The sequence below is a fragment of the Hyaena hyaena genome, unplaced genomic scaffold, assembly GCF_003009895.1.
Source record: "Hyaena hyaena isolate Hyena2069 unplaced genomic scaffold, ASM300989v1 scaffold_884, whole genome shotgun sequence".
Lineage (NCBI taxonomy): Eukaryota > Metazoa > Chordata > Mammalia > Carnivora > Hyaenidae > Hyaena > Hyaena hyaena.
The window spans coordinates 10,137-71,084 of NW_024081519.1; the positions used below are offsets into that span (position 1 = coordinate 10,137).

At 36.2% G+C, this 60,948-nt stretch overlaps 1 protein-coding gene across 1 annotated transcript; it reads right to left on the reverse strand.

Annotated features, from left to right (window-relative positions):
• Positions 1–37,909: 37,909 nt before the first annotated feature.
• On the reverse strand, positions 37,910–45,096 carry RAD51AP2 (RAD51 associated protein 2). Its single transcript, XM_039220345.1, has 3 exons — positions 41,859–45,096; positions 41,207–41,290; positions 37,910–38,166 (listed from the first exon to the last, which is right to left on the reverse strand). The coding sequence occupies exons 1-3, from the start codon at positions 45,094–45,096 to the stop codon at positions 38,048–38,050; spliced, it is 3,441 nt and encodes a 1,146-aa protein (XP_039076276.1). The 3' UTR covers positions 37,910–38,047.
• Between the last annotated feature and the right edge of the window lie 15,852 nt (positions 45,097–60,948).

Consider the following 60,948-nt stretch of genomic DNA (forward strand, 5'->3'; position numbering starts at 1 on the left):
GAGCAAAACAGATCAAATCACACTATGGGAAGCACAAAAGAAAAGTATTCTAAAACTTCCAGTAATGATTCTATGGAAGAAAATAGAAATCACATTTAGAATGTGTGTGGTCTCTGGCCATACTATGTCTCTTGTCCACATTTCTCTCAAACAATGCTGGAATGAGAGGCAATTCCCTATTGCTCATAGCATATTTCAAACAGCTTAACTGAAGTATATTTTACTAATCATAAAATTCATTTTCAGGTTACATTTCAACCATTCTTAATAACTTTACCAAGTGGTGAAACCAGGATCATAAGTCAGTTTTAGAACATTTTTATCCCCCTACTCAAAAATCCGTCATGATATTTAAACTTCTACCTCTAGGCCTAGGTTACCACTACTTTCTGTCTCTATAAATTTGTCTTTTCTGAATATGTCATAAAAACAGAATCATATAATATGTAGCCGCTTATGTCTGGATGCTTTCACTTTATATGTTTTCGAGGTTGATTCATGACATAGTATATGTCAGTAGTTTGTTCCTTGTTTGCTGAATAGTATTCCATTATATGGACCTACCACATTTTGTATACCCATTCACAAGATGATGGACATTAAGACTGTTTCCTGTTTTGGGCCATAGGAATAATGCTATACACATTCACTCACATGTCTTTGTATGGACATATATTTTCACTTCTCTAGCAAATACCTAGAATGGGATTGCTGGATCATGTGGTTGCTGTATGTTTAACTTTTTAAAAAATTGCCAAACTATTTCCCCAAGTGGCTGCACTATGTTTACATTCTCACCAGTAATGTATGAGGGTTCACATTTTCCATATCCTGCTTATCATTTGTTATTGTCTGTCTTATTTATTATAGCCATTGTAGTTGGTTTGAAATGACATCTCCTTGTGGTTTGGATTTACACTTCCCCTAATAACTAATGGTGTTGACTAGCTCATTGCATTTTGAAATTGCAATTTCCTTATTTTACAAAGTAAGAGCCTGACAGCTAGAGAAGTGACTTACCTAAGTTCACTCACGTTTAATGCCAAAGATAGAACACACATCTATTGGCTTTAGTGTTTATTTAGTTTTTATTTTTCTCTGTGAAGCAAAAATCATAACCATTTATAAAGAAAGTTTATAAACTCCCCTAAGCAGAAATTAGGATCTGATTCTGTTACCATACGCAGTACAGTTTTCATGCAATCTCTACATTTCTTTCTTCTTGCTGTGTATAGATCTAGATTATGTTTGATACCCCATAAATATCTGAGTAAGTGAGTGAATGAATGAATGAATGACAATAAATGTTAAATCACAATATACATCTGAGGAAAAGCCAACAACGTTAGAAAGAATTTACACAAAATACGTATGTGAAAGTATGTTATATCCCTTCAATCAACGAGTGAATAATTTCCTCTCACTCTCAAATTGAAAGTGTGCTCACCACCCCCACTTACACATTCTAATGAAACTTTTCACCATTAGCAGGGGAGAGAGGGAGAGAGCTAGAGGGACAGAAGGAGAGAGAGAGAGTCTTAAGCAGCCTCCACACTCAGGTTGGAGTGTGATGCGGGGCCTCAATCCCACAACCTGAGCCGCAATCAAGAGATGGATGTTTAACTGATGGAGCCACCCAAGCACCCCACTTTTCATTGTCTCTTAATTGTATTATAACAGTAACATCCAAATTGTCTTCCCTGCTACAAGTTTACTTGAAATCATTTCCCTGCTTTAAAACTGCCTTTGTAGGGGGGCCTGGGTGGTTCAGTCAGTTAAGTATCTGACTTCAGCTCAGGTCATGATCTCACGATTTGTGAGTTTGAGCACTGCGTAGGGCTCTGTGCTGACAGCTCAGACCTGGAGCCTGCTTCTGGTTCTGTGTCCTCTCTCTGCTCCTTCCCAACTCATTTTCTCTCTCTCTCTTTCTCTCTCTCTCTCTTCTCTCTCTCAAAAATAAACACTACAAAAAAATTAAAAATAAAACTGCCTTTGCCTAGATACTATTCTTTTTTTTTTTTAAATGTTTTTTTAATTTATTTCTGAGAGAGAGAGACAGCGTGAACAGGGGAGGGTCAGAGAGAGAGGGAGTCACATACTGAAACAGGCTCCAGGCTCTGAGCTGGCAGCACAGAGCCCGATGCGGGGCTCGAACCCACGAACCGCGAGATCATGACCTAAGCGAAAGTCGGACGCTTAACTGACTAGGCCACCCAGGCGCCCCACTAGATACTATTCTTAAAGTCCAAGTTATTCAGCATGACATACAAATCCTTGTTACATATTAAGTGGATCTGAAAGGCAAACTAAGTAGCCTGGAGATAATGGGTGAGCTATCATCATCAAGAAAATCTCTATTCTGAGATAAATTTTCAACCTAGTCAATAGCACCACTTAAACTTTCTTGGGATGTACTCCTAGATTTTCAAAGCCTTTCTAAGCCTGAAAGAAGAGAGAGAGAGAGAGAGAGAGAGAGAGAGAGAGAGAGAGAGAAAGAAAGAAAGAAAGAAAGAAAGAAAGAAAGAAAGAAAGAAAGAAAGAAAGAAAGAAAGGAGGAAAGAAGGAAAGAAAGAAAGAAGAGAAAGGAAGGGAGAAAATTAATTGTTCCTGTTTGGTGTGTTTGGGTGGAAAATGTGAACACTTTCTGACATAGCACAGTCTAGTTCCCATCCCCCATTTCTTATTGTCTTTTTCCAAAACCATCCCTATTTGTATTCTCTCCTTAGAACAGAACCACCACTTTGACCCAGCACCACTGGGATAAGTCCAGTGCTTTCCGACGTAGAGAAGCTGAAGCTTAATGTTTTTATGAGTTCACAGATGTAGAAACCCTGCTGATATTTTTGTTCTTGAGCAAGGTAATCCAGACTCTAGGATGACTCATTTACTATGTTCCATGCATTTTCACAAATATTAACATGGATTAATGCATCAACTCCCACTTGGCGTGAGTTTACAATTTGTTAAGAGCAACTGCAAATTAGATTGTGACAGAAGATCTGTCTATGCAGAAGAAAACCATGCTCTTTCCAACTTCTGGAAAATGTAGTGTTACAGACAGGCCAAGCTAGATTACCACCTAAAGTAATAATATATTTCTGCCTACTCTTAATTTGTCAGATTTATACAGATGCTCTAAAAACTACCTCTAAATTCTGTTTTTACAATACATACAATCAACCATTTTGAACACTATTAGGTGTGATTTCATTTTTGCCAGTTAGTGGCTTTTTCACATCTTAAAATGACCTCCAGATTCTGCAAAATACTGAGTAATATAGAAATTTGGGGAAATTTTGTAACAATGCTTCTTGTTATGCAAACCTTATAGAAATACAATTATATGTATAAATATATTTAGGTATCATGTAAACTTGAGATATAGTTTTATATTTTTGTAGGCATTCCAGATGGTAAAACACCTAAGCTTCTTTAAATAATTTTTTAAACCATGGCATAAACAGTTTTTGCTGGCATTCTAGAAACCCACGCATTTTATTAGCATATGCCTCCCTGTCATATTTTAACAGTCCCTAATAATAACCAAAACAGTTAGCATATAAATAGCTTTTATAAGCCAAACTATAATGTGGAGAGAAACTGTGGCAACAAGAGCACTGAGAAAGTGTCAGGACATACTGTTTCTAGTCTTGGCATTTGTGTGGACTGTGTGACTTTTGACAAATTTCTACTTCCTGGGCCTCCATTTCCCTATCTCCTACATGAGAAGTGTCACCAGCAGGGTTTCATGAAAGTGAAGTTGAGGATAAAAGCCCACATGCAGCAATTTATTTGAGAAATGACCCCAGAGAGCAGAAGTGAAGGACAAGAGGAGTGAGACAGGGAAGGGGAAGAAGCCAGTAGAAGGATCTGATACTGAGTTGGTCACAGACGCTCAGAACCTTCTGGGAACTTCATGAAATGAGCAGGCCCAGATCATAGGGGACAAAAAAGGGAAGGAAGGTTTTATTCATCAACTGAAAGCCTCATCAGTCAAGCATGGCTCTAAGGGTGCTAACACCCACCACTTAGAGTTTGGCACTTGCTTGAATGCAGTGTATCTATTCAGAGATGTCAGAGAAGCCCTGCTCAGGAAATGAGATGTGTGAAGAAAAGCCTGAAACAAAGTGCTCTCAAGTTGCCCTGAAGAGAAGCAGATCAAAGCCTCCACAGAAGTGGTCACCTTCACAGTGACTGGAGTAAAAGCAAAGCCAAGTACATTTGAAACAATGCACAACAGGTGCATGATACAAGACAGTTGGTCAACACACTTTCAAAAATGTTCCAGGGAGGGAGAGAGGCAAACCATGAGAGACTCTTGAATGCTGAGAAAAAACTGAGGACTGATGGGTGTGCGGGGGGAGGAGGGAGATGGGCACGGAGGGGGGCACTTGTGGGGATGAGCACTGGGTGTTATATGGAAACCAACTTGACAATAAACTATTTGTAAAAAAATTTTTTAAAAAATGTTCCAGCTCTAATAATATTTAATACTAATACTGATAACTCCCATCTATTAGTTTCTACTAAATGGATAACTCTGTTTACAGTGTTACCTGATTTTTGCTGTACGATAGTTCTTTAAATATATAGTGATATCTCCATTTTGTAGATGAAGGAACTAAATCTAGAACAGTTAAGAAATTTTCCTAAGGCAAGTTTCTTCAACCTAAATACTTTTGACACTTTGGGCCAGATAATTATTTGTTAGAAAGTGGGAGGGTGTTGTGTTGTTCACTGTGGGTAGTTTAGCATCATCCTTGGCCTCCACCCACTAAAAGCCAATTGTATCCCTGCAATGGTGAGAATCAAAAATGTCTGCCAAATGCTTCATGGCAGGCAAAATCACCCCTAATTAAGAACTACTGGCCTAATGTCACAATTTCAATAAGCAACATATGTGCATTCTGAATACAGAAATTACTAACTACAAAATTCACTTGAAGCACAGGGTAAAAGAAATGTCCCTTTACCATCTGATTAATCCAGCCTAGACAATGAAAGCTCTAGGGAAATCAAATGGTTAAAAACAAATCAGTTCTCAAACATTGTTTGAGTAAATGCAAAGGTAGAGAAACAGAGTTAGTACTAAGAATCCTGAAGTAAGACATAGATGTCCTAGCACACTCCTAACAATATGGGAAATGAATGGAGTCCAACACATTGTATACTGTGTATATCGGATCAGAATTATTCCCCAGGAAACCACAGTAATTGATTCTTATCACCCTGGTAGTCAAAATGAAACAGGGGCTGAGATCAGAACTTTTATTAATCACTATACATGCACATATGTACAAAATGAATGATTAATAAGATAAATAGTTGTTATTAATATCTACTTTCTCTTTCATAGGACAGGAAACAGGAAGCCAATATGTTTCTAAGATCCTAAGCAATATTTATTTACCTCCTCTCCTCCAGCAAAAAGTAGAGTTTTGGGTTTCAGTAGTTCCTTTTAGGGAATGTGCTAGGTGGTCCCAGAGTAAAAGAAGATGGAGGTTACCAGTGGTATTGAAATGAGGAAGCCAGACTGAGGAGATAAAGGAGAAAAACAGGAGTATCTGATTTTCCTAAAGCAGGACAGCCTTGCCTGCTTAGAAGAGACATTACAGATGGGGCAAATCCAGTAAGATACACTGCCACCTTAAGAGTAAGAATGAAGGTTTCTGGAAGGGCTTGCAGTCAAAACTCAACAGATATCAGACTTCCTGCCAACAAAGGTGGTGTGGAGAGTAAGTTTGGAGTAGATCTAGCTTGATTTAAAAAAAAATTAATATGAAAGTTTTCATACCTTAGAATTAGAAGGTGACAAATATTCACACTTAACCGCATATATTTAAAGTGTAAGTACTGCTCATTCCAGGTTGACATAAACAGGTAATGTGACATATTTATAAAATCTAAGTTTAAAAGCTTCTTCAGGGGCGCCTGGGTGGCTTAGTCGGTTAAGCGTCCGACTTCCACTTAGGTCATGATCTCGCGGTTCGTGGGTTCAAGCCCCGCATCGGGCTCTGTGCTGACTGCCAGCTCAGAGCCTGGAGCCTGTTTCAGAGTCTGTATCTCNCTGACTGCCAGCTCAGAGCCTGGAGCCTGTTTCAGAGTCTGTATCTCCCTCTCTCTCTGACCCTCTCCTGCTCACGCTGTCTCTCTCTCTCTCTCCTAGAAATAAATAAAACATTAAAAAAAAAAAAAAGCTTCTTCAGCTATTGAGCTATTGTTAAATACCTGGTAGAGTGGTCTGTGTGGTCTATCTAACTATAACAGGCAAAGCTCCGGGACAAACAGGGGTGAAGTAAAGTGAGCAACTTCTTCTGAATGCAGCTATAGCCATGCTCATTTCTTTTATCATGATAGTTATGTATCTTACTTAATTTAATTATTTGAATTGAATTGAATTCTTTAACTCAGAAGTGCAATCATTCATTCAACACATAACAAAAAACAACCTGTTGTGTGCCAGGCATCAGAATGGAAGCTGAGATTTAATGTTGAGAAAAACAGACACATTCCCTGTACTCATGGCTCTTAGACTGCTAGGTGGGCTGGTGGACACCTGTGAAATAATCACACAGATAAATATAAAATTATAGTTTTATAAAGGAAGATTATAGAGTGACAGGAGAATTAAAATATGAAGGCTTTACTTTTTCAGAAGTCAAGGAACATTTGCTCCAAGATGTGATGAGAAATGAAGTCAGAAATAGAAATGAAATAGGCACAGAAGGGAGGGTGAGGGGCAGAGCTTCAAGCAAAAAGACAAGCTTGTGCAGTTTATTTTGAGAAGGAAGAAAATGGTGGGAGTGCAAAAGGCCAGAAAAGTAAATAAAGATGAGAATAAACATTTTTAAGACCATGTTAAAAACTTGAGTCTTTAAGACATACCAGATTCCCCTGAAGTGGTTTAAATTTGAGGATGAGAAGAGAGGATGGGCATAGAAAGTGACATGATCAAACTGACACTTAAGAAATGATAGCCTAAGTTATAAAAGTCTATGTTATGGTCCTAGGGCTCAAGAGGAGAGCTGATAAGACAAAAACTCACTTTCAAGGTCAAAAGAAATTGAGCAAGGGAAAATAAACTATTATAATGAGTCCATTGTGTGCCCTAGGAAATCTTATGCAGCACTGAAGGGTAGGAAATGTTCAGAACAGAGAAGCTACAATAGAAAAATGACCTAAGCAGTTGCACCACAATTGTAAAAGGTCTTCTCACAGTTTCTTCCTATGACTAGAATTGCCTGTGATATTTTTGGATGTAGACATGGGTTTCTCCCCCTTTTTTGTTAATTGTTTTAGAATTTCCATAGAAGTAATATATTTTCATTTGGAAAGTATAAGTGTTAAAAGGAAGATCATTTCACCAGATTCAATAAAGACATTAATGTACAAGTATCTACTGATGTAACAGAAGATACTGAGATTACTGTTTAAGTCAAGCCACGGTCACTAGAGAAAAGAGGCAAATATCCAAATCCTGAAAAAAGCACATATGAACACCAAGTCTAGCAATGTCAGAAATAAGAATTAAAGTTAGTCATACAATGTGGAAGACAGCAGAGACAGATTTACCTTGAAACCAGCTGCTGTTTGAAGCTTATTAATATAGACAGGCAGGTTTTGTGGTGCATAGAAAAATCTACCTGGTTCTAATATCTAAGCCAGGTTTTAAACTGTGTTTTTTTAAAACCAGTATCAGAACTGCCCAAGATGTTTGTCAAAAACATACTGAAATGCACATATATACATACATGTGCAAACTCCTGGTACTCTTTGCAGACCAAATGTATAAGAATCTCTGAAGTTAAGATTCAGAATGATGCATTTCCAGCCAGTTTAGAGGATTCTTCTGTGCACTCAAGTTCAAATATCACTGCTCTGGGCTACAAAGACCATGCTATAAGAATCTCATGCCTAGTGACTATTCAAGGAAACCTGACTATTCAAAGAGGCTGTTTTTCTCTATAATTAGAAAAAGGCAATTAAGGTCCATAAGCTCTGGTCCCTTCCTCCATTATAGCCTTCCCAAAGCCCAAAGTCTAGTAGTGTATTTTACCAATTCCACTGAAAACTTTGGACCATCAATCTTTTATAAATAAATTCAATTATTAGCTACCAAAAGCTTAGTAGAATAAGATTTAGCTTCAGTTTAAATGTCATCTTAAAATCTGAAAGATTCCACCAAAAATTGCTAGAATACACGAATTCAGCAAAATCACAGGATATAAAAGCAATGTGTAGAAATCTGCTGAATTTCTATACACTAATAATGAAGCAGCAGAGAAAGAAATCAAGGAATTGATCCCATTTGCAATTGCACAAAAACCAATAAAATACCTAGGAATAAACCTGACTAAAAAGGTAAAAGATCTGTACTCTGAAAACTATAAAACACTTATGGAAGAAATTTTTGAGGACACAAAGAAATGTATAAGCATTCCATGCTCATGGGTTGGAAGAACAAACATTGTTAAAATGTCTATACTACCCAAAGCAATCTGCACATTTAATACAATCCTTATCAAAACACCACCAGAATTTTTGCAGAGCTGTAACAAACAATCCTAAAATGTGTATGGAACCAAAAAAGACCCCAAACAGTAGCAAAAGCAACCCTGAAAAAGAAAAACAAAACTAGAGAAATCACTATTCTGGACTTAAAGCTATATTACAAAGCTGCAGTCATCAAGACAGTATGGTGCTGGCACAAAAACAGACACATAAATCAGTGGAATGGAATAGAAAACCCATAAATGGACTCAACTATGTGGTCAACCCATCTTCAACAAAGCAGGAAAGAATATCCAATGGGAAAAAAAGACAGTCTCTTCAACAAATAGTGATCAGAAAACTAGACAGCAACATGCAGAAGAAATGAACTTGACCACTTTTGTAAACCACACACAAATATCAATTCAAAATGGATGAAAGACCTAAATGTGAAGCAGGAAACCATCAAAATCCTAGAGGACAACACAGGCAGCAACCTCTTTGATCTCGGCTAGAGCAACTTCTTACTAGACACATCACTGAAGGCAAGGAAAAACCAAACCAAACATGAACTATTTAGACTAGATAAAGATAAGAAAAAGTCTCTACACAATGAAGGAAACAATCAACGAAACTAAAAGGCAGCCTACGGAATGGGAGAATATATTTGCAAATCATTTATCTGATAAAGGGTGAGTATTCAAAACCTATAATGAACTTAACAAACTCAACACCCAAAATACAAACCCAGTTAAGAAATGGGCAGAATATATGAACAGACACTTTTCCAAAGAAGACATCCATATGGCTAACAGACACATGAAAAGATGCTCAGCATCACTCCTCATCAGGGAAATACAGATCAAAACCATGATAAGATATCACCTCAATCTGTCAGAATGGCTAAAATTAACAACACAAAAAACAACAGATATTGGTGAGGCTGCAGAGAAAGGGAAACCCTCTTGTACCATTGGTGGGAATGCAAACTGGTGTAGCCACTCTGGAGCACAGTTTAGAGGTTCCTCAAGAAACTAAAAATAGAACTATCATATAATCCAGCAATTTTGCACTATTAGGTATTTACCCAAAGGAGACAAAAATACAGATTTGAAGGGGTGCATGCACCCCAATGTTTATAGCAACATTATCAACAATAGCCAAACTATGGAAAAAGAACAAATGTCCATGGACTGATGAATGCACAAAGAAGGTGTGGTATATATACATATATACAATGGAATATTATTCATCCATCAAAAAAATGAAATCTTGCCATTTGCAATGATGTGGATAGAGCTAAAATATATCATGCTAAGCGAGATAAGTCAATCAGAGAAAGACAAATACCATGTGATTTCTCTCATATGTGGAACTTAAGAAAAAAAACAGATGAACATATGGGAGGAAGAAGAAGGCAAAAAGAGAAGAGAAGGAAACAAACCACAAGAGATTCTTAATGACAGAGAACAATCTATAGGTTGATGGAGGGATGTGGGTGGGAAATGGGCTAGATAGGTGATGGGTACTAAGGATGGCACTTGTGAGGAGCACTGGGTGTTGTATGTAAGTGATGAATCACTGAATTCTACTCTTGAAACTAATATTTCTCTGTATGTTAACTAAAATTTAAATTAAAAAAAGAAAAACAAGAATAAATATACAAAAAATAAATAAAACCAAAAAATTAAAATTAAATATGACATACCTGTGATCTGGCCCTTGAAGAGTGGTTACAGATGGAATAGATTAAAAAGATGATTTGGTGTTCCCCAGCTGAGGTCAGTAAGAACAATTTTTGTAAGGCAGGAGTACAATCAATAAAATGGCAAGAGTAAGAAAACGCACTGAGCAAGAAAGAGGTATACATATAGAGGGCAAGAGGGACCACATGGAACCAGTTATCTTAAACAGGTTGTGAAATTTGAGTCACTGAGTTAGGGATCAGATCCAGAATTTTCTAGTCCTGTGACCCACATTATTTTCTCTATGTTCCTCTAAAGCTAACTAAATAGATCTCAATTTCTTTAAGTTTATGTATTTATTTGAGAGAGATAGAGACAGTGCAAGTGGGGGAGGGGCAGAGAGAGAGACAGAATCCCAAGCAGGCTCTGCACTGCCAGCACAGTTTTCTCACGAAACCTTGAGATCATGACCTGAGCTGAAACAGATGCTTAACTGACAGAACCACTAGGTGCCCCTCAAAAATTTTTTTTGATGTTCATTTATTTATTTTGAGAGAGAGAGGGAGAGAATTCCAAGTAGGCTTTGAGTTGTCAGTGCAGAGCTGGATGTGGGGCTCAGTCATAAGAACCTGTGAGATTATGACTTGAGCCAAAATCAAGAATCAGAGGCTCAACCAATAGAGTCACCCAGATGCCCCTCAAGTTTTAAAATAAACTTAAATTCCCCCAAATTTAAGAAATGCACTCTCCTTCCTCAAAAAATTAACAATAGAACTCCCCTATGACCCAGCAATAGCACTCTTAGGAATTTACTCAAGGGATACAGGAGTGCTGATGCACAGGGGCACATGGACCCCAATGTTCATAGCAGCACTCTCAACAATAGCCAAAACATGGAAAGAACCTAAGTGTCCATCAACTGATGAATGGATCAAGAAGATGTGGTTTATCTATATGATGGAATACTACATGGCAATGAGAAAGAATGAAATCTGGCCATGGGTAGCAACATGGATGGAACTTGAGGGTGTTATGCTGAGTGAAATAAGTCAGGCAGGGGACAGATACCATATGTTTTCATGTATAGGAGGATTAGGTGGAACTTAACAGAGGACCATGGGGGAGAAGAAGGAGAAAAAGAGTGGGGAGAGGGAGGGAGGCAAACCATGAGAGACTCTTGAATGCTGAGAACAAACTGAGGGCTGATGGGAGTGGTGGGGAGGGGAAGGAGGGTGATGGGCTTGGAGGAGGGCACTTGTGGGGATGAGCACTGTGTATTATATGGAAACCAACTTGACAATAAACTATTAAAAAAAAAGAAATGCACTCCCGTTTCACCCACTTAAAACAGGGAAACAAGTGAAAAACAAAAGCTCCTCTAAAATCCCAACACTCAAAGCGTTTAGTTTAATTTAACAGATTTATTCAAGAACAGTTTCACTCTGTTTTGTTGGGGCCACGGTTTTCACCCTCTAACTGTTTGATGCTAGCAATCACAGTCTATTTATGCTCTGTAGTTGTTTTTCCCTCGCTATTCAACGTAAGAGAGAAGAGTTTCACTGTCACACTATTAAACAACTTCTTTAACAAAAATCATTATCAGCATCATTATATCATCTTTAATACATCGTAATATTCCTTACAACAAAATAAAACCAAAGGAGAACTCACAATACTATCTTTTCTTAAATTTTCACCAGAGTAGTAGAAGGTAGATAAAAACCTTCTATATCAATGACTTACAGCTTTTCAGCCTTATAAAGTCCTTAGTTAATATTGGAAGAACAAAAAACCTATCACTTGTCCTGTCTGATGAGAACATGTTGCTTTTTGTTGGGGATTAACACACAGAAAAGGATAGGCTCTGTGTAAGTATAATAAAACAAGACCAAGAAATCACAAAAGACAAAAAGCTGAATAACAATCAACAAAATACCGTTTTTTTTAAAATCAAGCACAACTGAAATTCATATATAAGGTACAAGATTTAAGAATTATAAGATAACCTTCCCATTATACTCAGTTTGAGTCAGATATTGGATATCAAACAGTGGATCTAATTCTTTTTTTTTTTTTATTTTATTTTTTTATTTCTAGGAGAGAGAGAGAGAGACAGCATGAGCAGGGGAGGGTCAGAGAGAGAGGGAGTCACAGACTGAAACAGGCTCCAGGCTCTGAGCTGACAGTCAGCACAGAGCCCGACGCGGGCCTCGAACCCACGAACCGCGAGATCATGACCTAAGCGAAAGTCGGACGCTTAACCGACTAAGCCACCCAGGNGCACAGAGCCTGACGCGGGGCTCGAACCCACGAACCGCGAGATCATGACCTAAGCGAAAGTCGGACGCTTAACCGACTAAGCCACCCAGGTGCCCCCAGTGGATCTAATTCTAAAGTCCTAAAATTCAAAGAAATATGTGACAAACTTATAAAGCATCCAGAACTAAAATCTGCATATAGGCTTGAAAATATTTATTGTAAATCACCTTGGCTGTTGAAAAATAAATAAGTGAACCTATTTGATGTATAACCAAGGAAAGATGTCTTCTTAAAACAAAAATCTGTAAGGGGTGTGATTTATTTGATCTATCCTCTCTAGAATCTTTACTTTTAGAATCTTTATTATTTAGCTTAAAATTCAATAATAATTTATAGAAAGGCTCTTTAATCCAAATCTTTATTTAAAAACACACACACAAATAGAGGGTTGGGATTAAATTCACATAATGGAATAAGCATTACATATAATTTCCTTTTTCATTAACTTGGGCATATTGATATATATCAAGCTTTTTGAAATATTCAACTATAATTTGAACTGACTGTACAATGCATGCAGTCAACAATTTTGGGGCAGTTAGGTGCTAGGTATTATTTTAGATGGCAAGGATTAGCAATTAACAAAACCTTGCTCTCACAGACCTCACATTCTAATAATAATAAAAAGGAAATGCAATACTCTTTTAGATAGTCATAAGTCCTTGCAGAAGAATAAAACTAGAGAGCAATGGGAAAATGTCCACAGGGGGCTGAAGGAAAATGGTTTCTCAACATAAAATTCTTTGCCCAGGATTAACTATCATTCAAGTATGAGGGCAAAATGGATATTTTCCAATATGCAAGAACTAAGAAAATTTTCTACCTGCATTGGCTAGGATTCCTTCAGGTGCAAGTGAAATAAATCTAATTCAAACAAGTTTAAACAGAAGAGGGACTCTTGGCTTATATAATTAGTAAGAAAAGGGCTCATGTGAAGTATGACTGTACCCAGAGTCTCTACTATTATCATTGGGCTTCTCTCTCCTATATCTACTTTTTTTCTATCTTGGGGTACTATTCTCTATCCCACTGAATACATCCCTCTTCCATGTCATCGAAGCAGGAAGCATCATGGAAATTACTCTGCCTTTATATCATCCTACTTGTAAAAACAAAATTACATCAGTATATATAAAATCCTTGGAAAGATTCTAATTGGACTGAAATAATACACCCATCGCTTTCATAAAAATCTCTGTACTCCAGGTGATGTTGTACTATGACTGATCAGAAATAAACCAGGTACCCATATCCATGATCACTGGATCAGTGACTTACAGTAGTCCCATGAAGGTTACACGAAATGGTTAATGATAGAGGAGGAAATTTCTAAAGAAAAGTGTGTGTTATTCCCAGAAGACAGAAGAGATACAAAGCAACCAAAGTAACAGTAATGCGCTATGCCATCTATTTATCCTCTCTGAAAAAATTCTGGAGAACATAATTTTGCAAAACAAAAACAAACAAAAAGCACAATAAAATCCAAAGAGAAATAAAAGAGTAAGCAAAATGTGTAGTTCCACCCAAATAATTGTTTTAATTGCCGATAATATATTTATCAATTAAAATGCAGTTAAGTAAAATGCAATTAATATATGCATAAATTACTTATACATGTTTTATTATATATAAAATATATAAATTGTTAAGAAAGAAGTTCTAAAAGAGGAAGAGGCATTTTTTAAAAAACTGAAAAATTCCACATGATTTAGGATTGTTGTGTAGGGAGAAGAAAAGGATCAAGAACAAAGAAAAGGTATCCCCAAAATATAATCTTCTTTGTATGTATAAGAAGGGAAAAGCTTTATGAATATTCTTCAATTATCTATATTTTAGGATATGTTTAAATATACATATGTTGACATTTAAAAAGTAACACTAAAATATGGTTCTCAAAGATGGCTTATATCTTTATCATCTATAAAGTTTTCTAAAAATGCGAATGTCTGGGCACCAACCAGAAACATTCTGATGTGGCAGGTCTGGCCTTAGACCTTAAAAGCAGATTTTGTGTGTGCGTGTACATGTGTGTGTGTTTTAAGTTATACATGGGATTCAGATGGGTCACTAAAACCACACAATTATTTACAAATTTTGTAAGGCAGGAGTACAATCAATAAAATGGCAAGAGTAAGAAAACGCACTGCTCCAGAAAGAGGTATACATACAGAGGGCAAGAGGGACTACATGGAACCAGTTATCTTAAACAGGTTGTGAAATTTGAGTCACTGAGTTGGGGATCAGATCCAGAATATTCTAGTCCTGTGACCCACATTATTTTCTCTATGTTCCTCTAAAGCTAACTAAATAGATCTCTATTTCTTTAAGTTTATGTATTTGAGAGACATAGAGACAGTGCGAGTGGGGGAGGGGCAGAGAGAGACAGAATCCCAAGCAGGCTCTGCACTGCCAGCAGTTTTCTCACAAAACCTTGAGATCATGACCTGAGCTGAAACAGATGCTTAACTGACAGAACCACCCAGGTGCCCCTCAAAAATTTATTTTGATGTTCATTTATTTATTTTGAGAGAGAGAGGGAGAGAATTCCAAGTAGGCTTTGAGTTGTCAGTGCAGAGCTGGATGTGGGGCTCAATCATAAGAACACCTGGTTTGCCCAGTCAGTTGAGCATCTAACTCTTGATTTAGGCTCAGGTCATGATATTATGGTTCTTGGGATCAAGCCCTGAGTTGGGCTCTGCACTGACAGCACAGTATCTGCTTGGGATTCTCTTTCTCCTCTTTCTCTGGTTCTCCCCGCATTCATACTCTCTCTCTCAAAATAAATAAACTTTAAAAAATTAAATAAGATTTAGAGCTTCTAAATAGAAGGGGGAAATGTGGGAAAAACATCAATCCAGGACAAGTCAGAAGATGGCTTAAAGATAGACAAATCATAGGACTTCCAGGGGAGATGGTGGAGTAGGAGGCCCCTAGGCTCACTTCATCCCATGGATATACCTACATTACACCCACATCAGTACCCAGAAGATAATCCAAACACTGGCATAACAGCTAAATGTGGAGAAGAAGCCATATAAAAAAAAAGGGTAGAAAGGGCAGAGATGTAGTCAGGAGCTAAATGGACCCACAGGACTGTCCACAGAAGGGAGGGATGCCATAGGCAAGGAAAGGTTAGAGGAGCAGGCCCCACATCAGGCACCTCAGGCATGGCCAGCCCACACTGGGGATACAAATCCCCAAACATTTGGTTTTGAAAACCAGAGGGGCATGACTTCACAATTTCCTACGATTGGTAAGGCTTCACACCTGGAACTTTAAAAATCAGCAGACTAGGCTCTGGGAGAGCTGAGAGGGCTATAGAAAATTGAGTTTCTGCCCTTGAAGAGACAGCACAACAAACAGTCCCACTGAGATACAGCATAGAAGCAGCAGCTTGAAAAATACCTGAGTACATGGGAAGGAGATTCGTTTACTAATCTCAAACTGTGTGTGTTGGAAGGGCAGAAATCTTTGAGAGACTGTTCCAAGAACAAAAGACCTGGTGGATACCATTTCTCTCCCCCAGCCCCAGCCTAGACACAGGACATCTAAGGGAAGCAGCCCAGCATGAACACTCTCCACTCAGCTTGCTAACAGCACACCCTGTCCCCGTACTCTTCTACAGCCTGTCCTCTCCATCCCAGCCGTGGAAGTTTTCCCAGGTGGCTGCAAGTCCCCTCCCTTAGCAGAGTAGCTCAGACCTTCTTTGCATCATGCACCCTGCCTCTGCATTCTCTTGCATGCGACCACGCAACACACTCTTGGCAGGAGTCCATCCAATGTGGAACCACAAGGTGGCAGTATGCAAGCAACCCCAATAGGGGCTAGCATCACCCCAAGGTGACTCTAGCCCCAGGAAGAAGGGAAGAAAACCATATATACCAGTTCAACTGTGGCTTCACCAGTGGGCTCAGAGCAGACATCTGGTCCGATTACAGGCCCCATGCACCAAAGAAAACTTCTTGGAGACAGCACTGAGAAAGCACCTTGCAGTTCAGTACTACCACAGCTTGCCAAACGCCTGGTTTGATTCAACTCATGTCGAAGGTGGCCCCAGACTGGACCACAAACAACAGAGGAACCAAATCTAGCCTACATCAGGCACAGACAGGCATTGCAGACAACAAGACTGAAGGCAAACATAGTTCAACCATAACGATAGGATTCATGCAACACACATAAGAAACACCCCGGCAGCACCAAGTTCTGGTGAACAGGGGACATTGCAGTATAGGACACTATAGGACTATGATAATGCTACTATTTTCAAGAGCAGGAGATGTAACTGTCTTTCCTAACACATAGAAATGGATGCAGAGAGTTGACAAAATGAGTAGACAAAGGAATATGTTCCAAATGAAAACCACAGCAAGACAGCCAAATGAAAGAGACAAGTAATATACCTGATAGCAAATTTAAAGTGATGATCATAAAGATAATCACTGGACTTGAGAAGACTGTGGAGGATCTCAGTGAGACCCTCAATAAAGAGATAGAAAACATAAAAAAAGAACAAATCAGATATGAAGAACTCAGTAACTGAAATTAAAAATACATTAGAGGTAATAAATAGTAGACTAGAGGAAACAGAAGAATCGATCAGCAGGCTGGAGGGCAGAGTAATATAAAGCTATCACATCTAACAGGAGAGAGAAAAAAGAATAATAAAAAGTGAAGATAGATTAAGGGAACTCAGTGTCACCAACAAGCATAATAACATTGGCATTGTAGGGATCCCAAAAGGAGAAGAGAGAGAAACTTGTGAGGAAAATTTATCTGAAGAAATAATACATAAAAACTTCCCAAATCTGAGGAAGGAAACAGTAATCCATATCCAGGGGATCCAAAAAGCCTCCAGCAAAGTCAACCCAAGGAGGACCACACCAAGACACATAGTAACTAAATTGTCAAGAAGTAGTTATAAAGAGATCTTTTTTAAAGCAGCAAGAGAAAAGAAAATAATTACCTACTAGGAAAACCCCATAAGGCTATCAGCTGACTTTTTTGGCAGAAAGTGCAGGGGCAAAGGTAGTGGCATAATATATTCAGAGTGCTGAAAGAAAAACAATCCTGCAACCAAGAATACTCTATCCAGCAAGCCTATCATTCACAATAGAAGAGATAGTTTCCCAGACAAACAAAAGCTAAAGGAATTTCATCACCACTAAATCAGTACTACAAGAAATGTTGAGTGGAAAGGACAGAACATAAGCAGGATTCTAAAAAGTAGGAAGACAAAAGTAATAAAATTAAGTATATCTATAAAAATCAGTCAAGGCACTTACAAAATAAAAGGATGTAAAATATGACACCAAATATCTAAGATGTGGTAAGGGAAATAAAAATTTAGTGCTTTTAAAATGGGTTCAAATTTAAGCTACCATCAATTAAATATAGACTGCTATCTGCATAAGATGTTGTATATAGGGGCACCTGGGTGGCTTAGTCGGTTAAGCGTCTGACTTTCGCTTAGGTCATGATGTCGCGGTTCGTGGGTTCGAGCCCCACGTCGGGCTCTGTGCTGACTGCCAGCTCAGAGCCTGGAGCCTGTTTCAGTCTGTGACTCCCTCTCTCTCTGACCCTCCCCTGCTCACGCTGTCTCTCTCTCTCTCTCTCTCCTAGAAATAAATAAAACATTAAAAAGAATTATAAAAAAATGTATATAATCCTAATAATAACCACAAATCAAAAACCAGTAATAGATACACAAAAAGTAAAGAGAAAGGAATCCAAGTATATCACTAAAGAAACCCAGCAAACCATGAGAGAACAGAGCAAGAGAAGAAAGAAACAGAGAACTACAAAGACAACCACAAAACAACTAAAAAATAGCAATAAGTAAGCACCTATCAACAATTACTTTTAATGTAAATGGACTAAATGGTCCTTTCAAAACACATAAGTTGATAGAATGGATAGAAAAGCAAGACCTATCTATATGCTGCCTACAAGAAATTCATTTCAGACCTAAAGACACATAGATTGAAAGTGGTGGAATGGAGGGGCTCCTCGGTGGCTCAGTCAGTTGAGCATCCAACTTTGGCTCAGGTCATGATCTCACGAATCATGGTTTCAAGCCCATGCTAACAGCTAGCTCAAAGCCTGGAGGCTGCTTCAGATTCTGTACCTTCCTCTCTCTCTGACCCTCCCCTGCTCATGCTCGCTCTCTCTCTCTCTCTCTCAAAAATAAATAAAAACATTAAAAAAAAAGAGAAAATGGTGGAATGGAAAAGCATTTACCATACAAATAAAAGTGAAAACAAAGCCAGAGTATCAATACTTATATCAGACAAAGTAAACTTTTAAACAAAAAGTGTAAAAAGAGACAAAGGACACTACATAATCATAAAGGACACACTTCAACCAGAAGATATAACAATTGTAAACATTTCTGTACCCAATAGGAAAGCATCCAAATACATAAAGCAGCTAAAAACAAAAATAAAGGAAGTAATCAATAATAAAACAATAATGGCAAGAGTCTTGAACATCTCATTTACATCAATGGATAGATCATCCAAACAGAAAATCCACAAGGAGACAGTAGTTTTGAAGGATACATTGGATCAGATGTATCTAATTGGATCTAACAAACATATTTAGACCATTCCATTCCCAAACAGTATCACAATCCCAGATTTCAAGATATAATACAAAGTGATAGTAATCAAAACAGTATGATACTGGCAGAAAAACAGACAAATAGATCAATGGAACAGAATAGAGAGCACATAAATAAATCCATGATTATAGGATCAGTTAATCTTCAACAAAGGAAGAAAGAAAATACAATAGGAAAAAGAAAATGTCTTTAACAAATGGTGCTGGGAAAGCTGGACAGCTACATACAAGAGAATGAAATTGGACCACTTTCCTACACCATACACAAAAATAAACTCAAAGGTATTAGGACTTAAATGTGAGACCTAAAACCATAAAAATCCTAGAAAAGAGTACAAATAGTAATGTCTCTGACATAGGTCCTAGAAGCATTTTTCTAGATACGTTCCCTGAAGCAAAGGAAATAAAAACAAAAATAAAATATTGGGACTACGTCAAAATATAAAGCTTATGCACAACAAAGGAAACAATCAATAAAACTAAAAGACAACCTATTGAATGGGAGAAGATGTTTGCAAGTGACATACCTGGTAAAGACTTAGTATCCAAAATATATAACTTATACAACTCAACTCAATACACACACACACACACACACACACACAACTGATCCAATTAAAAATGGGCAGAAGATATAAACAGACATTTCTCGAAAGAGGACAGATGACCAACAGACCCATGAAAAGATGCTCAACATCACTAATCATCAGGGAAATGAAAATCAAAACTGCAATGAGATTACACCTCATACCTGTCAGAATGGCTAAAATAGAAATGCAAGAAACAAGTGTTGGTGAGGAGAAAAGGAGTGTAGAGAAAAAGGAATCCTTGTGCACTGTTGGAAATGCAAACTGGTGCAGTCACTGTAAAAAAAAAAAAAAAAAACCAATATAGAGCTTCTGCAAAAAGTTAAAAGAATAGAACTACCTTATAATCCAGTAATAGTACTACTGAGTATTTACCCCCAAGATAAAAAGCTCTAATTCAAAGGGATACATGCACCTCTATGTTTATTGTAGCATTATTTGCAATAGCCAAATTTAGAAGCAGCCCAAGTGTCCCTCAAATGTGTGTGTGTGTGTGTGTGTGTGTGTGTGTATGTGTGTGATGGAAAATTATTCAGCCATAAAAAAGGATTAAATCTTGCCATTTGTAACAACACAGATGGAGCAAGAGAGTTTAATGCTAAGGAAAGTAAGTCAGAGAAAGACAGTATCATGTGATTTCACTCATATGCAGTATTTAAGAAATAAGCAATGGGGAAAAAAAAGCAAGAAAGAGAGAGAGAGAGAAACCAAGAAACAGACTCTTAAATGTAGGGAACAAATTGATGATTACCAGAGGGAATGTAGGTGGGGCAATGGGTGAAATAGATGAAGGGAATTAAAGACTACATTTATCATGATGAGCACTGAGTAACTTATAGAATTGTTGAATCACTACATTTTATACCTGAAGCTAATATAACACTGTATGTTAACTATACTGGAATTAACATTAAAAGCTTAAAATATTTATGTTATTTTCAAATGACTACAACATATTTACAAAGATTAATCATGTACTAGGCCACAGAGAAATGTCAATACACTACCAAACGGAGAAATAGTATAGGCCACATGATCAATCCATAAAGCAGTAAATCTAGAAATTAATATAACAGAAATGTCATTAACCTCTTGCCAGACTTGAAGCCTCAGCAACAAACTGTAACACTGATGTGGGGATTCTCTCCTCCAACCTTCCTAGGAGTTCAAGGCCCTAACTTCCTATTCCTGATCACGATGGAGTGATCTGAAAGAAGAGAATGTGAATAAGGGTTAAATATAAGATAGAGCAAAGAATCCTGGAGCATGGGGATTCTTCTGCTGGGTGAGGTATGAATGCTTTTCACCCAAAACTAATGAGAAGAGTAGTTAGTGTACCCTGGGGCACAAATACTTCATTCAAAGAAAAGTGGACAGGATGCAGATAATGTTGACTTTTCTAAGCATGCCATTTTTAGTGAGAAAATGATATTTAATTTATTTATACATTCATTGTGTGGCTTAAAGTAGAAGGCAGAAAGGGGGCAGACATGAAGCAAAAGGTATAGTCTGGGACAGATTCGGTGAAGCTGTTGAGAGTGTTAAGCCTCGTTCAGCTGTCAGCTTCCCTTAGATCCACTCTTCCTCCTCTTTATACTCAGTTATCTCATGGTTGGCAATAACCTCCAGTCAATGACCTGTTGCCATCAGTATTTTTATTTCTGCCCCATGAATCTCTTCTCAAATGTGTCAGCCTCTTGGAGAACCTTCTCTACCTTCCTGGAATAAGGGCAATTGACTCTATCCCTAAGAGTTGCCTTCCCTGCAGCCTTCTCAAATGAGGCTGATTTTTTTTCCCCACAGAACCTCTACGAAGTCTAGAGTCGGGTAAATTTCCTTCATGCTTCTCATTGCAGCTTTCAAGCATTTATCCTACCTCTTGCCTAAAAACCCATAGCTTTGGATCCCAGGTTATCAAACTAACCCTCTACAGCATCATTTTTGCTGCCATCTAGAGGTCCCCGGGTCATCCCCTTCATTTCTCAATAATTTGAACCTGGCTCACTGTCTCTCTGTAATCCCACTCCTTTCTTAAGAGAGAGGGATTTTTGATGATGTCAGTGTACACATAAATAATTCTTCTATCACTCTAACCTGTTATTACTTGAATTTCTTTCCTATAATAATCTTCCCACATTACTTCAGTTGCTTTTTCTCATTGGCAAACCTTAGACACTGCCACTGCTCCATAATTTCAATTTCATGCATCTAACTCTCTGACCACAATCTCCTATCTTGCCAGTTCACTTCCTATTGTCTCTCAAATCTAGTAATCTTTTGATCTTACCAAGACTTGCCCGCCATTAATCCTACCATTCTTTCACTGTCCCTCACTCCTCCTGATATCCTTATTCTCCCCCTCACCCAGCTTAGATTACATAGTTAATTCTGATCATTGCTCCCTGTTTACAGCTTTGACTTTCTTGCCCTTCTCTCATGGTCTTGAATTTGCTTGGTGAAATTTATACCCTTAGCTGTACCTAATCCTCTGCCTACTCTAAATCTGAACACATGAAGCTGAACATGACCAGAGAAAAATGCAAGTCCACACATGACTCCTCTCACTTTAGAACTCGAGACCATGAGCCTCAAATGGGACCTTAATATTGCCAGACAAACCATAGATCTTGGGTTTACCAATTCTCCTACACTCTAAGACAGCTATTTCATATTTTTCTCTCATGGAAATCCTACCAACATCTTTTCTGTAGACATCAATCTCAGTAGAAAACCAGCGTCCTATGTTATGGAGGATTTGAAAAAATCAAAAGAGAATATTCAGAGATTTTTACCATCACATCTACACCCACCTGCTTCCTCACCTGTTAGCAGAATAAACTTTCAAGCACCCATCTAAAACTCAGTCTTCCACAAGTTCCCTAGATACCAAGTTCACTAGGTATCTTTTCCACCTACTCAAAGACAAGTAACTCTTTCCTTTCTCTCCTTTTTTTACCGTATCATATTTCAAATTTCATATCATCTTTCAAATATGCTATTATTTCTCCCATGTTTTAAAAAAATCTTCTCCTCTTCCCTCATAACCATCATCCTCATTTCTCTGCTCTCCTTTGAAGCAAAACCTCCTCAAAAGTTATTGATACTTACTGTCTTTAAGTTCTCTCCTACAGAGAGTTTCTTTCTTAAACTCATGACAATCAGGTTTTGTCCCATAACTGAACTGAAATGGTCCCACTCAATATCCTCAATGACCTCCACATTGCTAAAGCCAAAGGTCAATCTCCATGAAGAAGGGAGTAATACACTTTCTTTACATGGCTTTCGGGATATCACACTTCCTTGTTTTTTTTTTATTTGGTTTGGTTTGGCTTCGTTTTCACTGTATCATTCATATATCTACTCTCCTTTGGTTATTTATCCTCCATTCATCAATCTTTTAAAAATAAGGTGTCCCAAGGCTCAATCTTTAGTCCTCGCCTCTGTCTACACTTACTCCTATGGTGATCACATACATTCCCACAATTCTAAATACCTTCAATACATGGATGACTCTTGGATTTGTATCTCTAACACAGATGTTGCCTCAAAACTCCAGACTAGTCCATACTACTACACCATAAACAGCTCTCTTAGATACCTAATAAATATCTCAAATTCAGTATGTCTAAAACCACATTCCTGATACCAACAATCTCAGTCAGCTCAAGGTGCCATAACAAAATACAGCAGACTGGGCTTAAATAACATGAATTGCTCACAGTTCTGGAGACTGAAAGTCCAAGATAGGATGCCAGCAGAGCCAATATCTGGTGAGAGCTCTCTCCTTAGATTGCAAATGCTCATCTCTTACTGTGTCCTCACATGACCTTTCCTCAGTGTGTGCAAGTGAAGAGAAATAGAGACGCAAGCTATCTGGTGTCTTTTATTTTAAGGGCACTAATTCCATCATGAGGGCCCCAGTCTCATAACTTCATCTAAACCTAATTACTTCCTGAGGTTCCATCTTCAAATACATTCATATTGGGGGTTAAGGCTTCAACACATAAATTGGGAGGGGGAGGGGTCATAATCAATCCATAGCACCATCCCCTAAGCCTTCTCCACCCTCAGTCTACTACCTCTGATTTTATTACCATAGCATCCTTTAAGTTAATGGAGCCAAACATCTTGGATTTATCCTTGAGTTTTTTTCTCAGCCCATACATCCAATGCAGAAAAATCCTTTTTCTGCTACCTTCAAATATACGCATAATAAAATCAGTTCTCAACAATTCTCCTACCACTTTAGTTCAAGCTTCTGTTCTATATCACTTCCTAACAAATATTTATCTTATTCCTTCCTCTCCACACATGTCACAACAGAGTGATCCTTTTAAATCATGTCAGATCTTACTCTCATCTCCTTCAAGTCTTTGTTTTAATCTTAATGTTTTAATGAGTTTCATCCGGACCATCCTATTTAATATTAAAACTTTCTCCACCAGATCTATGACATCTCTCCTTTACCCTATTCTGCTTTTACTTAAATTCTTCTAACATACTGTATAACTTATTAAATGTTATGTTTCCTGTTGGTTGTCTATCTACCTTGATTAGAAGTCCACAAGAACAGTAAACAATTCTGTTTTGTTCAGTGATAGCTAGAACAGTGTTTTATACATAGTAAGTGCTCAATAAATATTTTTGGGTGGGGTGATTGGGTGGCTCAGTCAGTTAAGTGTCCGACTTCAGCTCAGGTCATGATCTCTCGGTTCGTTGGTTTGAGCCTCACATCAGGCTCTGTGCTGACTGCCAGCTCAGAGCCTGGAACCTGTTTCAGATTCTGTATCTCCCTCTCTCTCTCTGACCTTCCCCTGCTCACACTGTCTCTCTCTCTCTCTCTCAGAAATAAATAAATAAATAATAAATAAATAAATATATATATATATATATATATTTTTTTGGGTAAGTTGGTAAATTAATTCTATTAGTTCTTTTATTAGCAAATAATAATAAGCATTTGAGCAATTGTTCATGACAGTGCTTAATTAAATCTTAACTGCCATTGTTTATTAGATGCCTAACATGTACTGAACACCCTGTTGGACAGATTACAAACTTTATGTATAATTTGGACAAAAAATCCTAAAAATTAGGTCTTACTATTAACAATTTACAGATGAAGAAACAAAGAATCCAAGAAGTTATTATGGATTGGAGCCAGGTCTATCTCCAAAACCTCATGCTCTTTCTGCTACAGTAGGTTGCTTCTGCTTGCAGTTTATTTGTTTCACCCTTTTTGGAAATGCAGAGTATGATGTAACTAAAAGTCAGAGGAATGAATTTATTTTCATCTCTTGTCTGATTCCTTTTCTACCACAAAACCATAACCCAAGCTGCAGATTATGTCTCCACATGTCAGATAAAGAAGTATCTGTTGAATGCTGACAAAAACTGAGGACTGATGGATGTGGGGGTGAGGGGGATGGGCATGGAGAAGGGCACTCGTGGGGATGAGCACTGGGTGTTATGCGGAAACTAATTTGACAATAAACTATTTGTAAAAAAAAAAAAAAAAAGAAGTATCTGTAAATCCATATTTTTCCACAGTACTGAAGTCAAAGGAAAATGTTTTACAAAAACTAAATTTTAGGTCAGAAAGAAAAAATCCAACAGAGACTTTTAAACATCAGCGAAGCTGAAAGGTAGCCCATCCTTATCTGGACAAAAGTTTTTATTTCTCCATCTTGCCTCAGAATAGAAAAATGAGAGAGGCATATTTTGTCAAATTCTATAATTTTCAAAACCAAAAAGTCTTTCATGGTTGAAGGCCCAGAGATGTTAAAAATTTATAGATTTGAATACTGAATGCACATATCAAGCAATCTTTTAAAAATGTTTAACTCTTTTCATTACATACGTTTTACCTTCTATAGTCTACAATTAGGAATGGAATGAAGTAAAAAGTATTCATTATGAATGCATTTTTAGGGATTAACTAATGTTAAAATATTTTCTTACATATTTCTGACCATTGTCAAATCTGACCTTATTATTCTAAACTTGTCCAGTGACAACTTGACAGTTTCAGAAGAGTATATTTTAATTTTTTTAATGTTACGTTCTATGCAATAAAACTTTCCCAAATAGTAGGCTGGGCCTCAGCATATATAAAACTAAGATTAAAATATATGCATATATAAATATATTTAAAGTCAAAAGAAATATGAACATGAACATGGATTATTTTGTGCAACATTTTAACTATTACATAATCTTATATGCTTGAATAAAAACTCATATACTGATATATTTATTAATATCTTATTTCTTTGCAATCATAGTTTTAAAACATAGAACTGGCAAGGTGCCAACATTTAACTAGTGAGTAATACAGACCAAATTTTTAGAGTTCACTTATCAAGAACCCATAAACCTTAGCATCACTTAATGTCATGCCATGCCATTAATGTTTAATGTAAAAAATTTTTAAGAAATTAAATTTAATGTTTTCATTAAATGTTTTCATTAAGTCAATGCTCTAAATTATGAAAATCCAAAATACAGTCTCATGCATGTAATTATAAACACAAAAGAATGCTTTAAGATGAGAGCTTTTTGTACTTTTCCCTTTCTACTTCTTATCTGTAGATAAACCTTTCTTAAGGTTTAAGAAAAAAGAAAACTAACTTTTTATTTTTATTTAACTTTGGAATGTGTGATTCCGGTGTTTCCCCAACCAGGCAGTCCATCTAATGAAAGCAAAATGTTTTATATTCATTGTATATCCAGCAGTTAGCAACACTCAGTAAAAAAGGAATGGGAAGACAGGGAAGCAAAAAGAAAAACAATATAAAAATAATTACTAATATGTAATTAATTATTGGGGAGAGCATTAGCTTTCAATTCAGTTCAACAACAATTTACTATGTGCCAGGTACTGTGTTAGTATCTAAAGTCTTATAATCTGCTTACTTGAAAAGTTAATTTAATCCAAATATTAGCTCCATTATCTGAAAATGGGATAGACAATGGATTGGTAACACAATTTAATGAGGCAAACCTCAGAAAGCACTGTAAAGTTCCTAAAAACTATACAAACACACATAAAGATAATAATGATAAACTATATAAAAAAAAATAAAAAATTAAAAAAAAAATTATAGGATAAAAAAAATAATGATAAACTAGCTATAATTCTGCAAACATGACAATGAAAAGGAAATTAGTAGTTTAAGAGATAAAGTTAAATGTTCCAAGCTTTTATGAAAGGATAGCAAAATATAAAAAGATATCCTGAAGACAGAAGTCTGAAATAAACATTCATATTGCATTCCTCAAATAGTTATTGAGTACTTATGAGGAAGGTAATTCAGAGACAAAGGTTAAATCCTTACCATCAATGACCTCATGGTATAGTAAAGTAAGGAAGATGGTCCAGTAAAGTATATAGTAACAGTTGAAGGTGAAGGCATTAAATGTTATACCACTATGGAAATACTGATCATGAAGTCCTTCTTAAATGTTTTGATTCCACTGGCAAACAGTTTCCATCAGGAACACTATAAAAGTAGATGTGGAAACAGATGGTAGCCATGGGTATTTTAGAAAAGGAATATTAGTCGGGAGAGGGAGAATATGACATAAAAGTAAAGATAAAACCTTTAAGAAACTAAATCAGGATGAAAGGAGAGAATAGAAAAAAGGAAGGAAGGAAGAAAAGGAGAAAGGGAGGAAGGGAAGAAGGAAGGAAAAAAGGAAAAGAGGGAGAGAGGGAGGGAGGGAAGGAGGAAGAGAAAGAAGGAAACTTGAGTATCCTCAGCCAAGAAGGTTGAGAGAAAGACTTTCTTCAAAGGCATATGAATCACTAGAAAATGAGAGCATTCATTATTCTTTATTGGGGCTACAATGTGTAAAATACTAAAAATTAATTTGTCTTAAATTCTGGAATTTCAGTATGCTGCTTCCTATCTCAGAAGGCCTCTTTTTTAAATTATTTAACGTTTATTTAGTTTTGAGAGAGAGACAGGGTATAAGCAGTGTAGGGCAGAGAGAGAAAGGGAGACACCGAATCTGAGGCAGGCTCTGAGCTGTCAGTACAGACCCCAAAGTGTGGCTCTAACTCATGAACCGTGAGATCATGACCTGAGCCAAAGTCAGGCACTCAACTGACTGAGCCACGCAGGCACCCCTCAGAAAGCCTCTTTTAATCTTTTGATGTATTGAACACAAATCAAATTCTCAAAATTAAAAGGGATTTCAAAATATAAAATAAGGAATAATTTCTTATTATAAGAAGACAGTTATGTCCTTCAATATATTTTGTTTTTAATCTATAATCTTCCATGTGCTTATAAAAAATTAATAATAAAATGAGAAATATAATTTAAAAATTTATAAATCTTCAGCTAAACAAAATTGTTCACCTTCATACTCAACTTCACACTTCAACTGAATGTTTATTCAATTGAATAAGGTGTTTTATCTGTTTTAATCTAACAATATTTAATGCTTTCTTTCAAATTTACCAATATGCAGCATTTTTCTATGCCTAAAGATTACTAAGTATTTTGTAAAATTATTGTGTTTCCAGTATAGTCTCAGTTACTTTCATAATTCTATCCCAATTTAAAACTTTTCTTCTTGTTGCACTCTTTGTAAGAAAAGCTGTTAAGCAAAGGAACTTTACACCCAAGTTCTAACAAATTTCCCAAGCAGTTTTCAAAGACACATAGGAATGTGTTAGCCATAGCTAACATAAAAACCAGTTTGAGTCAAAAACTAGAAAGAATTCCAAAAGTGAGAGTTTTCTCCCGTCTGTTGTTATGAAGTTATGATGTCATTCATGATAAAAAAAAAAAGGAAAACTGAGCAAATATATTTTTTAAATAAAGTGAAATTCAAAAGTACTATATACAACAATGTGAATATACTTAATGCCACTGAACCGTATGTCTAAAAATCATTATAATGATAAAATTGTGTTAAGTATATTTTACTATTAAAAAATGACTCTATTCTCCTTTTTAATAATTGTTTATAGTAAAAGGACTTCCAAGGGACCTGGCACAATATACTACACACCATAAAATAAATTGACCCAAACATGTAGAGCGTTTAACTCATTCCTTAATAAAGTATCCTGAAAAGTAACTATTCAAAACATATGATAGACTTCAACATATAAAGATAAGTATTCCTCAGTCCATTCCTCATAGGTGGGATCCGTTAAGCCAAGAAACCCTATGGGTAATCTTTTTACTTATAGCTGTAAGGGACAAGAAAGCCCCTTTCTAAAATATTAATAATGTTAATAATAGCTACTAGTAATTACATGCTACTATGCACCAAGGACCTGTGGTAGACATGTCATATATATTATCTCTAACATTAGTCCCATGAAAAGCAATCAAATAACCGCTACCTCACTCCCCAAGTTTTCATAATCACAAACATTAGAGCATTGAAATTCTTTTTTAAATCTAGGTAGGTATGGAAAATATGTCACATTCATAGGATTGTCTTCATAACACTCTTCAGATTATCTAAACAACCATTTTTATGGTCCATCCTTTGTTATTGATAAAGAATAAGAATGAATTTAGGGGCACCTGGGTGGCTCAGTAGGTTAAGCATCCAACTTTTCATTTCTACTCCAGTCATGGTCTCAACGTTCAGTTAGTGAGGCAGAGCTCCTGGTAGGCTCTGTGCTGACTGCTTTCCCCTCTCCCTACCCTTCCCTCCTCTCAAAAAAAAATGAATTTAAGAGAGAGAGCTCCTTACTAATTAGACCCAACCCATTCCATGGGTAGATTCCCTTAAAGAAATGGCTGTTGCATAGAAAGATGATGATTACTATGCTCTGAGTTTTATAACTGAGAGAATTCATAGAAATGAGATTATTTGTTCAGTTCCCGACTCCTAATATGCCCTCAATAAGTATAAGTTGAGGACATAAATAAATGAATAAGCAAATGAGTTAGGGAATAGATAACATCCTTCATATTTGAGATATATGAAAGAGCATGATAATAGCTACTCTAACCTTTATTTTCTTTTTTGTCATCCTTTAAGAGCAAATAAAAGTTGCTAAATACCAAAAAATATTATACATTCTTTGTTTTTTACATTTAATGTGTCTTTCCCTTTGTATTTCTCCTTTTATTTTCAATTAGCAACCCACAGGGTATTTCATTTACAGAACAACAGAATATCAGAAGTTATTTTAGTGATTACAATATGCCAAACAAGGAAACATCTAAAAGCCAAATGAGGCTACATGACATATTCAAGATCATGCAGAGAGAGTCAGAATGAAACCTCAAATCTCCTAAGTATTCTTTTAGTTCCTTAGTGGGTTTTGCCTCTTAGATTTTGTTGGCTAAATTTATATACTCTCTAAATCAGGAATCATGATATATACATGCATATCCCACATAGTACTTGGCAAACTGGCAGACAATTACTGGGTCTAGACATGTACTTGATAATTATTAACATTCATGTAGTCATAGAACTGGAATTACTAATAGTATTCTGATGTCCACGCAGCACATCACAGAGCATTCATTATAGAAGACATCACAGAACAGACACATTATTTAAATATTCCCTTATATTAGTTAGTATTTTTGATTTCCACTTCTAGAAATTTCCTAAGCCTAGTAGAGACTGTTATAGCACCATCTTAATGTTGACCATTTAGTCTCTGATGCATTTTGGCGCTAAGTGCAGCTCTTGCTAACAAAATAAAAGATAAAACCTCCTTTGGAACCATTTTATCATGACTTAAAATGCTTTGAAATGTGTCTGTTCAAAGAGAAGTTTTTGTTAATGTTGACAGTGAAGTTCTTTTGAAGACTCCCCATAAAGAAAATCTATGAGAAAAACTTTCGGAAGTTGATAGGTGGACATAGCCATGAACTATGATAGAAGGGAAGGCCTAAAACACTTGGGACTTAATGTCTTCTGCTAGAAAAATACCTTTTGCTAGAAAAGTTAAGATTATAGCAATCTTAAATGCATATTGCTATGTGGAAGAAACCAGTCTGCACATAATATATGATTCCAACCACATGATATTCTGGAAAAGGCAAAATTATAAATACAGTAAAAATATGAGTGGTTGTCAGAATTGGGGGAAGGGGTGAAGAGGGATGTATAGGTAGAGGGAATTTTTAGGGCAGTGAAATGATTCTGTATGCTACTGTGAAGGTGGATACATGGCATCACACATCTGACAAAACTCAAAACTGTGCAACAAAAAGAGTGAACTCTAATGTAAACTATAAACTAAGATAATAATAATGTATCATATTGGTTCAACAGTTTTAACATATATGCCACACCAATTAAGATGTTAATAATAAGAGGAAATTGGGGAGATGGAAAAAGCAGTATATTAAATTCTGTACATTCTATTAATTTTTCTGTAAACTTAAAACTGCTTTAAGAAATAAGTTCTAAAAGTTGGTATTATAAAAATATTAGTGGTTTAGAAAACTATGCTCTCTCACTTCTTAACATGAGTTTTAATCTAGCGTGAGAGCATTATCTCTTCAGATAAACATATTTTCAGCTCTATACATCTTCATAATGTTATATATTTATTAATTGTTGGTGCTATTACATTTTATTTCTTTGTAACCACCTCCATACTGCCCTTTATTTGTATACAGCACCTGCAAAAATATTCCTAGATCCAGGGCACCTGGGTGCCTCAGTCAGTGAAGCATCTGATTCTTGCTTTCAGCATCTGACTCTTGCTTTCAGCTCAGGTCATGATCTCATGGTTGATGAGTTTGAGCCCTGCATCAGGCTCTGCACTGCCACTGCTTGGGATTCTCCCTCTCCTCTCTCTCTGCCTCTCTCTGCCTCTCTCTCTCCCTCTCAAAAAAAAAAAAAAAAAAAAAAAAAAAAAAAAAAAAAAAAAAAAAAAAAAAAAAAAAACATTAAAAAATGATAATAATAAAAGAAAGCACTATTGTTAGTCATAAGACATAGTAATCATAAAATGTTTATGTAGTTGACAAAAGCATTATAGAAGCTGTAGTTTAAGGATAGATAAGATTTTAAAAAGGTATAAAAGGAGAGTACCTTAGGAAAGGAATGACTGTGAGCAAAATAGGAAAATATTAGTTGGTAGAAAGTGAAGCATTAAGAGAATAGTTAAATTGTAGGGAAGTTGTGGGGTGGTCATCTGGAAAGATAACACTAGGTCTGGTCACATTATGGAGGTTCAAAAGAATAGAAAAGGAGAGTAGGTCAGAAACCTCCTAAGGAGAAGGAAGCAACAGGATTTGATAATGTGGAGTATATGTCAGGTAGGAGAGTGAATGAAGACTGGTAAGATTTTAGATATACAGTAGTGAGCTGAAGTTACTGACCCATAGCATTATGTAAATTAGTGCAGTTAAAACCTTTGGTCCTGAGGCAGACTGACTGGTTTGAATTCTGATTCGGCCAATAATATTTTGTGACCACAGATAAGTTATTTAAACTCACAGTGTAAAACAGAGATGAAATAGTATCTTACCATGAAGTTATTTAAGGATCAAATGATTTAAAATAAAGCACTTGGAATATCTCCTGACTTATAGTTTGCATTTAATGAATATTCATATTTTAAAGTATTGTTATACAATTGAAATTTGAATTTGAGAAAGACATAATTTGGTACCAAAACCAGATTTGGTATGGTAGATGATCACATGAAAATTGAAGACATTTCTAAAGAATATAAAACAGAAATAAAGAACAAAAGTTCATGGGCAAAACTTTGGAGTTTGCTTACATCTAAGAATCAGAAAATAAAAGAAATAGTATGGTCAGAGAAATAAGGGGTCATATATTGCCACAAAGTGAAGGTTTCAAGGATGGAGGGCAGCTGCAATTCAAAAAAAATTTTTAATGCAAACTGAAAAAATGGTCAAAATCCTCAGTGACTCTTTCTATTTTAAGTTTATTTATTTATTTTGAGAGAGAGGGAGAAAGTGTGAGTGGGAGAGGGGCAGAGAGAGAATCCCAAGCAGGTTCTGCACTCAGCCTGGAGCCCCGACTAGGGGCTCGAACCATGAATCATGAGGTCATGGCCTGAGCCATGAGTCAGAGCCTAAATAGACTGAGCAACCCAGGTGCCCCCTATTGAATACTTATTATGTCAAGCACAAAATAGGAAATGCTTTTGCCCTCAAAGAGTTAAAAACCTAGTAGGAAAGGCAGACAATAAATAAACTAAGTAAGTAAAAGACGTAGTATGTGGACAGCAACATTTTAAGAAAGAAAAGATAAAAGGAGGAGCGGGGTATTACATGAATATTAGTGGGAAGAAAAAGCCACACTAAGAAGATGACCTTTGAGTAAAGTTCTAAGGAAGGGAGTGCAGGGCAAGCTATACAGATACCTTAGAAACAAGCATTTCAGGAAAAGAAAGCAAGTGAAAAGTCCCCAAGGCAGGGATATTCCTAATGTATCCAAAATACAGCAAAGTCAGTGTGGTTTCAGTAGAATGAACAAAGGGAAAATAGGCAAAGCTTTAGGGAAGTAAGAGAGATCATTGTCACCTCATTACACATAAAAGTAAGATATTTTTTTCCTCTGAGTAAGATGGAAAGCCTTTAGAAGGTTTTGAGCAGAGTTGTGATGTGTTCTGACATATTTTAAAGAATCATTCTGGCTAATGTGTTCAGAAGAGACTGAAGGGAAGCAAATAATAAAGCAGAGAGACCAATTAGGACTCTATTGCAATTATCCTGGCAAGAGAAGCTAAGGCCAACAGGATTTGCTGATGGGCCAGCTTTGGGTTATGAGAAAACCCAATAAAATAATAATTAATAATAATAAAGTGTTAAGGATGACTCCAAGATTTCTAAGCTAAGTAACTGAAAGAATGGAGTGACCATTCAGTGAAATAAGACTTCCTGGGGGAGGAGTTTGGGGAGAAATACCAGAAACTCAGTTAAGTTTGAGACACCTATTAGGCATCACAGTAGAGATCCTGAATAGACACTTAGGAGTCAGGTTCAGCGAAGAAGTCCCCAATACTTCCTTTTTAAAAAAAATAAATGTAATCCAAATGTACAAAATTTTTTAAAAATACAGAAATATTATTACTATAGAGACTCAGATCATGAGTTTATTCTTTTCCCCATGGCCTGGATAGGTGGAATGGTTTAATGATTATTTCTTCTGAATTTGCCATTATAGCATGTGTCTGTGCTTTAAAAACAAGCAAAACAAACAAATAAACAAACAATTAAATAGGAACATCTGACAAGGGTAGTTTCAGACAATGACATATTTTATAGCAAAGTGAAGAAAATATGATTTGGAACCCTTCTGACATGTTTACATCCTAATTCTCTCAGCCCAAAGGACAATTTTTTTAGTATGCACTACTAAAATTTTCCCAAAACGATGGCTAACTCTATAAATGTTCCTTATGTGGCAATTTAGATGGAAATAAAGATTGACTTCACTACATATTTTGTTTCACATTTTGCTTAACTAAGTAAAGTTAAATGGATATTAACTCAGACATTTCTTATATTTCAGGTACTATCAACATAATTTTTCAAGTTGATTTAATATGATGCTCTGTGTCTCTTCTCATGCTCACTGTTACGCTTCCAAAAGCTTGTTACTTTAAACTGAAGTAGCACACAGATTTATTCTAAGGTTGAATAAAAGCAAGTATTTTTTAGTGGCTTTTCATCCTTTGAATACTTTTCTTCTGATCTGAAATCATTCAACTTTTACATTTTAGGAACAAAGATGAAGAGAACAAGGTGGAAGGAGAATGGATTTCAATTTAAAATGCTTTTTTTTTTTTTTTTTTTTTACCATAGCCTCTCAAACCTGGCTATAAAGACAAAAAGAAAAAAAAAAGAGCTAAAATGTTACCTCGCTCCTAGCTTCCAACTTTCTATTTCCAGATACAAGAACTCACAGAACTAGGCAGGAAGGGGGAGGTGATGTCTGTTTGTGTGTGCATATATATGTGTGTGTTTGGGTAGGAAGTAGTGGGGAAAGGGGTGCTTCAGTAAAGACACTGGCAGGAGTGAGTTTTGCATTTGGAAAGATGTAGTAGTACCCCTCTCCCTTTTTTTAAATAAGAAAATCTCTGCAGGTAAAGGCAGTAATTGGGGAAGTGGCATGGAAAAGCACTGTAAGCAGTACAGAATGTGTGAGGAGTTTAAATTTATCACATAGTTCAGAGTAGGAAAGAACCAGGAGTGGCTGGAAGTTTCATGAAGCTGAATAAAGGAAACCTCATTTAAAATGGAGTCAGCAGGGCACCTGGGTGGCTCAGTCAGTTAAGCATCTTCCTCTCAGGTCATAATCTTATGGCTCAGGGGTTTGAGCCCCCTGTAGGGATCAGTGCTGACAGCTCAAAGCCTGGAGTCTGCTTAGGATTCTGTCTCTCTCTCTCTCTGCTCTTCCCCGGCTCACGCTCTGTCTCTGTCTTTCTCTCTCTCTCTCTCTCTCTCTCAGAAATAAAGAAACATTAAAAAAAATTTTTTTTTAATGAAGTCAGGAGGCCAGAAACAAAAAATCTTATGCCCTAACTCTGGCTGTCAGTTGTAGACCCCAAGAGGAAGAGCATATCTTGCACTACCAATAGAGAGAAGCCTATATACTTTACTACCCCGGTAGGAAGAAGAAAGATTTTCTCCTTGCCTAGCAATTAGGCCAGCCAAGGAGAGATAGCCACAACTTAGCCAATGAAAAGTCACTACATTTTGAATTCCCTGTTTATTCCAATGTACTTCTTGTTTATAATAGCTCTCCCAGCTCCCCGCTTTCTTCTATAAAACAGTGTTCCTTGTCTTTCTTCTCCAGACTTGCCTATAATTTTGCCATAGCATGTGTGTCTTGAATTGCAATTCTGTTATTAAAAAATTTTTGTTGTTAGCAGTTTCTGCGCCATTTATTCAAGAAAGGATAGAAGTATATAGAAAAGCTTCTTTTTAAAAAGCCTCCTATAAATATTAGGAATAAGACTGGAAGCACATAAGTTTGCCCTTGAGAAACAGATGTGAGAACAGAATTCAATATTCACACACAGCAACAGAAAACAAGGAAAAGGACCAAGGTTTGTCCAGACAAATCTTGATCATAATGAGATCTGCCTTGTATACAGATAAAAGGAAAAAAATCCAAATTATTATTGTAATAATAATTAAAAGAAAAAAGAGGTAGATGAGGACCCTTGTAGAAAAAAAGTAAAATGAACATCTTCATAAGACTCAAAGGAGGGGAGCCTGAGTGGCTCAATTGGTTGTTTGACTTCGGCTCAGGTCATGATCTCACGGCTCATGGGTTCAAGCCCCGCGTTGGGCTCTGTGCTGACAGCTCAGAGCCTAGAGGCTGCTTCAGATTCTGTGCCTCCCTCTCTCTCTGACCTTCCCCTGCTCATGCTTGTCTCTCTCAGAAATAAATAAAACATTAAAAAAAAAAAAGGCTCAAAGGAATAGGTATATTCCTGAAATCATCCAACTCATGATCCAGAAAAATAAAAAAAGTCAATCATTCTAAATAGTTACTAATTATTTAGTTACTATATATCAGCAATTTGTTATCACTATTGAGGAATTACTACATATCAGAGCCACTATAAATATATAACATGTATTAGCTGATTTAAACTTCACAATGATCCCATGAAATATTGTTATCCCCTTTTTAGAAATGAGGACTTGCAGGGGTACCTGGGTGGCTCAGTCTGTTAAACATCCAACTCCTGGTTTCAGCTCAAGTCAAGATCTCATGGTTTGTGAGATCAATCTCTGTGTTGGGCTCAGCACTGATGTTGTGGAGCCTACTTAGGATTCTACCTCTCTCTCTGCCCCTCCCCCACTCGTGCTTTCTCTCTTTCAAAATAAGTAAACTTAAAAGAAATTTTAAAAAATGAGGACTTGCCCAAGGTCATAAACTACTAGAATTCAAAAACACACAGCTATTATGAGCAGGCATAGAAATTAATTATTCATTCACTCAATAATTTATGTATACTTACAAAGGGCAGGTACTATTCTAGGCACTTGGGATATATTAGTGGATGGAGAGGAAAGAATCTTGCCTTCAAGGAACTTGCGTTCCTTCTAGCAAAGTGTTTATAGTGTTTGAGAGGGTGGTGCATTCCGGGAGGGGGAGTGGGAGCAGAGAAATCAGAGCAAGATATTGAAGTTGGAAAGTACATTGCTAGGGGGTGGTAATTAAAGAATACAGATAAATTGAGATGTTTTTAGTGTGTTTCAGAACTTTAGCTTGTAATAGGAGAATTTAATCCAGTCACAGATATTTTGTGAATTGATACATTTAGTCTTCTTTCTATATTGTATGCTTTCTATTTATAATGCTTTCTTAACGCCTCCTTCTTTCCTTACTTTATATGTTAAGTAGCCAATTTTACTGTTGCTTCTCTGTATAATGTTTTGAAAAGTAGACGGCTACCTTTAAATTATGTATATTCTACATTTCTTTACCAATCTTAAGTAGAGAAATAAGTTCCATAAGGTGAACTCATACATATCTTCTGAATTCTACCTCTGAGCTTTATACAAATGGTAGGGTTAATATGTTGAATGTAAGAGTAGGTATTAACTACATGATCATAATTCTGCTTGGGGCCAAAGGTAGACTGTGAGGGAGAAATGAAAATTAGAAAGTGATGGGTGCCTTAGTGGCTCAGTCAGTTAAGCATCTGACTTTGGCTCAGGTCATGATCTTGTGGTTTGTGATTTTGAGACCCACGTTGGACTCTGTGCTGACAGCTCAGAGCCTGGAGCCTGCTTCAGATTCTGTGTCTTCTTCTCTCTCTGCCCCTCCCTGCTCACACTCTGCCTCTCTCTGTCTCTCAAAAAATAAACACACGTTAAAAAACTTTTTTAATTAGAAAGTGAATGCAGAGAAAAGTAGGAAAGAATTTTTCAGAAAGTGCCTCTATCTCAATGCTGACACTAATTTTGTGATCTTAAAAATCTTACCCATCTTCTTTGCACCTCTATTTTTTACTTAATAAAAAAAGGTAAGTGGATTAGAACAGTGGTCTGTTACCACTTTTATGAGTCACAGATGCTTTTGAGAAACCTATAAAGGCTATTATTCTTCTCTATAAAATACTTATACATATATATCATGAAAAATAATAAGTTGACATGTTTTATGAGATCATGAAAAGCCTTTAATGTATATGTTATAATATATTAGGGAAACATCAATGAAATATTTTGTAATGTTTAAAGGCATTTAGACAATTCACACACACACACCCGTCTCCATATTTCATAATAAAGAAAGCCCAAAGCTCCCAAACTAAGAGAAAGCATTTATCCAAAGTAAGAAACAAAAGACTTCTAAATGGTGTGAAATGTTAAAGTCCAATGTCTTCTTTTAAGTTCTCATTTATTTCAGATAGGGATGAAGTTGTTTAAGCTTAGCTTTTCTTGACAAACCAATTCTGATTGGTCGACTGCATGTCTTAAGAGGTAGTACTCTTGAAATTCCATGTGAAAAGTTACTACCTAAAATATAAGATAATAAAAGTGCATAAGGGAGTAAAAATTGTACTTGTAGTTTCTAAGCTTAAAAAGTTTTACTTACTTCTAATCATGATCTAGAAACATTTACTGAGTCACTGGGCTAATAAGTGCTTTAAAGTCATTAATTTACTTAATCCTACCTCCATATTTAAAATGTGAAGGTCTCAACACCAAAATAGTTAACTTGCCCAGATAAAATAACAACTAAATAAAATCAGTATTCCAGTCAGGCAGTCTGACTTGAACACAGTAACAAGACTATATAATTAACTTGATGTTCTGGCTTTAAAAACCATGTCATATTTTTTTTAGAAGCTAAACAGTAGGCTATACTGTTAATGGTTATATTTGGCTTTAATAGAGACTATTATCAATAATAGAGCACAAATGTATTTCATCTGTATACGTATTTCATACGTATAAATGGAGGGCTCTGACTTTGAAAGTTTTATTTAACATCATACTATCATATTCAAAAAAGCTCAAAACATTTCATGGATGTATATCTGTCACTAAGTCGGTAGAACAGACAGGTAGTATTAATGATGCTTGATAATGAAATACAAAAATACCTCTAATTTTCAGAGCGCTTTTTTTTTTAAATAAACAGTAAGGTACAAATATAAAGCTAAAAATGTATCAGGCTTTCAGTCAGCTTTAATGAATAGGTAGGACTTTAATATAATAGCACATTTTACTGAAAATAGCATAATCAACATAATAATTCTGACAAAAGATAAATGGCATGATTTCTATTAAGCTGAACCAAATAGATCCTGTGTATTTACCAATGTAAATGATAATGAAATAAAATACAAAGTTTAACTTATATATGTAGATAGGGAAAACACAAAAATAGGTATAAATCAGTTTATGGTACTTTATTCAACATTAAAACTATAAAGTTAATTATAAAAAGTAAGAGAAAAACATTACTAGTTGTTTTCATTTTTTAAATAAAACGAAATTGTTAGATCATGTCTGATAGTCTAGATTTGGTTATAAATCAGATAATTTCAGCAATTTATACTAAGTGGACTTCATTATGAGATTATTATTTCAGAACAAAGCCATGATTAGTCCATTTGATTACTTTTTCAAAGAATAGCTTTCCTCTTTCATGGTCTAATATGACAGACACTTCTGGTAATTTTGCAATGGATAGGAAATCACCAAACCAGTTTATACCAACAGAGGCCTTTTGCAAAGCATATGTCCTAAAACAGTCATCAAGTTGGGGCCATGAGGATAGGTTTCCTCATCTTCTTGGATTTCCTACCCTTTTATAAATAGATTGTGATCCCTTTTATTATTCCTATACACCAGATTAATCTATTGCTTTGTGTTACTTAACAATTCTAAACATTCAAAAGTCATAAAATGTGTTAGTAGTCTTTTAGAAATAACACTCAACTCAAATGTTTTCTACATCCTTGCAGGTCAAAGTCCACAGGCCAGCAGTATCTACATTTGCTTGTTGCAAATACAGAATCTTCGGGCCTACCCCACAAAATAATCAGAATCGTTTAATAGGACACCCAGGTGATTCACATATACATTCGGGTTAGGGAAGGTTTGGTGCAAAATGATATACAAAGCACCTGGTGCAGTGACTGGCCGGCATATTTCACATGTTCAAAATAATTTCACGCTACTTGCATTTTCCACACTACACAGACAGGAGAGAGAAACAGAGACCGGATGCGCTGGAGACAGGACTGGTAGCGGGGAGGCATCGTGATGACCAGTGCAGAGCCCACCACGTCGCAATGCCTTTGAAATCACATAGGCAGAGGCATAGGCAGGCACCCCCTCTGCCTAGGCAGAACTGGTCCATTTTTACTAGCCCCCTTCCCAGCATTTCCCAACTTTTTCCTTCCACTATGAATGCTAACAAGCTTCAGAAAAATCACTCCATTTTTTTGCACTTTGCAAGTAAATCCAAGAGGACTGTCCTAACATAGTACTAAATAATGCTGGCTGACCATGTTATTTTTCCTATTTCGTGATGAGGCTCCTTTCCTTGTGAAGGCACGATAGAGTAGATGGGTCCGGATATTTCCAACTAATGTAACTTTTTTTTTTTTTTTTGCAGTTTGTGCACACACTTTACTTTTCGTCATATATTCATTTCATTGTCACAATTATAAGCATGGTGACTGTATGAGTAGGCAGGCACTCCCTAATCTTCCTTCAAAATCCTCCAAAGACTCTTTCCTAATCTTCCTTCAGAAACATTTTGAGAAATGATCCATGACCGAAGATGTTTTCGTAAATATATTTCACCTACATCATTATTCTTTCTAGATCTAGTCTTGTTACCTAGTACCTGCAAGGTACCCGACCATATGCAAATTTAGTCATTTAGAAAACAGTTTCCTAATTTTAACCCTACATTAAACTTAGTGTGTTTTATTCGGGTACTACAGACTTTTTTTTTTTTTAGGCAAAGACATTTTTTAGTTGAACTTTTCTTTAGTTTAACTTTTTTAATAGTAATCAAAAGTTTAAATGCCATAGTCCTATCATGTTAATAATACCTAAGTGATATTAGTTTTGTAATTATTAAATAAAATATCCATATAAAAAGCCCCAATACTTAAAGAAGAGAGAACATAGATAATAAATATGTAATTCGGAATAACATCTCATCAATGAAAAGCCACCTTCGATAAATATCTTTTTTGGTTTTGCTAATTAATGTTATACACATTATACATGTATATTAGACAAATATAACCCCTGTCTCATCACAGAGCGATTGCAACACATCACTGCAAATATTTAAACACAGTTTTGGAAAGCACATTTCCCAGTAATATTCTAAATGGCTGATTGTAGCCATTTTAATATTTAGCTGATTTTTAACTGTTGGAATTTGTATCAGTAAACCATTAATGGTTACAAAAGTGCTAAATTTGTATTTATTTCCTAATAACCTAAGTATATTTTCCTCATGCTAAAAACACAAAATGCAATAATCATCTCAGAAGGTATTCTAGAAAATAACCAAAAATCTTACCTCCCTTCAGCAAATAATTAATGTTTTCCTCCTTAAGTTCATCAGAGAAAAACACCGGCCTTTTAGGTGAAGGTTTTTCACAATCTGAAAATAATAACCAATACATTATAGCAAAAAGTAACTTTTACATTAAATGTTAACAGTATAAACAAATTACTTTCTCAAAAATGTTTCCTCCTATTGGCTTCTAATATTTGGATAAATAAAGCAGAATTCATCAAGGCCCCTTTTAAAAATTTTAACACTTCTAGAGGCACCTGGGTGGCTCAGTCAGTTAAGCGGCCAACTCTTGATTTCACCTCAGGTCATGATCTCCTGGTTTCCTGAGTTGGAGCCCTGCATCTGGCTCTGTGAACTGACCATATGGAGCCTGCTTGGGATTCTCTCTCTCGCTCTCTCTCTCTACCTCAACCCCGCTCCCCACCCAAAAGTAAATAAATAATCTTAAAATATTTTTTCATCCCTTGTTACCTTCAACTTCACTATATTATTTAATATTTGAACGGGATTTCATAGATAAATAATGTGCATCAATAAATACGGTCTTATACTTTATCTCCTTTTCTCCCAAAATTATATATTTGGCCTACACAGAAAAAAAAGCAACATTTTTCTATCATCATAAAAAAACATTTTAAGACTAATTTCATACCTTCCTTAGAAGTAGGATAAAGTAATTTTTCCTCTTCTGCTCTTGAACAGCAATATTCATTTGGAACTTCCTGTTCCCCATTATTGGACACTGTTTTCCATTTAAATAAACTTTGGTGTCTTTTATGCATATTAGGGCATGTTATAGTATCACCGAGCGAAGAAGATGCACCTTTCATCTCTGTTTTTACCTCCTCAATATCATTATTTTCTCTAAGGGAATATTCTTGCCCATTGTTTGTTTCCTCAGTGCTTAGAATTTTATCTTCCTTGCTGATTTCATGAAACATACGAAGTTCTTCAAGTACTAAATCAAATTTACTCTTCATCTCAAAATCGCTCACTATTGTCTGAGCTTCTGTTGATAAACACTTGGCAGTTAAATCCTGAAAACATTCATTGTTCCCTAGACTCAAATCAGTTTCAAATTGATGATTAACACATTCTGTAGAGTCATTCTTTGGATGAAAATGCTTTGAATTAGCTAACTCACTTTCTTGCAAAACACTCTCATATTCATTTCTGTCAGCTACGTTATTTTGATTAACATATTTGGTTTCTTCCACATTTACTTTTTTACTCATTAATGAAACTGGTTGCATAGAAAACATGCCATCCATTAAAGAAAAATTATTTTTTTTCTCTTCCTTTTCTATCTTAACATCTTTGTTAACTTGGCAATTGTTTGTTAAACTTTGTGCTGTGACTTTTACTTCCTCCTTCAAAAGTGAATCATGTTTTTTCCCATTGATTTCACTTAGCAAGCTTCCAAAATTTAGCACCTGAATTAGAGTTCCAAGATTAGTTTGTTCACTATGGTTTATGTCGTGGTTTGTTGGTATGGCCCGTGGCCTAATATTGAAGAAATCTTCAAATATCCACTTAAATTTAAAGCTACTGATCTTATTATGCTCCTTGTTTCTTTTAGTATCTAAATCTTGGTTGAACATATTTATTTCATAAAATTTTCCATTGATATATATATGGTTCTGTATAAATTGAGAACCAGACTTAACATGTGTCTTAACAGTATTAGGACTACAGTGAGCCCAATTTTCCTCATTCATGAATTGTTCAGGACAACTCTTATTCCCGTAAATGTCTTTTGTCAAAGAAATTTCATCCATGTTACCAAAATCCATTGAAAGAGGACTTTTTTCATATGTTTCAAAAATTGGAAAATGTTTATTTTTAGTTGTCATACTGAAGGAAGGTTTTTTCATAGACTCTTCAAAAACTTGTTCAGTTTTAAATAACTTACTTTTTTCTAACATAGGTTTCATATTACCTTCCAACAGTCTTGAAAAAGTTAAAGTCCTTGCTAGATATACAGTATGATTTTCCACTGCACTATTTTTTGAATAAGGCAAATACACAATCCATTTGACAAAGCATCTCTCTTGTAATTTAGAATCATTTTCAATTGTAATTAAACAGTCAAAGTTATTCAGCAGAGAAGTTATGTTGGTTTTCAATATGCTATTTAGAGCTCCTGAAACACCAGTTTGTAAATATAGACTTAACATATCATTTTTTCTATTGACATTCATATTCTTAGTTATTAGATTTTGAAGATCAATTTGCTTTTTATCTTCATAAATTTCATACCAGGTTAAAACATTATCATTTTTTTGATTTCCTGAGATATTTTCACAAAAACTCAAGATTTCCATAATGGAATTTTCAAGAATTTTGCTTAAATGAAAGCCTTTTTGTGCAGTAGAACATCTTAATTGTGGCATATTATTGTTTTCTCTTTTGCCATTGAACCAAATAAAATTTATTAAAGCTTTTTGGCTACCAAGTGTTCCTATCATGAGAGACTTTGATTTCTCTTCATGTGTATTCATGGCTTTTGTATAGGGATAATCTTCTTTGCTTAAAAGATCTATTTCTAATAACTGTAGAAAATTTGATTTTTCTCCAGTTTTTTTAATATTTTCACGTTGAGTTCTGTAATTACCCCAGATCCAACAAACTGCCCTTTTTTTTTCTGAGAGGTGACTAATAATGCAGTCCTGGCTTTGAGATTTTTCTAATCTGGTAAATGTATAAATGTCCAGGCATGTTTCTGCTTCTTCCAAATTTGCATTCCCTAGTATTATAGTGAAATTCTTTTCAGAGTCTGTTACATCAGATTTGATACTACTATGGTTATAGTAGTTTAAACCGATCAAGTCTTTTTTTCTCACACAAATATTTTGGTTGCTGAGTGACTGGTGGTTACTTTCATAGCATGCAGAAAAAATATTTTCTGCATCGGCATCCACAATGTTTTTATCATCCTGTAACTTTTGCTTCTTAACATCAGGTCTATTTTGGGACCAGTAAATGTTTGTGAAATCCCTAACATATGCCTCGTTTTTGTCATTCTTTCTCTTTGCTATTTCCTTTAAATAGACAGAGGACATTTTGCTATTTAAATCAGTTGGAAACTCAGGGATACTTATTGTGCCTCTATTTCTAAAATAGCTGGGTTTGGCAATTTCCATGCTGGGCTGGTTTTGAGATTCTGATGTGGATGCTGAGACGTGATTTTCCTTTTTATGTGATGGCATAACACTGTCAGCTTTACATCTGTCCTTAAAATCATGACACGATGATTTGGTTTTCTTGTAAAAGGTAACACCCCTAAATAGGTTTTCTGTCTGTTTTACGTAACTACTGTCTTCCTGAATATTACCCCTCCCTTGCTCTGAATATTGATTTCCACCCGCATTTTTTTTAGCGCCACGTCCACCGTGTACGGAGGCGCTGGGCAGAGGCGGACGGACCCCCGCTCCTGCTCTGTCACTGGGGTGCGCACTGGGACCCTCTTTGTCACTCAGTCCTGCTTCACAAGACCTTCCAGAAGCCCACGCACCGGAATCAAAACTTTGTGAGGGGAGAGGCTGCAACCAACTATTCGCCTCAGATTTGCCGTGTTGGCATCTCAGATTACAGATCTGCTCCCCGCTGACTGATTTCTCCACACGCGAGTCTGCGGAGTTCTCGAAAACCACATTAGCTGAAAGAAGAAGCGCCGTGAAGGGTCTGGGCGACAACTGCCAGGCTTTTTCCACCTCAGACAAGCGAGGCACCAGAGGCAGCCTCCACTCCACCTCAGAGGCACTGCCAGGCTCCTGTAGACGGGGCCGCTTACTTCTGGGTGCTCGGGAATCAGGGTCCTCAGGTGGCGGCAAGGAGGTGGCAGGCTCCCTGAACTGGGCACGCGGCGCCGCGAAGCGCGGAAGGGACATGACTGCGAACCGAGATGCTCTGTTCGAAGTTCCGGCCCGGCGCCAGCCTTTTAGCGGCTCCGCCTGGTCACGCCCCTGCCACGCCCCTTGAGGCCGGCTTCCGCCGCGGCCTCAGGGAAAGCCCCGCCCCAGCCCCGCCCCTCCGCGGTGCGGCCCCGCCCCTCCGCGGTGCGGCCCCGCCCCTCCGCGGTGCGGCCCCGCCCCTCCGCGGTGCGGCCCCGCCCCTCCGCGGTGCGGCCCCGCCCCCACTCTACCTGAAGTCCTCGAGCTCCGGTCGTCTCTCCCTCACAGCCCTGAGCTCCTGGGGCCGTTATGTTGTCCATTTTTAGCGTCTCTTGCGGGCGCTTGAACTGTAGCTGGTCTAAATATTTTCTTCCCTCTGGTAGAATTAAGGGGGAAAGTCAGAATCTCTCTCTCTGTTTTTTTAATTTGTGAACAGAAACAGCTCTGTTTTTAAAATTCTAAAATTCTGTTTTCGTCAGAAGCGGCTTCTCCACACTTGCTGTGGAGAGTCTTCTCCAGTAAGAAACAGTGTGTTCTGTGAGCACCAGATCAAATCTCTCCGTGTCTGGAAAAACTTTTAAAAATCGCTCTTAATGATTCCGGGGACATTTAAAATCAGGTTTCCACCTCACTAATAAAGTGTGTTTAGGTGGAAAAAGGCACTGGTAGTTAACAATCTGAATATTTCAGCGGGGAAAATGTGTGAAAATAATTATCCAGATAATTATTAACCTTCACTTATAAAACTGTAGAAAAATCGTTTTCATATGTGCTGTGGGATCCCCCCAATATTGTGGATAAAATAACTTACAGATAAAAATTATATGTTTCAACTAATCCAGTTATTGTAATCATAAATAATACAGTGTCCACTCAGACCTAATAAGTTGTGTGAACTTTATTTTTCTTTTTCCTCTGCCTTGAGAATAATTTATTATTTCAAGTCCGTTCTGGTTTTTGTCAATTCCATCATCATAAGAAAAAAAGAAGAAATGATTTTCAAAATATGTATTATTATGTACATGTTTATTAAGAAACATGTGATTACTGTTCAGTAATTGAAAACCTCAATCCCCTAATGATTGTTGCAAAGTTGGTCAGTTTTATGACCAACAATATTTGGTCCTACAGCTACAGTTCAGTATTTGACCCTGGCAAAAATTTATAAGAACCACAGTAATGTACAACAGGAATCCTAATTTTAGAACCCATGGAAGCATATATGGCAAGATATGACTAGTGGACTACTTTTTTTTTTTTAATTTTTTAAAATCTTTATTTATTTTTAAGAGAGAGAGTGAGAGAGACAGAGAATGAGCAGGGGAGGGGCAGAGAGAGAGGGAAACAGAATCCGAAGCAGGTTCCTGGCTCTGAGCTGTCAGCACAGAACCTCACTCGGGGCTCGAATTCACCAACCCCAAGATCCTGACCTGACCCTAAGTTCGATGGTTAACCGGCTGAGCCACCCAGGAGTCCCAACTAGTGTACGACTTTAGGTAATAAGGTGTTCATCAGCCTCCTGTCTTCTAAATACTCTTAGATATATTGTGAATCCAATTCTGGGTATTTGCTATTAGTCTAGCTTGTAAATTCCTCCAGAGAAATGTTTGCTTAAATTTGTAGAAAGCCTTGCAGTATAAGCACTTCATCTACACTAAGAATAAGAATGTGGCAATTGTTCAAATTATGCATCAGTGAGTTCTCAAAGTGCTACTTCTATGTATCTTAAATTCCATTCCTTTTTTTTTAACCTCAGACTTTCCACAATCATACATTCCATACTAATCCAATCTGTTCTATGCTTGTGATCAGCACATAAGGTCTGAATTGCATAGCTAATGGTGCACTAACATAATATTAGGAACAAGCCTTCTTGTTTTTTTAAAATTTTTTTTAATGTTTTATTTATTTCTGAGAGAGAGAGAGCATGAGCAGGGGAGGGTCAGAGAGAGAGGGAGACACAGAATCCGAAGCAGGCCCCAGGCTCTGAGCTGAGGTGTCAGCACAGAGCCCAATGTGGGGCTCGAACCCACAAACAGTGAGATCATGACCTGAGCTGAAGTCGGAAGCTTAACCCACTGAACCAGCCGTGTGCCCCCCCCCGCCTTTTTTTTTTTTTTAAAGTAAACTTTACCTCCTGTGTGAGGCTCGAACTCATGACCTAGGCAAAAAGAGCTGCATTGATCCACTGACTGAGACAGGGAGGTACCCCAGGAGCAAGCTTTTTAATCTGTAAAGTAAATACTGTGGCTTTGTGATTCTAGATTGATCTGTAACTTGGTGTTTATCTCTTCCTCCTACTGGCTTTCCAAGAACATACTATTTTTTAGATCTCCATTACACCATGATTTAAAAACTGTATTGTTTAAGGACTAGAATCCAATAAAACCCAGAAGTATTAAATTTAATTCAACAATTGTTTGAGAACTGTGTCTAAGACACTGTTAGGTATACAGAAAGGTACAGGGTTTTATTGGGCTTTTTTTTCCCCTAGCCTTGAAGAACGTACAGCAATGAAGGCAGAAAAAGAAGTCTTTGTTTATGCTTACTTAATTGAGCATTACACTAATGACCACTGTCATTTTAATCAATGGCTCTTGAAACTACTATTCTTGTGTTTTTTTGGTTTATTCTTTAAATGCTTTAAAATACATTATAAGTGAGAAATGCAAAAAGCTGTATCTTCAACCCATCAAAATCAAAATATAAATGAGATTTGTTCAAATCTTACCTATCCATCAAAGCCCGTTTCAAATGCCACATGTTTCTATATCACCTTACTTGCCCTTTCTTTGAATGCTCCTCCCTCCTCAATAACAGTAACCTGAGCTTTAAGGACATCACCCATCATTCCTTTCAGTCTGGTGTCTTATTACAGTCCAGATCTGAATGAGTGAAAGAAAGAAAGAAGCTCATGAGGTAAACTCCATACTGAAAATATAACACAAGCTCCAGTGAGAGTTAAGTCAGCAATTCACTCAGTACCTCAGAGTGCTTAAAAGCTCGTGTCCTTAACATGGTATGTCAGATCTTCACAACTAGGTCCTACCTTACATTTTTTGGCTTCGATTTTATTTTATTTCTTTTATTTATTTATTTATTTATTTATTTATTTATTTATTTATTTATTTAATTTTATTTTTACAGTTTGCACCATGTTGCAAATACCAGGCTATTTGTTACTTTCATGCCTTTCCATGCAGGTTCTCAATGTCTTTCTCTTTCTCCACCTGAAAATTCCTCTTCAGCCTTCAAGAGTTCTACTCAAAGCTACTTCCGCTGTGAAAGCTTCTCTGCTCCTCCCTGCTCTGTCCAATCCCCCTGCAGAATTACTTGCATCCTCATCTGTGTTCCTATTTTTATTGGTTATTTTTAATGGCATTTTTTATTGTTATTTTTAATGGTATTATAACACTTAAAACATCTTACTGTATTGAGTTGTTTACATCCTCTCTGCTAGACTCTATGTTCTTCAGAGCAAAGATTTATTTACTTTCGCATCCCCAGTGCCTCACCGTAAAATACCTCAGTTAATGAGAAAATAAAAACAAAAACGGAATGATATTATTGTTACTACCTTTACCTATCCAATTGGTGCCTTGAGAGTGTCTTGAGCTTCCTGTTTTGGTTTTGGTTTTATATGTTAAAATGGAGGCCTCCTTGAGACTATACTACCATAAAGCCCCAAAGTTGACTTTACCTATGACTGACTTTAACACCACTTAAGTTTAATGGTGGGACCAGAGAGTTGATGAGGCAGTTTTTCTCTTTTATGTCTTTTAATAAATTATATAACTGGTGAATAAGTATGCTAAACCTCAAGCTTTGTGTCAGACTGACAAGTCAGATAATAAATATTTTTAAAGACTTAATAAGAACCGCTAACAAAAATATTTAAAATGCAGGGGTTAGAGTGGAAAATATCACTTCCTAAAAATATTTAAAACAAATATGGCTGTATATGACAGAAATAGCACTTTTTATCAAGTCACTAAGAAGAACTAGGTGGGAAAATATTTCAGGAAACCCTAACGGTGTGTATATTTACATGTGCAATTGACTTTTCAGCAGAAATGGTAATGGTAATTTATAACATAAATATAATCTTAAATGAGACAATGCATGTGCAGATACCTTAAACTCTAAATCATCTTGTTATTCTCAATTTTCATTAATGACATCATTGTCCACCCAGCCTCCTAAACTAGAAACCCTTAGTGGTTTTAATTTTTTCTCTGTTTTACTCTTTCCCTGAAATCCAGCTTCTATGTAGACAATCATCAAATCAGGGTCATCAAACATGACCCTGAAATTAATTCCCATTGTTTATTCATAATGTTTCAGCTTTATTTTAGGCCCTCATCATCTCTGAGAATATTGTAATAAAATAATCTTTGTACGAGTCTCCCTTCAACTTCTAACCAACACTACTATAAGGCTTTTTTTTCTTAAAATATTAATCACTTTATTACTTCCTTCAGAACTTCTTTCTATTCTTTGATACTTACAGAATAAAATATACACTCTGCAACTTGGCATACAACATTTTTTATAGTTTATCTTCAAACCGTTTTTCAGTTCTGCGTCTACTTCCAAAGCATAACTTGCTTTCCTACAATGCTAAACTTCTCACCTTTCTTTACATATATAAAGCCGTTTTGGGGGGCACCTAGATGGCTCAGTTGGTTGAGCATCCAACTCAACTTTAGCTCAGGTCATAGTCTCGAGGTTTGTGAGTACGAGCCCTGCGTGGGTCTCTGGACTGGAGGCCTGGAGCCTGCTTGGGATTCTCTGTCTCCTCTCTCTCTGACCTCCCTGACTTGTGCTCTCTCTCTCTCTCTCTCTTTAAACGTAAACTTTTTGGTTTTTTAATTTTTTTAAGTTTACTTATTTTGAGAGAGAGGGAAAGAGAGAACACACACACACACACACACTCAGAGGAGAAGCTGAAGGAGGAGAAAGAGAATCCCAAGCAGACTTTGCACTGTCAGCACAAGAGCCCTACATGGGGCTGGAACTCACAAAGTGTGAGATCATGACCTAGGCTGAGATCAAGAGTAGGACGCTTAATTGACTGAGCCACCCAAGTGCTCCATAGATAAACATTTTATAAAAATATATATACACACACTCGCATATGTATATGTGTGTATGTATGTGTGTGTGTGTATGTATATACATAAAGCCTTCTCACAATTTGTCTTGGGTACATGCTGGTTCATTTGCTTTCAGTAGTGACAGGGCTTTTTGAAGTCTTATGAAGTGATTCCAAAGCTTACAGCCATCTTATTTCTTTAGACACCCACAGTTTTACCTGCTCTCCCTTCTTTTTTATTTTTAGACCTTATGTTATTACTGTACTAATATATTTTATGCATGTTTAGCTAGTCAAAAATAACCTTTTCCCTGAGCCCTCAGTGTTGGAAAACCAGGTGGGAATGTTCAGCTATTTACAACATCCATTTGATGTTCTAATAAATTCCAACAGCAATTAAAAGATTCTTTGCTCCTGAAATAAAAGCAGGAGCCTGTATTATTTCTGGAATTAATGCAACTGTAAATAACAGCTCTTTTAAAAAAATAATTGTGAATTCTTTTCAATTAACCTTCCACAAGAAATCTTTTCAAGATTCTGAAATGGTAAAATTTTCATCATTTTTTTATTATACAAGCTTATAATTACTTAGATTGTTTTTCCTTTTTGTAGTTTTTCTGCTGAGATTAGTCACTTTGTTTTGGTTAGTTGCACAATAAATAATTACCTGTACATTGAAAATTCATAGGGCTATCCTTTACTTCAAAATTTTAAGGAATTACATACATTTTAATTAAATACAAAATACATTTAACATAAAAACTATGCTAAACATAATTTTTTATCCTGGAAGAAACACAGAATAGTGTTTGGGTGAATAGGCTTTTGGCATCAAATTGTCTCTGTTTGAATCTATGCTCCATTTCTTCCTATCTGTGTAACATGAGCAAATTGCTTAACCTTCCTGAAATAGTTTCCTGTAAGTGGGAATTATATAGTATAATTGACCTCATAGGCTGTTGTGTAAATTAAATGATATATACCATGTAAAGCATTTAGATGAGTGTTGGAGTGCATTAAAATTTTTTAAATTTACGATAGTTATTATTAACATGAAACTAGCAATGTGCTGTTCTAGCTCCTATACATGTTCAGATGACCCAATTGTCAGCATCTTTTCCCAACTACGCATTTCCATAATTTTATGTGAGTATCTTGGAGCGGACCATGACAGAAGCACTTACATCATTGAAATCAGCAAATACTACAAATCAGGATTTGCTTGTTTGTTTCTTCCTTTCTAGAAAGCAGGTTGTTACACAGTTGCCAGTGTAGTACTGACTCAAACTGTATCTTCCAGTATCTAGATACATTCCTATGTAAGTCAATTCTCATTACAGAATCAGTTTTCTGTATCTTGTCTGACTAGGGTCAAAGACAGACAAGATGACAGACTCTATATTGATGCCAGCACATATTATTAAAACTTTAATTAAAAAAATGAAACAAACTTAAAAAACTTGGGGCACCTGGGTGGTTCAGGTCATAATCTCCATGGTGCATGAGTTTCAGCCCTGCATCAGGGCTCTGGGCTGACAGCTTGGAGCCTGGAGCCTGCCTCATATTCAGTGTCTCCCTCTCTCTGCTCCTCCCCCACTCGTGCTTTCTCTCTCTCTCTCTTAAAAATGAATAAATGTTTAACAAAAATTTTAAGTTTTTAAAGAAATAAAACTATATTAGTTTGTTTTAATCTCACTCAATACTTTTTTTATGAGTGGAGAATACAGAATTTTCCACAAACAATAAAGTAGCTATTTCAGTATTTTAAGTTGGCACATAGTTCTATGATTTCAGAATGGAAATAGGTTCAGTTCATCATTGGAAAAACAAAGGATCAAAAGAATGTTTCTTCCATCATTATCTGGAGCATAGTGTTAGTCACTGTTTACTGACAATCAGTAATCACTGGCAATTGAATGATAACATAGTTTTCAAAGTACTTTTAATGGGAGACACCTGATGATTTGATTTGCTGAACACCTTTATGTGCAAGGAAGCATGCATGATAGATAAATACTATGACATATAAAATATAACCTTTGTATTCTAGCAAGAAATATCCATGTAAAAGGATAATTAACAATACATGGCCCACTGTATAGCCTGGTTACTCAGCCATTCATAACTTTGCCCTAAACTACCTTCCAACCTAATCTCCAGCCATATCATTTCTCTCTCCTATGCCTCTCACAGTGTCCCACACAAAACTGCTTTGCAATTCCCTACTCATTTTCTCATTGTTCATTTCAGAAGACATTTAAAATATCTATCATGGGGGCATCTGGGTGGCTCAGTCGATAAAGCATTTGACTTTGGCTCAGGTCAGGATCTCATGGCTCGTGGGTTTGAGCCCCGCATAGGCATCTCTGCTGTCAACACAGAGCCCGCTTTGGATCCTCTGCACCCCCCTTCTGCCCCTCCCCTGCTTGCCCGCTTGCACTCTTTCTCTCAAAACAAATAAATAAACTTTTTTAAAAAAGTATCTATTGTACTCCAGGCACTTCTTGAGGTATTAAGTATTGAAAAATAAGCACAGTCTTTTTTTTTTTTTTCAAGGAATTTACAGTATAGCAGAGGAGACAGACATATAGAGTTTATTACAATATAATACAATAAGTGCTACAGTAGAGAATACCCAGGCATTGAAAAGAGGAGACCAACCTAGTCTGGAAGCTTTGGGGGAGGTGTCCAGGAGGAAATGGTGCCCCAAAACTGATTCTTGAAAGATACATTAATTTGCTGTATTTCTCTGAGCTTATGATTTTCTGTAAAACTCCCTTTCCTATCCATACTAGTTCATTTTTCATCCACATTCCCATAACATTTCATACATCTATTGTAATACTTATAAAATCATATGATGTTTAGCTGTATATACACCATCTTCTCCACTAAGTTATTAACTCCTTGACACTTGGAACAGTTACCTTATTTACCTTTGTATTTCCAACATATAACATGAGATCTGCCATACAGTAGAAAGTATTATCTTTTTAATTTTGAGGTTGAATATATATCAAGTGAATAATATATAAAATAAATACAATTTAGGAAATAAATAATATAAGGGGGCATGTGGGTGGCTCAGTCAGTTAAGCACCTGACTCTTCATTTTGGTTCAGGTCATGAACTCACAGTTGTGAGATCCAGACTGGGCATGGAGCCTGCTTGGGATTCTCTCTCTTCCTCTCTGTCTGCCTCTTCCCTACTCTCTCAAAGAAAAACAAACAAACAAAGAAACAAGGAAACAAAGAAAGAAACAAAGAAAGTAATGGAAGGAAAAGAGAAGAGAAGAGAAGAGGAATTTCAAGAATCATGAAATGAGTTCTAGATAGGGTAGCCAAGAAGTCTTCACAGAAGAGAGAACTGAACTTGGTCTTGAAAAATGGAATTTCATATCTCCAGGCCAGTAATTTCAACTAGAAAACAAAAACTGACCTAAGGTCCAAAACAAATAAAGCTCTGCTTTCTGAGACAAAGGAAGTAAAGAAATAGCTCTAGCACTATACTGAGAGGTTAAGAATAAAGATGAATTAATCAGGAAAGTCACTGACCCAAGGGATCAAGCTACAGGAAGAGCTAGGCAGTCAGAATAAAAAACAACTAGTGTCTGGAAGAAACTAAGGGATATTTTTAAAAACTAAATCTCAAGAGACAATAATATAGTAACTTCCCTATCCTGAATGTGATACATGCCCTAGAATTTCTCTAATTGTAGTGGCTGGTTTTGGCACATTCTTCATAACTGAATATAGCATGTTTTATACATTAGATTTTATAAGAGGAGGGTGGAGAGTTAATGATAGAAAAACTTAACTAAGTCCATAATTCCCCTGAGCAGTGTTTTGAGTCTTGCAGAAAGAGAACCAAATAAACACAGGAAGTGGGAAAGGGATGTAATTTTGGGCCATGGGGAGAGACTTTTAGTTGCCTATTGCAATGTGTTGTCACACAATTCTATTGAAGAACAATATTATTCCTAATTTTTAAAAAAGTTTCTCATAGGGGCGCATGGGTGGCTCAGTCGATTAAGTGTCCAACTTCGGCTCAGGTCATGATCTCACGGTTCGTGGGTTCAAGCCCCGCGTCCGGCTTTGTGCTGACAGCTCAGAGCCTGGAGCCTGCTTCGGATTCTGTGCCTCCCTCTCTCGCTGACCCTCCCCTGCTCACACTGTCTCTCTCTCTCTCTCTCAGAAATAAATAAAACATTAAAAAAAAAGTTTCTCATAGATAACTATGCCTCAAAAGAACAAAAATACAATGAGCATACATGTTTCATTTCATAACATTTTCTGACATATATCATTATAATACACAATTTTTCTTGGTTTGCATGGTACTTAATCATGAATAGAAAAGAAGAAAAGTTGCAAAATGTCACTTGCTTTGTCATCTTGCCTAAAGCCAGCCATGCTAATCACATACTTACTGTAGTTACAAATCAGCTTCCAAAAGCTAAACCCATGATCTATGGAGACCATTCAGAGGTGGTCTTTCTTAAAAAAATTATCTAGTCTAGACCTTGGGCAATAACCTAGAAAAACAGAGACACAGGATATGGTCATTTGGTTACAGTTTTACAATGCCATCTTTAAGAAATTAATGAAAGAAGGTAGGGGCTGAGTTTAGAATATAATATGCAGCTAAACAGGGACAGAACTGCAGTAATCATGGTTAGGATGAAGATCTGTTTTTCTAATATGTGAAAAACTGAAAGGTAAGAAGGAGAAGGGAAACAAGCACTGTGACCATACATTTCCAAGCTGTCCTAATTAGCATATAAAGGAAAAATAAGTATGTGCATTCTCCAATATAAAAACAATATAATCAAAGGGTTATAAATAAAATTTTAGTTTAACATGCTGTATGACCACCCACTTTTTATATCAAAAGAAAATAAAGTGAGTGCCTGGGTGACTCAGTTGGTTAAGCATCCAACTTGCTTTGGGCTCAGGTCATGATCTCGCAGTTGTTGAGATGGAGCCCTGCATCAGGCTCTGTGATGACAGCACAGAGCCTGTTTGGGATTCTCTTTCTGCCTCTCTCTCTCTCTCTCTGCCCCTTCCCTGCTCGAACTCTCTCAAAATAAAATAAACTTTAAAGCAAAGAGAGAGAGAAAAAAAATAAAATGATAAAAAAGTCACAGAGGTTTTCGTTGTTTTTTGCTTATAAAATCTCTGATGGATGGAGAACAAAGCAAAACTATTTCAATTCAAACAATACTTGGTACAGAATATATAGATGCTCACCCCTGTACCTGGTGCCATGCTGTTGTGAAAAGTGTAGGCTTATAGTCATGAACACTTTAATATGTATGTGTTTTCCTGTTAAGTAGCCTTCTGCTTGCATGGTAATACAATAGCAATAACCATCTTTTCCACTTTTATTCTTTAAACTCCTCTCTGGTTGAATAATTTTTTTAAACAAAGACAAGTATTTCAATGTCTGCATGCCACTGAAGAAAAAACGGCTTCCTTTGAATTTGATCTATAAACTAATTGCCTCAGACCGTAATTACCCATTTTGAAGTACTGGTATAAATAAGGTCAAACTTTGTCAGGAGCTTTAATATGGAAATAAAATAGTCAGTTTAAACTCCAAAAGCAATAGTTCATGGATCTTCAGGATGGCTTGGTCGTGGAGGCTGACAAATAGAAGTCTGGAAAAAGAACTGTGGTGTCCTTCACCTTGAGCCCTTTCCCTCCAGCACAGACGTACAGGAGCATACGTGTTTGCATTTAGTCAAAACTGCTTAACTACACTGCTCAGAAATGTACCTTCACTGAATTTTCCAGAGGATTTGTAGAGTTACACAACTATTTTTGTCTTTTTAAATTAAAAAAATATTAACACTTTGTCAAGAAAACAATCTCAAAGTTCAGGCTTTTTTTCTTTTCTTCTTGCTTTTCCCCCCTAGATTTTTAAGGAGTGAACACTATACATTTCAATCAGTGTAAACTAAAATCATAGTGGAGAGTAATGTCCAGAAATCTATTGAGAAGCAATATCAGGAGAGACTAAGAACCTCAGATTATGGACTCTGTACTTAGGAAGTCCTCTTCATATTTCAGTTCCCTACCTCTGTGCCTGGGTGATATGTTCATCTTATGATAATTCATTGTCTTGTACATTTATGAATGCTATTTTTTCTGTATGTATATCCCATTTCCATTTAAAAAAAGACAGAAAGAGAAAGAGAGAGAGAGAGAGAGAGAGAGGGAGAGAGAGAAAGGAAGGAAGGAAAGAAGGAAGGAAGGAAGGAAAGAGAGAGAATGCGAGAGGCATGGATTCTGACTGCCTAGGTTTGAGTCCTGGCTCCATACTTTACTATCTATGTGACTTTGGGTAAACTCCTTAACCTTTTGTGCCTCAATTCCCTCAACTATAAAATGGGGATGACAGTAATGGTACCTACTTCAGGTGGTGGTTATAGGATTTTAGCAGTTAATATATGTAAAACATGTGAAACAGTTCTTAACACAGAGCAAGGTCTATATAAGTATTATAGTCGTTAGTAGTAATCCATTCAGTTCTTTGACATTCTTGAATAAGAATCCTTAGAACATCCTTAAAAAAATAATTTAAGGAGATTTCCCAACTTTTCCCAGTCTTTTCATTGATTTGTCAAATTGCTCATTTTTTCCCTTTGTTGTCTGGAGAACCTGATAGGAAACAATTCTTTATCAATTTTCCCTCTGGATTTATCATAAAAGGAAAAGAGATTAAAAATATATACCATTGGATATTTCCAAATATATTTAATATCTTCACTGACATATAGTTGCCATTCTGCTTTTCAATTACTATTAAATCTGCTTTTTAAAGTATCTATTATAGATATTTATTTTTAATTTTCATTTAAGAATAACCTAGTTATTTTTGTGAGTATATATCCTGCGTTTTTTCTGCATTAGTTGTCATCCCTTAGTTTTTTAATGGCTTTACTGAATATAGCCAAATAAAATCCTCAGTAATGAGGATTCACTCTGGGAACCAGTTTTTAATCAATAAAACAGTCATTAAGTACTAGCATCTATTCTATATTCAGTATTGTGTCAGGTGCCATGCCAGGAAGTTATGACACAGAGACAAGGCATTAACAATAAAAACCATATAATAACAATATAAAAAGTTAAATAAAAACCTTGTATGTAATTTTAAATAGGCCATATAAATGATATATACTTGTGACTCAAAAGAATTGAGTGATTAAGGATTAGAATAGATTTGGATATAAGAATAGTAGATATATTCCAGATAAGAACAAAAGCATGACCAATGACATAGAAAAACATAAGATATATTGAGCAATAGTGAGTAGGTAAGGTGTTTGAGAGAGAATTTTTTTGTAAGGGGATAAAAGAAGATAAGCAGGAAAGAGACTGAGGTCAGAGTATTCAGGATCTTGAATGCCATCGTTAAAAAAATTTGGACTTCATGACATAGGAAAGACTAGATTTGTGGATTTGTTTCAGAGAAAAGATGTATTTAAAATAGCATGTTAGAAAAATTCACCTAGTTGCCACATTTAGGATTAACTGGAAACAAGTGAAAGAATGCCATTCCTGGCAGAAATTAGGGGCCATTGCCACAGGACCAGAAATACTAAGGACATGTATATGAGCATAAACCAAAGGAATGGAAAGGAAAAACCAAATGGGAATGGTATTTTTAAGAAATTATTATTAGAGGGGCGCCTGGGTGGCTTAGTCGGTTGAGCGTCCGACTTTCGCTTAGGTCATGATCTCACGGTTCGTGGGTTCGAGCCCCGCGTTGGGCTCTGTGCTGACTGCCAGCTCAGAGTCTGGAGCCTGTTTCAGTCTGTTACTCCCTCTCTCTCTGACCCTCCCCTGCTCACGCTGTCTCTCTCTCTGTGTCCTAGAAATAAATAAAATATTAAAAAAAAGAAATTATTATTAGAATTTGATACTGCTCTGCTATCGTGGGGGTAAGGAATAAGCAATGATTTCTAGGATTCAAGCCTAAATTATTAAGAAAATCAACAGAGATACCATTAACAGAGGAGAGGTATGGAGAGGTTGTTTGAAAGTATATCATGAGCATGAAGGCAAGGGGTTTGGATTTAGGTATATTGCATTGAAGAAATTGCTAAACATTTTTTGCAGTAGATTTCTAGTTGGCAAAGCAGAAACAGAGCTCAACAGTGGGAAAGGTTATAAATGCCCCAAATTTTGTGTCAGTATGTGTATTAAAATGCATCGGCATGTTTGTGAAGGGCAGAAATATCAGAACTGCATGCTCCCTGCAACTTTTTTTTTGCTGTTATTATGTTCTAACTATACATGGTAATGAGCAAAATGTCATAATTTATATTCTGTGCTACTTATATATACAATCACATGACATCCGTAAACTCTGTGTGGGCATAAAAACCTCTTAACTCTTGATGGAAATTAAACCTCATCTCTTTTTACTTCACGGTTGGCTTGGTTTTAAAACACGATTGCAGTGTTATCCATGCTTTAATGTATTCTGATTTTGACTGTACAGCTTACAAGCTGGTAGATTTTTATTGGGGTATGATATCATCATCAAAAGGGTTTTAAGCAGTAACTCCTGGAAGATATTTTACTTATTGTTTAATATGGTAGGTTTTACTGTTTGAATTTGGAAACTCATTTCACAAAAATTAGTTTGAGTGAGTGGCAAAGAATCTTTAAATGAATGACATGTTGATTTCAGTGTTAATTTGAGTATAGACAACCTCTCTCAAATATAAAAATAAATAACATTTCCATTAGAAAGTATAAAGGGGAAGCCCATTTAAACTTTTACAAAGGCCTTGAAAAATTATAGTCAGGCCCAAGCAAGCTACCAAATAAACAGTTAAAGAAAAAAATGAAATCTAGTACAGCCTTCATTCTGTTGGCAGCAGACACACACACACACACACACACACACACACAGAAGGATAACTACATAGGGTAAAATAATAGAATATAAACATATTCCTTATGTTGCAAACGATTACACTAGTTGCCAAAAGATGGTTCAGTTCTAGTGTCTAATGCAAATTGTAAAAGTTGTTGCCCAGTCAAATAAACCTAGAAACTCCTTTCCTCAAGTCTAACTTCTTTCTTTCATAAATCATGTGATATTCATGGAAATGAACTCAAACCCTCTGTCACCTCTTCTTAAATATTTTTTATAATATATCCCACCATATATGGCACAAACCTATAATGAATACCAAGGATAATAAGAATAAAAATAGGGTTACTATATTCTCTCCTCTCTACCAAAGTGGCAAGTGGCTCACACAATTTTTAGGATAGAAAGCGTATAAACATAAATAATACCATTAATGGTTCCTTCTCTTAGATTAACACATTTATTACCTTCTAAGGAGAAAGAGTTTCAGTCTATTTAGAAGTATTTAGAGAGAACTATTTCTTAAAAATGCATGTTGAATTCTTAAAGACCAACAAGTAAATTTTAGGTTTTTTAAGATGGACCTTCATTCACTAGGTTTGAATTGCATTCAAAATGACCAAGATTTCAAGTTTCAATTACTTATTTTTTAAGGAGTACAATGATATATGAAATTTTAATGTTTATAGGTAGCAGAATTTTAATAGAATGTGGCCTTAAAGATTTAATCCTTGCTCTGTATCTATTTGTGACTGATCTTTAAAGTTGTAATGACAGTAATATGCCATTTTGCTAAAGCACAAATTTACAATCTTACATTTACAATCTTATGCAACTCTAAAGTTGTACTTATAACTGATAACTAAATTAGTAAGTCTAGTCAACTGATTATCCAATGTCTGTAGTTCAACGTAGCCTTGTTCTTATTTATTGTCTCACTTAATAATCTTTAAGTAGGCAATATTATGGTCACTTTACCAACAAAACAATTTTATCCTGAAGTAATATTCATGTATTAGAAAGTCAGAAAGGTCATAGGACATAACCCTCATAAATACCAAAGGCTTACAATATATTAAAGAAGCAATGCAATTAATCTGTTATTTAGTCTTACTTTTCATCCAATCCACAATCAATATGCTTGAACTTCTAATAATCTCCATAACTGAAATCAGTAAGGTCTGTGGTCGATAAAAACATTGTATGTGCTACAAGCCTAAAATTTGTAGGCTACAGCCTACTTTTAAAAATCATGATATTAGCAAAGGGTTATATAAGTCTAATTTCAAAATATTACTTAACATTGCAGTGTTATTAATACTCAGTTTTATTAGAACACCTATAAGCTAGCCTGGGAAATCTAAAACAGAATTTGTATTACTTCAAGCAGTGGCACTATGATCAATACACATAATCCGATTTTTTACAAGAAACAATATGAAAGGTCTCTAAGGAAATTATTTTAAATAAATTCAAAACCAAAACCATTAATTTGATTTACAGGCATGCATACTTCAGAGATATTGTGGGTTTGGTTCTAGAGTACCACACTAAAAGAGATATCAAAATCAAGTCAAGTGAATTTTTTGGTTTCTAGTACATATAAAAGTTATGTTTGCACTATATTGTGGTCTATTAAGTGTGCAATAGCATTATGTCAAAAAATTACATACCGTAATTTAGCAATACTTTATTGCTAAAAAATACTGTCATCTAAACTTTCAATGAGTCATACTCTGCTGATAGAGGGTCTTCCCTTGTGTTGATGGCTGCTGACTGATCAGGGTGGTGGCTGATGAAGGTTGGGGTGGCTGTGGCAATTTCTTAAAATAAAACAACAAAGTTTGCCAAAGCCACCTACT

Coding starts and splice junctions, on each gene's coding strand:
- RAD51AP2 (XM_039220345.1), bottom strand. CDS start 45,096: ATGTCCCTTCCGCGCTTCGCGGCGCCGCGTGCCCAGTTCAGGGAGCCT. Junction 41,291..41,858: donor TTATCCTACTTCTAAGGAAG/GTATGAAATTAG, acceptor TATTATTTTCAG/ATTGTGAAAAACCTTCACCT. Junction 38,167..41,206: donor TAATTATTTGCTGAAGGGAG/GTAAGATTTTTG, acceptor CTTATATTTTAG/GTAGTAACTTTTCACATGGA.